Consider the following 72,089-nt stretch of genomic DNA (forward strand, 5'->3'; position numbering starts at 1 on the left):
TTAGTCTCATGTTATATTTCAAGATTCGGGTGAAGAACTTTTTAAGTGCCGGGAGGTGACCGTGCCGGTCTTTAGATTTGACGATCATGTCGTCCACATAGACCTCGATTTCTTTGTGTATCATGCCATGGAGTAACGTGGTGGCTGTTCTTTGATAGGTGGCCCCCGCGTTTTTCAAACCAAAAGGCATTACAGTGTAACAATATGTACCCCAAGGGGTAATGAAAGTTGTTTTTTCCATGTCTTCTTCTGCCATGAGTATTTGGTTATATCCGGCATACCCGTCCATAAAGGAGAGGAGCGCGTGCTCTGCGGTGTTGTCTACTAGTATGTCAATGTGAGGTAGAGGGAAGTCATCTTTAGGACTGGCTTTGTTGAGGTCTCGAAAGTCTACGCACATTCGCACTCGTCCATCTTTTTTAGCTACGGGGACAATATTGGCCACCCATTCTGGGTAGTTGGAGACTTTTATAAAGCCGGCGTCTAATTCTTTAGTGACTTCTTCTTTTATTTTCAAGGCTATCTCTGGTTTGAGCCGCCGTAGCTTTTGTTTTACTGGCGTCATTTTGGGATCTAGCGGAATTTTATGCTCAGCGATTTCTCGATCTATTCCTGGCATGTCTTTGTAGGACCAAGCAAAGACACCCTCGAATTCCCGCAAAGTAGAGATTAGATCGGCCTTTTCAGTGGGAGTTAAGGTGAGGCCAATTTTAATGATTTTAGGATTTTCTTCTGTTCCAATATTTAACGATTTTGTGTCCTCAATTATAGGAGTTTTGAGTTCTTGTTCACTTACAGCTTTTATTAGTTCGGTATATTCCTCTTCTGGCTCTTTTTCGTGCTCATTAGTGGCGAGACATTCTGCATTATTACTCGGATTTTTAAGCGACATATACTCGAAAGTTTTGTTTATCTTATTAAAGTCATGAAGCATTATATCAAAAAGATCTCCCGGAGTAGAGATTTTTGGGTCTAAACTATTTTTGGGAGGGGTTACAATTTTGCTAGGTTCGGACTCGGATTCAGACTCTAATTCTTCGTACATCGGACCCTCTCCCGCAGATATCTTGAACTTCATCCCACGAGCATTAGTCCATTTGAAAGTCTTGCGCCACCCTCGTTGGATTTGGTCATCTTTTGAGGGTGATGGAGCGATCAATTTAGTAGGATCGAACACTTCATCTTGGAGAGCTAATGCCATAATTTCTGTTTCATTCTTCGCTCTTTTCTTTTCTAACCCAAACAATTGCCCGAAAGCATGTGAGTTGGGGAGCGTTTTTGGCACATCACGATTCTTTGGGGCGAGTGGCCTTTAAGAATGTAAAGGGTCGTGTCCCAGAGCATGCATCTCTTGGGTTTGTGCGACCTCTAGGTATAGATGTTAGGGATATGCTTCTTCCATCGCGTTCCTTGATGGCTATCACGGGTAGGTACTCAGGGGCCCTGCATTATTGTTGTGGAGTAGGAGACACATTAGTTTGTTTCGTGAGTCGGTTTTTTTAGACATTCTATGACTACCCTTAAGTCGGACTAGTATATTTGGACTGCTATGTGTGCACTTTGAACTCTTTATATTTTCGAAAATCTCTGCCCATGTGACATTCATAATTATTTGCATGGTCGACTTTTAGTGTCGAGCATTGCCGTCGTAGGAGGCCTAACAACGACGCAAAGAGTTATTAATTTTTTTCACGAGTCGCTTTTGAAATCGAGTGCTTTTCTTACGCCCTCGTAGCAATTCTTTTTACGGACATTTTTTTTGTGCTACGTATATTCCTTTTGCGCGGGCACCGAGGCTGCTGCGCCTGACCAGAAGGCCAAGCAGCAACTTCAGCGCCCAGCGAGGGGCGTGAGAAATTCTGGCGCCCAGCCAGGGGCGCTGAAAATGCGTCCCTGACTGGTGCTCGATTTCTGTTTGCGTATATTTTTTGTTTATGCGACTTGATTTTGCGCGCTTGCCTTATAACGTCATTTACGCGTTGTACAGCGTTTGTGGGATTCGTTATGGGCCATCCCGAACGTCGCTTATTTTTGTGGCGATCGTTCGGGTTTGCGGAACGCGTATTTCGGTATAACTCTTTGGCAAATTAGCCTATGAATGTTTGGGCAATTTTTAAGGTCGTTGGTTTTCTAGGATAGTTTGTCACACACAATCACATATTTCGCTACACATAACTAACATTCATCATGAGGCGATAATAACATGTCATGTAGTTTATGATAGGCTTCTATGGGTAGTTATTTGCGCCTGGCTTGGTACCGCTTCTATCGTAGATCCAACACATGCCCCGGTCGAGGTAGTGTCTTCAACAGACGAATTTCTCTCAAGAGGCCAACCCGCAAGTGCAAGCCAAGGGGGCATGCAGGCGAGAGGGACCTAATGAGCGAGCGATTGTGTTCGGGATAGGTGTACTACCTGCAAAAGTACCGAGTGGGCAACATGCGCGGCGTATGCACCCCCCTATTGGCGAAAAAAGGTATCCTTAGTCCCAACTCCCCAGGGAGCCGAGATTCGTTATACTGTTCTGCCCGTTCACATTAATATGCTGATTTTCAGGTCGTCCCAACTTGATGGGGAAATAAACGCGGGGTAGGATCGTTTCACCCTTCGGCTATTTTGAATACCTACAAGCACGAGTATTTCCTTCACTATCCCCAGTGGAGTCACCACTGTGAGGGGGTCGAAAAAGCTCGAGGCTAGTGCATGACCTCGTCCCTCGTGGGTGTGAAGATTCTTTTTTATTCAATCAAGTGTAATTGGATTTCCTGTGAGTTTACACCCAATTGACTAGTAATATAGGAGTCGCCATTCAGTTTTTAACGACAATGAGAAAAACTGACAAAACCCGGTTATCGTGACATAAAGGGAGTGCAATTATGTTTGACCACGACGGCCGTATGTTCCCTTGTGATCCCTGGTGTGGGGATCTCTCAACATACACCCGCAAGGTAGAGATTGAGGGTTCGAGGGACTGTAACTACCGAGAGGAGTACTTCGCTCGTCGATAACTCCAGAGGCAGGATATCCTTACTAGCTCAGCATAAATAATTGAAGGGACATGCGTTAACTATTAAACTAATCTGAGTTGATTTTAGCAATATGCAACATATAATACTAAATCGATCGCGATTATCTGATTTAAATAGCATTAAGGGACCTAGCATGATAATCCAATTTCCCAAAAATATTATATTTGTTAGGCGTGATAGAACAATCAGATTTAGTTAGTTTAACAGTTCATAAAAAGGGCGAGGAAAGCAATTAAATCATCGAAAAGGGACACATTACGACGCACCCTTGAGAGGTGCGTCACGGTTCTCAGAAAACTAACCACTTTGACTTTGCTATTTCTCCTTTTTATGGGACAGGATACGTTCTGTTCGATTTATGGATCGATTGCGACAGAACGCGTGATCAGTTTCGCAGCGTGAGGCTTAGGCTAAGGGTTGGAGTCAATACTCAGAATATGAATTGTGTGTGTGTTCTTTTCACGTCGAATTTGGGGCTGTATTTATAGGGGAGAGTTCGTGGAAAGATAGAATTGCAGAGTTCTAATCCACAAAGAATTAGGAAAAAACACGTACCCAGGTATTTTCAGCGCCCAGGCCTGGGCGCCGAAGATTTCGGCGCCCAGAGCCAGGCGTTGAAAATAGGGCCTGGGCTGTTTTCTTAGTCAGATTCGGATTCCTGAAATTCGTAGTGTTTGAGACTTAATCGAGTCTTTTAGTGCGTATCAATTTCATGACGGAATGCGTCTGGGCCCGTTACGAACTCTAGGCTCGTTAGGATTTTAATTAATACGTAACTCTAATTTCCGAATCATATTAGGAATAGGATTCTCGCAGTTTTCTATCTCATTTAGGATTTACGTTGGAGTGCAACACCTAATTCTGACAGGTTTCTATCTTTTATGACTTGCCACTTTTAGAAGCTAACCTTTACGGCAGTTACTATTTTTAGCAGGTTTCCATAAATAGCAGGTTTCGGGTGAAATGAAAAGGGGAATTGAGATTCGTTATTTTATAGGAGATGCGTTGTTAAGTGGAGATTTATGTTTTCATCATCGAACCTTTCCCTTTCGGGAATGGGGACAAAAGTAGGTGTCTACAGTTAGCCCCCACTTTGACTGAGTCTTGGAATAAGACGATGGTCAAAGTACTAGACGGAGTGCGCCACACAAGCCATGGTGACCTGTTTTTGCGAGGGTCTCACGTGCCCCCGAGTGATAACATTTCACTTAAGGGTCATCACTTGGAGTGTCGACATATCCCTCACGTGTCATTGGGATTTGTCAACGGATAGTATAGAAACTTCCTCACTTTGTCATTGGAAGGATCTAAAGAAGTGTAGAAACTCCCTCACTTTGTCATTGGGAGTTGCTACAGATGTTTTCGAAATCAAAGCTATAAAGTGTAATTGGGCCTGGCCAAGCCCAATCACGAGGTAAAAATGTTTTTAAAGATTCTCATTTTCAGGGCTAGCTAAACGAGAAAACCCCCTTATTTTTATGGGACGTAAAACGAAGGAAAATCCAGCACATCGCTCTTTTTTGGAAAAAACGGAAAACCAATCCTTTTAATTTTTGGAAAAGGGAAAACCAGAAAAAGTTATCGCTGCAGTGACTAAGGACCTGCGCGGTTAGTGGCGCAGACCCCGCCGGCTAAAGATGGCGAGCCTGTCCGCTAAGGGTGGACACCCCGTCCGATAGAAGTGGACGAATCTGTTTTGAAGTTTGTTTGCTTTTTTTGAAAATAAGGACCTACGCGGCTTGTGACGTAGACCCCGCCGCCTAAAGATGGCGAACCTGTCCGCTAAGGGTGGACACCCCGTCCGATAGAAGTGGGCCCAGGTGAATTTCCTGTGTATGCTGGAGCCTTTAAAAGTGGTTTACGGTGTTAGGTTATGATACATATGACATTACATAGATCATGCGGAAACAACCATAAACCCAGGACAACATATTATTTACACATAATCATATAGCATAATTTAGATGCATACTCTTTGTTGCGTGCCTTCCCTAGCTGCGCCCGAACCGAACAAGAACAAGTCTTTAGGACTCCAAGTGTCGTCCCTCCGTAGATAGTCCACAGCACGTCCGGATCCGCCTTAAGATTGACCAACTAGAATCGCCCTTAAGGTACTATTATTTTCGGCACTTTATAGGCAAATGTGTGACTGAATTTTTCTCTCAAAAACTCACTTTGAATACTTTGAAACTTGTTATAAATTGTGAACCCAGGCCACATATTTATAGGGGTATGGAAAGGGAATTGGAATCCTATTCAGATACAAATTAATTAAACCTAGAATTCTACAAGAACTCTAATTTAATTAATTTATCAATTAGAATTTAGGAATTTAATCATTAACCGAACTCTGCATGTTTTAGGAAACGTGCACGAACACAAACACTTGCACACACACGCACGGCAGCCACGATGGGCTCCAATGCGTGCGCGCGAGCAGCAGCCCACGCAGCGCCCGCGCGCGCTGCGCGCTGCGCGTGCTTGCGCGCGCTGCGCGTGCTTGCGCGCGCTGTGCGTGCTGCGCGCGCTGTGCGCGCTGCGCAGCCTGCTGGGCCTGGCCTTGCGCTGGGCCTGGCGTGGCTTGTTTGTGCGGCGCGCTTGGCTTGCTGGGTGATGGCCTGGCTTCGTGTTGGGCCTCGTCCGGCAGGCCTCGTCCGATGCTTATTCGTACGATGCGCTTCCGATTAAATTTTCCGATTCCGGAATTCATTTCCGATACGAACAATATTTAATATTTCCGATTCCGGAATTAATTTCCGTTTCGAACAAATATTTAATATTTCCGTTTCCGGAATTATTTTCCGATTCCGGTAATATTTCCGATTCTGACAATATTTCCGTTTCCGGCAATATTTCCGATTCTGGCAATATTTCCATTTCCGATAATATTTTCCGATACGTACCATGTTTCCGTTTCCGGCAACATCTACGACTTGGATAATATTTATATTTCCGATGCGATCCATATTTCCGTTTCCGGTAATATCATCGTTTCCGGAGTATTCATTTCTTGCCTGTGACGATCTCAGCTCCCACTGAAACCAAGATCCGTCGGTTCCGAATATTCATAGATGGAGTATTTAATGCCATTAAATACTTGATCCGTTTACGTACTATTTGTGTGACCCTACGGGTTCAGTCAAGAGTAAGCTGTGGATTAATATCATTAATTCCACTTGAACTGAAGCGGCCTCTAGCTAGGCATTCAGCTCACTTGATCTCACTGAATTATTAACTTGTTAATTAATACTGAACCGCATTTATTAGACTTAACATAGAATGCATACTTGGACCAAGGGCATTATTTCCTTCAGTCTCCCACTTGTCCTTAGGGACAAGTGTGCATTTCCTAATTCCTTTGTCGCTCGATGCTTGCTCTTGAACATAAGGTAAGAGTTGTCATCCTTATTACGTCCAGAGGTGTTCCTCGGTTTCAGAGTTCAACTGATCAAATAAACAGATAATCATAGCCTATGATTCATCCGAGCACGGCCATGCATTTCACAGTTTCTAGCTCTCCGAGTGGCCTTGTACAACTTTTAAGCATCTCATCCCGATTTATGGGAGGACAATCCCAATCTTGCGATCTTGAGATTAGACTTCGTTTGATAGGTGATTACCTGAGCGTTGCCTTTATAGCCTCCTTTTACGGTGCGACGGTTGGTCAACGTCAAAGCAACCAGTTCTCAAACAAGTAATCTCAAATCACTCAGGTATTGAGGATTTAGTGTCTAATAATTTAATGAAATTTACTTATGACAGACTTTCATCTCTTACAGTAAAGTTTCATAGGTCTTGTCCGATACTAGTCTTCCCAAAGTAAGTATTTATGCAAATGATTATAACATTGCCATGTCCACATAGTTCAAGAAACAGAACTACTAGTCATCTTGCATTCTAATCGTCTAACGTTTTCTATGCGTCCAATTTTATAGAAAACTCCGATTAGGGACCATTTTCAACCTTTGACATTCAAGTTCACTTGATAGACATTTCTTAGTCACAGGACTGGTCCTGACAGTCTATCTTGAATATATCGTCAAATTGAAGGGACTCATCATTTAATAAACCACAAATTAAATGGAAAAATGAATTCTTTTCATTTATTGTGAATGATTAACCAATAATGTTTTACAAAGATTTAAACTCTAAAACTTTAAAACATTAAACAGAGACATCAAAGCCATTCTCCAATATGCTTGATTCCCATAGCTGCAGTGTGCGAGTTGTGCTTCGCCTGCGGCAGAGGTTTAGTTAATGGATCTGATATGTTGTCATCAGTTCCAATTTTGCTTATCTCGACTTCCTTTCTTTCAACGAACTCTCGTAGAAGGTGAAATCTACGAAGTACATGCTTGACTCTCTGGTGGTGTCTAGGCTCTTTTGCCTGTGCAATAGCTCCGTTATTATCACAATACAGGGTTATTGGTCCTTTAATGGAGGGGACTACACCAAGTTCTCCTATGAACTTCCTTAGCCATATAGCTTCCTTTGCTGCTTCATGTGCAGCAATGTACTCCGCTTCAGTTGTAGAATCCGCAATGGTGCTTTGCTTAGCACTTTTCCAGCTTACTGCTCCTCCGTTGAGGCAGAAGACAAACCCAGACTGTGATCTGAAATCATCTTTGTCGGTTTGGAAACTTGCGTCCGTATAGCCTTTAACAATTAATTCATCATCTCCACCATAGACCAGGAAGTCATTTTTGTGCCTTTTCAGGTACTTCAGAATGTTCTTGGCAGCAGTCCAATGCGCCTCTCCTGGGTCTGACTGGTATCTGCTCGTAGCACTAAGTGCGTACGCAACATCTGGGCGTGTACATATCATAGCATACATTATTGAACCAATCAATGATGCATATGGAATCCCATTCATTCGTCTACGCTCATCAGGTGTTTTTGGGCACTAAGTCTTGCTTAGAGTCATTCCATGAGACATGGGTAGGTAGCCTCGCTTGGAGTCCGCCATCTTGAACCTATCAAGCACCTTATTGATATAAGTGCTTTGACTAAGTCCAATCATCTTTTTAGATCTATCTCTGTAAATCTTGATGCCCAATATGTACTGTGCTTCTCCTAGATCCTTCATCGAAAAACATTTCCCAAGCCAAATCTTGACAGAGTTCAACATAGGAATGTCATTTCCGATAAGCAATATGTCGTCGACATATAATACTAGGAAAGCAATTTTGCTCCCACTGACCTTCTTGTATACACAAGATTCGTCCGCGTTCTTGATGAAACCAAAGTCACTGACTGCTTCATCAAAACGTATATTCCAGCTCCTGGATGCCTGCTTCAATCCGTAGATTGACTTCTTTAGCTTGCATACCTTTTTAGCATTCTTTGGATCCTCAAAACCTTCAGGCTGTGTCATAAACACAGTTTCTGTTAAAACGCCGTTTAAGAAAGCAGTTTTGACATCCATCTGCCATATTTCGTAATCGTAATATGCAGCGATTGCTAACATTATTCGAATAGACTTTAGCATTGCAACTGGTGAAAAGGTTTCATCATAATCCACACCGTGGACTTGCCTGTAACCTTTTGCAACCAATCTAGCTTTGAAAACTTCAAGTTTCCCATCCTTGTCCTTTTTCAGTTTGAAAACCCATTTGCTTCCAATGGCTTGGTAGCCATCTGGCAAATCGACCAAATCCCATACTTGGTTTTCAGACATGGAGTCTAATTCAGATTGCATGGCTTCTTGCCACTGCTTGGAGCTAGGGCTCGTCATAGCTTGCTTGTAAGTCACAGGTTCATCACTTTCAAGTAATAGAACGTCATAGCTCTCGTTCGTCAAAATACCTAAGTACCTCTCCGGTTGAGATCTATATCTTTGCGATCTACGCGGGGTAACAGTTCTAGATTGACCATGATTCTCACCAGATTCTTCTAAAGATCTCTGAGTTTCATCCTGAATGTCATCTTGATCATTCTCTAGAGTTTGTTGTTCGACTCGAATTTCTTCGAGGTCTACTTTTCTCCCACTTGTCATTTTGGAAATGTGATTCTTCTCCAAAAAGACACCATCTCGAGCAACAAACACTTTGTTCTCAGATGTATTGTAGAAGTAATACCCCTTTGTTTCCTTTGGATAGCCCACAAGGATACATTTGTCAGATTTTGGATGAAGTTTGTCTGAAATTAATCGTTTGACGTATACTTCACATCCCCAAATCTTAAGAAAAGACACATTTGGAGGCTTTCCAAACCATAATTCGTATGGAGTCTTTTCGACAGCTTTAGACGGAGCTCTATTTATAGTGAGTGCAGCTGTATTTAGTGCATGTCCCCAAAATTCTAATGGAAGTTCGGCCTGACCCATCATTGACCTGACCATGTCTAGCAAGGTTCTGTTTCTCCGTTCTGACACACCGTTCCATTGTGGTGTTCCAGGAGGAGTCAATTCTGATAGAATTCCACATTCTTTCAGATGGTCATCAAATTCATAGCTCAGATATTCACCGCCTCTATCAGACCGCAGTGCCTTAATCTTCTTGCCTAATTGATTCTCTACTTCACTCTGAAATTCCTTGAATTTGTCAAAGGATTCAGACTTATGCTTCATTAGGTAGACATAACCATACCTACTGAAGTCATCAGTGAAAGTGATAAAGTAGCTGAAACCACCTCTAGCATTTGTACTCATTGGTCCACATACATCTGTATGGATTAAACCCAATAGTTCATTTGCTCTTTCTCCAACTTTAGAGAAAGGTTGCTTTGTCATTTTGCCAAGTAAACATGATTCGCATTTACCATAATCCTCTAAGTCAAATGGTTCTAGAATTCCTTCCTTTTGAAGTCTTTCTAAGCGTTTCAAGTTTATATGGCCTAATCGACAATGCCACAGATAGGTGAGATCTGAATCATTCTTTTGGCCTTTTTGGTATTTATGTTATATACTTGTTTGTCGTGATCTAATAAATAAAGTCCATTGACTAATCTAGCAGATCCATAAAACATCTCTTTAAAATAAAACGAACAACTATTGTCTTTTATTATAAAGGAAAATCCCTTAGCATCTAAGCAAGAAACTGAAATGATGTTTTTAGTAAGACTTGGAACATGGAAACATTCTTCCAGTTCCAAAACTAGCCCGGAGGGCAACGACAAATAGTAAGTTCCTACAGCTAATGCAGCAATCCGTGCTCCATTTCCCACTCGTAGGTCGACTTCACCCTTGCTTAACTTTCTACTTCTTCTTAGTCCCTGTGGATTGGAACATAAGTGTGAGCCACAACCTGTATCTAATACCCAAGAAGTTGAATTAGCAAGTATACAGTCTATAACGAAAATACCTGAAGATGGAACGACTGTTCCGTTCTTCTGATCTTCCTTTAGCTTCAAGCAATCTCTCTTCCAATGCCCCTTCTTCTTGCAGTAGAAGCATTCGGATTCAGAAGTGGGTTGACTGACCTTCCTCTTTGCAGATTTGGCGCCAGTTTGCTTAGTTGGGCTGGCCTTGTTGCCACCTTTCTTAGCAATCCTCTTCTTTCCAGATTTCTTGAACTTGCCCCCACGCACCATAAGCACATCCTGCTTATCACTTTTGAGCGTCTATTCAGCGGTCTTCAGCATACCGTGAAGCTCAGTGAGCGTTTTGTCCAGACTATTCCTACTGTAGTTCAGTTTGAGCTGATCATACCCGCTATAAAGAGAATGGAGGATGGTGTCTATAGCCATTTCCTGAGAAAATTGCTGATCCAGCCGACTCATATTCTCAATGAGTCCAATCATTTTGAGAACATGTGGACTTACGGGCTCGCCTTTCTTAAGCTTGGTCTCAAGAATTTGCCTATGAGTCTCGAATCTTTCGACTCGAGCCAGATCTTGGAACATGTTCTTCAACTCACTGATGATTGTGAAAGCATCTGAGTTGATGAACGTTTTCTGCAGATCCGCACTCATGGTGGCGAGCATTAGACATTTCACATCCTTGTTGGCATCAATCCAACGATTGAGGGCTGCCTGAGTGACCCCGTCGCCTGCAGCTTCGGGCATCGCCTCATCTAGGACATACTCCTTTTCTTCCTGCATAAGAACTATTTGCAAGTTCCTTTGCCAGTCAAGGAAGTTTTTCCCGTTCAACTTCTCCTTTTCGAGAATTGATCGAATGTTGAATGAATTGTTGTTTGCCATATTAAAAACTACAATTGAAAAGAATAAACAAATAAATAACCATTCACAGTTTCTCTTAATAAACTTAAATTCTAGCATACATGCATAATTCAATGTTTATTAAGCATTTTATTCAAATTATGTGTTCCGGCAGGTGTGAATAAAATGATTCCAAGATCCTAAAATCATTGAAGAACTAAGCACAGTTTGTCGACTCAATTCTAGAACATCTTAGGTAAGCAAAAGCCTTTTGCTAATAGTCTAGAAACTATTCTTGGTTGATAGGTACGTCTAAGAACTTATTAGGTAAACCTATCGAATTTGCCACGACATAAAAGGACTCCTTACTTATATCGTTGAGTTTCACCAAAACTAACATGTACTCACAATTATTTGTGTACCTTGCCCCTTTAGGACCAATAAGTAATACCTCGCTGAGCGAAAACTATTACTAGATTGATGTAAAGGATATCCAAGCAAGTGTATATTTTGGCATGGCACCTTTTAACTCAATTTTTAAGTTTGGAACTTAAGGCTCTTACTATGTTGGTTAGATTTTAAGTGAACTAAAATCCTTAATCATGCAACATAATCAAGCTTTTGATCTCATGCATTTTAAGACATATTTAAAAGCAATAAATAACTTAAAACATGCATAAGATATTTGTGATCTAGTATGGCCCGACTTCATCTTGAAGCTTTAACTTCAAAGTCCGTCTTGAAAATCTCCGTGGGAGGCACCATTTTCTTCAAATAGGATAAGCTATAACTAATTACAACTATTTGATGGTACGCAGACCATATTTGAATTGAAAAATAACTTTGGTACTTTAGACCAATTACATTCAAATTAATGGTACGCAGACCATATTTTCTATCCTATTTGGGCCATACTAGTCACTTCATAACCTGCAAAACAGTACATATACAATATATACCATTCACCCATTCATTATCATGAATGGCCCACATAGCTGGTTAGTAAAACACATTATGCATCACGTAAACATTTGCAGCAATTAATCAAGGGCACCAATAATCTACCAATTATTCAGTCCTTATTAATTCTAATCAAGTTGTTTTAACCTTAAGGATTTTGTAGACCTAATCAAGAGGTTATGACTAAAAAGCGCTCCCACTTAAACCAATAAATTTATATGCTTTACTAATTTTAAACATAAAAATGTATTTCTAGTCCAACCGGAAACATACAAATTTAATTAAAATTTAAAGCTCATATCAATTTATAATTGAATCCAAAAATTTAATTTAATTTCAGTCGTATTTAAATTAATTCATGATTTTAATTTTAGTAAAATAATTAGAATAAATAAAATTTATTATAATTATAATATTCAAAATTAAAATCCAAGAAAATAATTTAAATTATTAATTTTAAAATTAATTAAAATTACGTGAACTGAAATTTTCAAATTAAACATTCAAAACGATCTAATCGTAACGCAAACACCCTACGCATTGCACGCCCATGGGCCGCACGCACACAGCCATTGCTGGCCATGTGCGCGCAGCCCATGCGCTCGTCGCATAGCTGCTGCATCCCCATCGCAAGCCTCCGCACGCATTGGTGCTCGCTGCGTGCGCCAGCGCTCATCACACGCGAGCTATCGCTCGCAGTGCGCGCGCGACATCGCTCGCTGGGCGCGCGACATCGCTCGCTGGGCGCGCGAGCCATCGCTCGCTGGGCGCGCGACATCGCTCGCTGGGCGCGCGACATCGCTCGCTGTGCGCGCGAGCCATCGCTCGCTGGGCGCGCGACATCGCTCGCTGGGCGCGCGACATCGCTCGCTGGGCGGGCGACATCGCTCGCTGTGCGCGCGAGTAATGCTGGGCGCAGCGCTCGTGGCACGCGAGCTTGCGCTCGCTGCGCGCGAGGCTGCGCGCTCTTGGGCGAGGCAGCGCGCGTTGTGGCGCAGCTCGCTTGCTGCCCACACGCGACTGCCTTGGCTCGCCCTTCGCCCATGCCCATTCGTTCATTGCTCGTGGCACACGACACAAGGCAGGGCTGCTGCCTTGTGCTCGTGCACTACGCCCTTGCTCATTGCATTCGTGCCGCACGGGCGACGAGCTCCCTTGCTCGTCGTCGCATGCCCGCATTATACAACACCCCTTAAGGGTAACACGAAGCGTCCATTGCTTCGTGCGTGCAAGTTTTATGAATGAATCGCATAAAATTTAAAATTTATATTTAAAATTAATGACAAATTAATAAATAATATTAATTTCATAATTTTAGGGCGAAGAATCGAAAATTTATTATCCAATTGATTTTCGATTGTTATGGATTCAAGTCTAGGTCATAAAAATTTAAAATTTATCATAAATTTACAATTTTTATGGTGGTTTTTAATCATAGGTTTCTAATTAAATTACAATTAATTATGAAAATCAAATTAATTCTAAATTATTCTAATTTTCAACAAATTAATCATAATTACAAATTAGATTGCATAATTAACAAAACTAGGCATTCAAACTTGTTAAACATATGCAGTAGGTCAATCAAAAATTCAAGATTTATCAACAAGAATCGCAAATATTTAATTTAACATCTTAAATTTACGAAATTTTGCATTCGAAAAACTAAAACCTTCGAAAAGTCATAGTTAGGCTTCGAATTTGAGAATTCTGGGTTCGGCAGAAAAATATTATTTTTGTCAAAATTTTAGAATGCCTTTTACATGCGGAATTGACACAAAAATCACTCAATTCGGATGAGTAACGAAGAAACTGCCGAAAAACTGCGTACGTATAATTAAATAAACGCAATTTGCAATTAATTAACAATTACGAAAATTAATCACCCCTTTTAATTCTTGCAAATTTGTAATATTTAACCATGTTCATGCAATTTAGATTATGAAAATAATAAGGGGCTCGTGATACCACTGTTAGGTTATGATACATATGACATTACATAGATCATGCGGAAACAACCATAAACCCAGGACAACATATTATTTACACATAATCATATAGCATAATTTAGATGCATACTCTTTGTTGCGTGCCTTCCCTAGCTGCGCCCGAACCGAACAAGAACAAGTCTTTACGACTCCAAGTGTCGTCCCTCCGTAGATAGTCCACAGCACGTCCGGATCCGCCTTAAGATTGACCAACTAGAATCGCCCTTAAGGTACTATTATTTTCGGCACTTTATAGGCAAATGTGTGACTGAATTTTTCTCTCAAAAACTCACTTTGAATACTTTGAAACTTGTTATAAATTGTGAACCCAGGCCACATATTTATAGGGGTATGGAAAGGGAATTGGAATCCTATTCAGATACAAATTAATTAAACCTAGAATTCTACAAGAACTCTAATTTAATTAATTTATCAATTAGAATTTAGGAATTTAATCTTTAACCGAACTCTGCATGTTTTAGGAAACGTGCACGAACACAAACACTTGCACACACACGCACGGCAGCCACGATGGGCTCCAATGCGTGCGCGCGAGCAGCAGCCCACGCAGCGCCCGCGCGCGCTGCGCGCTGCGCGTGCTTGCGCGCGCTGTGCGCGCTGCGCAGCCTGCTGGGCCTGGCCTTGCGCTGGGCCTGGCGTGGCTTGTTTGTGCGGCGCGCTTGGCTTGCTGGGTGATGGCCTGGCTTCGTGCTGGGCCTCGTCCGGCAGGCCTCGTCCGATGCTTATTCGTACGATGCGCTTCCGATTAAATTTTCCGATTCCGGAATTCATTTCCGATACGAACAATATTTAATATTTCCGATTCCGGAATTAATTTCCGTTTCGAACAAATATTTAATATTTCCGTTTCCGGAATTACTTTCCGATTCCGGTAATATTTCCGATTCTGACAATATTTCCGTTTCCGGCAATATTTCCGATTCTGGCAATATTTCCATTTCCGATAATATTTTCCGATACGTACCATGTTTCCGTTTCCGGCAACATCTACGACTTGGATAATATTTATATTTCCGATGCGATCCATATTTCCGTTTCCGGTAATATCATCGTTTCCGGAGTATTCATTTCTTGCCTGTGACGATCTCAGCTCCCACTGAAACCAAGATCCGTCGGTTCCGAATATTCATAGATGGAGTATTTAATGCCATTAAATACTTGATCCGTTTACGTACTATTTGTGTGACCCTACGGGTTCAGTCAAGAGTAAGCTGTGGATTAATATCATTAATTCCACTTGAACTGAAGCGGCCTCTAGCTAGGCATTCAGCTCACTTGATCTCACTGAATTATTAACTTGTTAATTAATACTGAACCGCATTTATTAGACTTAACATAGAATGCATACTTGGACCAAGGGCATTATTTCCTTCATACGGTTCCCGGTCCACCCTTTTGTGGAGGAAGTATTGGATGGGTTCGGCATTGGCCTCTGCTAATTGTCACCCAATTCTTGGACAAACGCAATTGGGTACGTCGCAAAGTGTGAGCTGTTGGGCCTCAGGCCGTCGTTCAATGCATTTCTTAGGTTGGTGCGTTTTCAGAAGGTAAAGGGAGCCGAAGGTTGGTTCTAATTAGCTAACAAAGGGGAGTATGCTACCACTTTTGACAAGCCGTCAAAACACCACTTCTGGAGAATGAGGTGGGTGGTGATGTGGACCGCCGACGAGGAGGCGGAGCTAAAATTTAGCCGTTGGCAATTAGAACCTCAGTTTGCAGGGGGAACGAGGAATTGTCGGCCTTAACGGCACAGGAATGGGATCAAATCACGGTCCATTTCCACGCTGAGGCCGTGACAGCACATACCAAGAACCTGAGCATTCCCTTGTCTTGGCTTCCGTCATGTGCTCAGCTCAGGGACCCTGTGTTCCTGGCAGCGGCTGGCCTAGACCATGGGTGGGACCAAGGTATCATGGCATTACTACTTTTGTGTATTGGATGTTACTTTCTTACTAACTTTTATGAAAAAAATCTCCTTTTGCAGCCATCGCCATGTCCAAGCTTCCGCCTCAAGAGAAGGGGGTTATTAGCACCAAGGAGTGGTTAACCCAGATGGTTGACCAGAAGCTGAAAGGGATCGGCGGAGGTGCTCCGGCAAGAGTGAGTTGCCTATATATTTATTATTTTTTGTTTGTTTTTTTTTTAATATCTTTCTTCCTCTAATATTTCAGAAGGGCGAGAAAGGTTCGGCCGGCCCTAAGCGCAAAGCCGAGGACAAGGACGCTTCCATGGCGGGGAAACGTCCCAAGGTCAAGGCGGGGATCAGGCGTCCCAAAAGGGAGGACTTGCCAAAGAAGTCGTCTGATTCTCCGGTGGAAGTCGTTCCTATGGCAGTGACTCCTCTGCGGCAGCATCCTCCTACGGAGGGTTCGGCCAAAAGAGGGGATGCCAGAGGCGGAGCCGGTCCCAGCAAGAGGGTTTCTTTCCCTACGCCGGTCGAGGTCCTTGATGGTGAGGACGACCAGCCTTCGGCTCAGGCGGCCCAGAATCCAGAAGCTCATCCTCCTCCTCATGTGGGAGGCGAAGACCCAGGTAAATGCTAAATTCTTCAAGTTAAATTGTTTTCTTGATCAAGTACATTTGTGGACTCTCACCTCTTCTTTTTGTATAGCTTCTGGCCGGCAGGTGGCTCTGGACGATGAGGTCCGCAATATTCCTCCGTCTCGGTATTTCTCATCCCGAGATAAGGCTAAGATCATCTCTTCGGTGATTAAGGCCGTGCCGAAGGAATATGTGGAGCAGTTCCCTCCGGCGACGGATGCGCAATTCGGGGCTATGCAGGCGGTTCTCCTGGAAGTAAGCATCCGTCTTTTTGTTTCATTCCTGTACTTAGCAATTTTTACTCTTTCTTACTTACATTTTTCTTGCAGCTGCTTATTAAGGCCGAGGGCTTTAAACGCTGGCGAGCTGACGTCACCAGTCAGCTTCAGCGGCAGGTGCATAAGGCCACCAATGCCGGGGACTATGCCATGGCGACGGTGGAAAAGGTTTGGCTGGAGATGCAGGAGACCATTGAAGCTAAGAGCAAGGAGCTGGCCGTCCTGAGGAGTGACAAGAGGCAGTGCTTGATCAAAATTAATGAACAAGTTCTTGCTATTGAGACCCTTAATGCCGAAGCCCTTTCTACCCAGTCGTTCCTCCAGGAGGCCGAAGCCAAGGTGAAGGAAGCTGCGAGCTTGCGCCAGTAAGTGGCCAGTCTTGAAGAGATGGTCTCGGCTTCTCAGGCCGAGGTTTCTCGGGTCAAGGACGAGCCCAAGTTGGCTGCGGAGGAGGTGAGAGAGAGAACTCGCCGGGCATGGGACGCCTGCATGGAGGACTTCTCATTCGCCTGGTTTGAGCGGCAAATTCAAAAGCAGGGTGCAATTATTGAGGCCGAGCAACAAGGTCTTCCTCCTCCCGTGTTTGAGGATTCCGACGCCGAAAGTGAGGAGGTGAACTCACTGGCTCCGGAGGAGGGGACTTCAGCTCAGCCAACCTCAAAGCGTGCTGTCGACGGTCCAGATGGTGTGGGCACGTCGACCTCGGCCCATTCTGCCGCTGCTCATCCTGCTGGGTCTTAACTCAACTCCCCTTCATCAAAATCAGTTTTTATGGCGCCTAGAGCGTCTGTAATGAATAACTTTTATTTGTGTTTCAACGCCTTGGGCGTTTGTTTGGATAATTTTTTATTTTTGTTGAATTTGGCGCCGTTTTGAGCGCAGACCAGTGGTGATTCGTCACCTTTTTATGTTATCTTTTTCTGTTGACTTTTAAACGCCTTCTCTGTGTATGTCGTGTGTGATTGGCCGTCCATTTTATGCCCCAGAGCAGGTGTTTGCAAGTCTCTGAACCAGACTCCCATGCCCAAGTTTATTTTAGTTGATTGATTGACGCAAGTCAATCAATCAATATGATTGCCGCTGAACTTGGGTATGGGGATTATTGTGCGGCTTCTCGCAGTTGGACTACTTTTTTTGTTTCGGCATGTAGGAGTAATCCTACTTGCCTTAGAAAATATTCGTTGTTTTAAGAAGACGACGAATTATATGGGGGGTTTACCCCAGTTGTAAATTGGGCGCGGCATGTGTGATGCTGCGGCATATAGGAATGAACCTATTTGCCTTAGAAAAATATTCATTTTTAAGAAAACGACAAGTTGTATGGGTTTTGCCCCCGTCGCAAATTGGGCGCGGCATTATTGATTCCGCGGCGTAAGACTTATGTGGGGGTTTGCCCCTGTCGTCAATGTGAAGCGGCATGTTTGTTGCCGCGGCATATAGGAATGAACCTATTTGCCTTAGAAAAATATTCATTTTTACGAAAACGACAAGTTGTATGGGGTTTGCCCCTGTCGCAAATTGGGCGAGCATGTTTGATGCCGCGGCGTATGACTTATGTGGGGGTTTGCATGCATATGTTAGATAAGTTAGTAAAGATTAATAAATAGGACGAAACGAGAGTAGTATTATTTATACTTTGTAAGGCAAATTTAGCCGGTTACAAGGGAGACTACTACTCCGTTAGGACCATTAGCGGCCGTTGTCTAAACCACGAATTCTTTCATAAAAGATAGTCAGAATACACCTTAGAAAAAGTATTTTTTGAGATTGTCTACATTCCAGGTGCGTAGAATTGGTCGGCCCTGCATGTCCTGAATGCGATAGGTTCCATCTCTGACCTCGTCATAGATCTCATAGGGTCCCTCCCAAGTGGGCGTCAGTTTACCCTGTTCGTTGGCTCGTCCCACAGATTCCATTTTTTGGAGAACAAAGTCTCCTACTTTGAGCACTCTTTTGGAGACTTTCTTGTTGTACTCCCTCGCCATCCTTATCTTGTACAGTTGTTGCCTCAATGCTGCATTTCCTCTTACTTCAGGTAAAAAGTCAAGGGCCAACTTCATCATTTCCCAGTTGACATTCTCGTCATATAACATGACCCTTAGTGTAGGTTCACACATTTCTATGAGCAATACGGCCTCAGCTCCATAGGCTAGCAGGAATGGGGTTTCGCCAGTTGAGTTCTTAGCCGTGGTGCGGATGGACCATAAGACGTTTGGCAGCTCATCGGCCCATAGACCCTTGGCTTCATCTAGTTTCTTCTTGATCCCCTCGGAGATGACCTTGTTATAAGCTTCGACTTGGCCATTGGCTTGAGGTCTTCCCACAGAGGCAAAGCAGCTGTGTATGCCGTGGTCTGCTAACCACTCCTTCAGCTTAGGCGTCTCAAACTGAGGCCCATTATCAAAGACGATAGCTTGAGGTATTCCAAAGCGAGTCATGATATTTTTCCAGATAAACGCCCTCACATCACTTGTCTTTATGTTCTTAAGAGCCTCTGCTTCAACCCACTTGGTGAAGTAATCAACAGCCACTATCACATAGCGCCGGCCTCCAGGGGCCACTGTATATGGCCCTAACAGGTCCATTCCCCACTTGGAAAACGGAATGGGACTCATAATAGGAGTGAGAGGGTGGGCCGGCCTATGGATGAGATGAGCAAACCGTTGGCACTTGTCACATTTTTGCACCATGGCTAGAGCGTCTTCTCTCAAAGTGGGCCAGTAATAACCAGTTCGCAAAGGCTTTCTCTGCCAAGGCTCGTCCTCCAATGTGGGAGCTACATAATCCTTGGTGCAAATCATCTAGAATTTCTTTCCCTTTCTCAGGAGTGACACACCGCAGGAGGGGTCTAGAAAATGACTTCTTGTACAAAACTCCATTCCACCATTCAAACCAAGAACTCTTCTTTTGTATTTTGGCGGCCAGACTTGAATCGTCCGGAAGCGTACCGTCCACTTTGTAAGCAATGATAGGGTCCATCCAGGTTGACGACCGATCCAGAATAGCTACCATAGGAGCGCACACTTCCTGCTCAATACTTCGCTTATCCTTTACTTCCCAGAACACGTGACGCGGTGTATCACAGGAAGCCGAGCTAGCTAGTTTTGACAGGGCATCGGCCTGATTGTTCTCCGTTCTGGGAATCTGCTTAGCTTCAAAGCTCTTTAGATGTTCTATTTCTTGATGCACAGCTTGCATATATTTGATCATGTTAGGGTCTCTTGCCTCATAGTCCCCATTTACTTGACTCACAATGAGCTGAGAGTCAGAGAAGGCAAGTATCACTTGAGCTCCAGCAGCTTTGCACATTTTTATGCCGGCTAATAAAGCTTCGTATTCTGCCTCGTTGTTGGATGTTTGGAAATTGAATCTCATGGCATACTCATACTTGTCTACTTCAGGAGATTGACATATTATGTCGGCTCCACACCCGTTCTGGCTTGACGAGCCATCTACATAGACTGTCCAGCGAGTCGCCACATTCTTTTCAAGAGTCGGCCTCGTCATTTCTGCAATGAAATCAGCAAATGCTTGTCCCTTGATAGCTTTTCGAGGCTCATATGAGAAATCAAATCCATTCAGCTCAATTGCCCATTTCAGCATTCGTCCAGCAGCGTCTAGCTTAGTAAGAGGTTGTTTCAAGGGCTGGTCCTTAGTAAGAGGTAGTTTGTGTGCCAGAAAATAAGGGCGCAGCTTCTTGCTGGCCATAAACAGCGCAAGTGCAAACTTCTCAATTGGAGAATATCTTAATTCAGCGTTTTGCAGGACATGGCTCACAAAATAGACGGGGAGTTGCACTCCCTCCCTTTCATTTAGCAAGACAGCACTCAAGGACCACTCAGAAATGGCCAAATACACATACAAAGTTTCCCCCTGAAGAGGACTGACAAGCCGAGGTAAGGTGTGGAGGTGTTCTTTTAATCGGACGAAGGCAGTTTCTGCCGCCTCAGTCCATTCAAATTTGCTCTTCTTCTTGATTGTGACGAAGAAGTAATGACACTTGTCACCTGCCCTTGATTAGAACCGCCCCAGGGCCGCTAGACATCCTGTCAGGCGTTGGACTTCCTTGACTGATTTTGGCGACGTCATATCTATTACTGCCTGTACTTTATCAGGATTGGCCTCGATTCCTCTTTCATCAATAAGGAATCCCAAGAACTTCCCAGCCGTTACCCCAAAAACACACTTCTTTGGATTCAACCTCATCTGATATTTTCGGAGCGTCTCAAAAGTTTCTCTTAAGTCAGCCAAGTGTTCTTCGCGTTGCTTGCTTTTTACTATCATATCATCAATGTAAGCTTCGATGTTTCGTCCTAACTGACAAGAGAAGCCAGTGTTGACTAGACGCTGAAATGTGGGTGGCGCATTCTTTAAACCGAACGGCATCACTTTGTAACAGTATAGGCCTTGCTCAGTAACAAATGACGTCTTTTCCTGATCGTCTGGCCACAAAGGAATTTGGTGAAAGCCCGAGTATGCGTCCATGAAAGACATCAAAGCGTGGCCAGCCGTTGAATCTACCAACCGGTCTATCTTGGGTAGAGGGAAGCTGTCTTTTGGGCAAGCCTTGTTTAGATTTGTATAGTCCACACACATTCTCCAGGATTTGTTGGGCTTCGGCACCAACACTACATTTGCCACCCAATCTGGATATTGACTTGGCCGAATGAACCTAGCCTCCAACAAATTCTGCACTTCTTCAGCTGCAGCTTTGTTTCTTGCTTCCCCATGATTTCTCTTCTTCTGACGAACAGGTTTTAAGGACTCATCTACATTGAGCTTATGTACAGCTATGCTTGGATCAATGCCCGGCATCTCCTCCACAGCAAAAGCAAAAATGTCCTGGAATTCCCTCAGGAGAGTGACTAAATGTGCCCCAAGCTGGTCGTCAGGAGAGACCCCTACTGGCACCGTCCTATCTGGACGTGCTTCATCAAGGATGATTTCATAATTTCCACCAACCGGCTCAGGCCGCCTAGTTTCCATGTGAGTCGTGGCAATGGTAAAGGTCTCCTTCTTGACTTTCTCCTCCATCTCATCTAGTTTTCTTTTTGAGCTTGCTCTGGCTTAGTCAGTTTTCCCCCAAGCCTCGGGACTTAGCGTAGTGAGGTAACAATCTCTTGATAGCTGTTGATCACCATGAATTGTGCCGACCTAACCTTTATCACAGACATACTTCATGAGCATAAGATGAGTGACGACCACTGCCTTGGCCTGATTCAAAGTTGGACGACCCAATATGATATTGTAAGCAGTGAGGTCCTTTACAATTAGAAAGCGGACGTTCAAGTTCTTGCTTTGATGCCGGCCTCCAACTCGTAGGGGCAAAGTGATTATCCCCCGGGGGTGGATTATGCCGCCTCCGAATCCAATGATAGGATAATGTATTTTTTCAATTGTCTTTGGATCATGCTCAAGACGACTTAGACAAGTTGTGCTGATAATGTCTGACGAACTTCCCGTATCTACTAAAATACGCCTTACCTTGAGGTTTTCCACCTTCAATTCAATGACCAAGGGGTCGTCATGTGGAGTGGCGATCTTGCCCCTATCAGATTCACAAATCTCCACTTTAGGGAAATGGTCAATTGGGGCTTTTCCAGACAACATGACCTGTCCCAACCGGCTTGCATTGTCTTTTTGACCTCTCATTGTTGGGCCCCCAGCGGCTAGACCTCCTGAGATGATGGATACAATTTCTGGATCAGTGTCGTTGTCATCACGTCGGTATGACGGTGACTTGCTTTTCTTGTAGAACTTTTTACCACTTCCCCCTGTGCTTGTGATGAGATAGGATTTCAGGAACCCTTTGGCGGCTAGTCCATCGAGAGCCCTTCGTAGGGACTTGCAATCTTTTGTTTCATGTCCCACATCACAATGGAACTTACAGTAAAGCGAGCTGTCCCGGGTTTCCACCGGCGACTTCATGGGGAACGGTCGATCTATCTCATACCTATCACTGACATCTAGCAATATCGTATACAGGTCAGTGTTGTATTCAAACCTTTATTTGTCATAGGACCGTCCTCTCTTCTGCCCTTGGGAGCGGTCTGTCTGATATCCTTTCTTTTCAATGGCCCATGTCCCATTCGGACGGCTGGTCTTTTTGTCTGACTTATCCTTGCGCTGAGGATGATCTGTGGCCTCCGTTCCCTTAGACTCTTTGGGGACGGAGCAGATTTCAGTGGCATGGATAAAGGACTCGGCCTCATCCAGAGCGTCGACCATAGTTCTCACACTTTTCTTCACCAAATCGAACTTAAAGGACCCCTTCTTAAGTCCCCTAAAGAAATTATCAAACGCCACCCCGTCAGGCAGGTCTGGAATCTGTCCTGATTCCAAATTGAAACGTCGAACATAGCTTCGCAAAGATTCATCTTTTCCTTGCTGTATTCGACCCAAATGCATGCTCGTCTTTTTCTCTTCTTTATAAGCCATAAATCTTGCTGAAAATAACATCTCCAATTCGGCATATGTGTTGTCGTTCCCACAGGCAACTTCTCGAACCATTTGGAGGCAACTCCTTTAAGAGTGGATGGGAAGTATTTGCACTAGGTTGAATCAGTAGTCCCCTGGACATACATATGATGCCGATAGGCCAAGAGGTGTACATCAGGATCAGACGTGCCATCATAGGCATCAATAGCAGGTGGTTTTACTTTAGGCTCCTTGGGAGCATTCATGATATCAGCACAAAATGGGGTAGTGTAATCGAGGATGATGCCGGCTACCCCTTGTTGAATATGGCATATTGGATCCTGCCTTCTATTCTGGGATGTTCTACGCCGCTTGCTGTCCGCGCGGCTGACATGAGTCCTGGTGAGACGGCGCGAAGGGGCAGCGAGGGGTGAATCTTGCATGACAGGAGTGGAACCTGTATCTGACAGCTCAATTTCTTGGGGCCTATCTAGCTGAATGATCGGTACTCTTCGGGACGGTCCAGGTTCAGGACGAGAAGTTGGCAGGATCCGACGCGGAGCTATGGGCTGGAAGGAAGTTATTGCTCTGTCAAAGCGTCTGTCATGATCGTCATTTCGTGCTTGGTCTTGCCGCCAAACATTAGACCGAGTGAGTCCATTAAAGAATGGAATTCCCGTCCCCTGAGACTGAGAACGGATAATCTTGATCTCATCTTGTAGGGTGTCCATCTGTGCTTTGAATCCAGCTAGGATATCTTTAAGCTGCCCAGAAAACACCGTCAAGTCTGGGTTCTCTACCATAACTGTGTCGGCATCAGCCCTCAAGTGGCCGCCTGGAGGAAACAAAGGTTGACCCGTCTCATCTTCCACTTGAACCTGCTCGGGTTGCGACTCAGGAGGAGGTTCAGGACGACCGTCCTGCCCTACAGACTGGTGGCTTCTGTCGTCCCTCCCTCGAGGAGGACGATCACCATTGATTGCGGTTTCGTCATTTTCGTTTCGACTGATGGGCGCGTCTCCGAAGTGCTGGACGTCTACCATTTTACCTTACCTCCCCACAGACGGCGCCAAATGTTGTGGGAGTTTTTCCTGTATATGATGACGAGAAGGTATCAGGTTCCACGTAGTGTCGAGTCCAGTCCACGTCGGCGGCGTACCTACAAAACAAGAATATTCCCGAAGGAATATTCCCTCCGATGCTTAAGTAAGACACGGGTTTTAAGGAAGATGTAATTAATAAACAGAAAGCATTAAAGTAAGTAGTAGAATGTTTCTCTATCTAGAATTGTGTGTCCATTTCTTGGGAATTGGAGGTATTTATAGTCTCCTCCTTTTAGGGGAAAACCCTAGAATCATGTCACATGATTGGCTAGTTCATTAGATAATGACATGTGTCACTATCACAACATTCCTTATGGGCCATGGGCCTCAAAAGGGACTCATTCATCAGCATAGGCTGATTCTTGGGTGGCAGCCAAGATATGCGGCTGACCAATGATTGGGAGCCACGTGTCGCGTAACATTGATGCCACGTAGGTGGGATATTTTTACCGACATCACTAAGTACTTAAAAATGTGTTCTACAAAAACCTAACGAACGAACGAACAAACCCCACAATTTCCTCATATTATTAGACCATTTAAATCAATTCCCGTAAAAATGGGATTCAAATAAATCATTATTTCACATTGATAAGTTTAAAGATGTCAAAGACCCTAACACTTAACCTGACCAAATTAAAACATGTCAAGATTTCTTGCGATATTTGCATCACTATTCTCAAGAGCTTAGGGCTCGTTCGGTATTTTTTTTCTTTTCCAGCTTTATAATTTTTACAAAACTAAAACAAAAATATGCAAACCACAAAAAGTAGTTTCCGGTTTTTTGTTGTCAGTTTCTAAAATTAACATGATTACAATAGGTATGACTAACTTTTAGTTAATTATTCAATCTAAATCATAGGACTTATAAAACCAAAAAACCAAAAATTAGAAACTGACAGTGATACAGAACGGACCCTTAGCTTTCTTATTATTAAGAGCTTATCTTTCTTATTAAAACAGTACCAAGAATGGCTCTCTGCACCGATCACCGGTTGTTGTATTCTCTGCGAACATTTTCCTAAATCATATACAGTGGTCGTTTCTGGGTACGACAACGTGACATTGGGAACAAAATTTTGAACAGTTCTGAAGTACCAATAATGACACACGTATATATTAGGTCGTTCAATTAATTTGATCTAAGGGCTACAAAAGTCACATTATTTTAAAAATATACCCTCAATTCCTCAATATGCATTTACATGTGACCAGAAATTTATATATTCCTCAATATGCATTCCTCAATATGCTCTAGTTCCTCAATTTTACCTACAAATATACCCTCAGATTCACCTACGAATATGCATATACCCTCAATTCCTCAATATGCAAATAAATGTGTCATATTACCAAATCAAATTATCCTCAATATGCATATCCAACAATGGAAACCCTACTTACAATGGCTTATAGATCTGAAATCAACCTAATCCATCGGAAAATCAATCATACACATGGCAAAAATCAATATGTACAAACACCAATCAAAACCCTAACCGTTTGAAATTCACGTCGTTGAAATACAATCGTCGGAAATTAGGGTCAAATCAAATCAATAGAATGAAATTCAAAGATTTCTACTAAAATTCAAACAAACGCATTAAACAGAATCATACTTGAACATAAAGACTCGATTATTTTCATATACAAAAATTCAAACAAACGCAATAATAAACCCTACATTCCTAGAAATATGCCTATACCAAAATCATACTTCATTATTTGAATATTCCTAATAATTTCCCGCAAAAAACTATCATTTCCATATCCTACATCCCTAATTATTTCCATGTGGAAAAAATATATTAATTACATATTAATTAATTGAATATCTTAAAGTTTCCTTGTAGAAAGAGTGAAAGAGATGATAAAAAGCATCCAAATTTCAATCATCAATCAATGGAGCTGGAACAAATTAAACCCCCAAATCTTAAAAATTTGAAATCGAAAATTTAAGAAATGAAAGAAATTGAGGGATTTACCGAATAGAGAGAAAGAGAGTGATTTTGGAACTCGATTTCTTCCCCAAATCTTAAAAAATTGAAATCGAAAGAACTGAGAGTTGAAAGAACGCCGGCGATGAGCACAATTGCAGACATTCAGTCCTTATATGCGTGCGAGAGTATCAATCCGACCAGCCGAAACTCGAACAAAATTAAGAAATGAAATTAGGGTTTTGAGGAAGGAGAAGAAGCTCAGCGAAAGGAAGAAGAAAGGTTTGAGAGGAAGGAGGAGGAGTACACGGCTGCCCAGTTAGGGTGATTGAAATAAACCGTAAAAATATGAAGGGTGTATAAGTCTTTTAAAATGAGGACAAAAAAAGTGATGTTACAAAAACACTCCCAGTTGTTCCTTTATATAATAGAGATAGAGACGAGAATTTACAATTAATGTTAATATGGTTTGTAAGTAGTAGGGGCTTTTTAGACTATCTTATACAGACACCGAAATATTATTTATGATAATGACCCTTGGAGTTCCTTTATACTACCTCCTTTCCCGAAAAATCTTTACGCTTAAGGAACTTTGATGAGAATGTACGAGATGTTGGAGAGAACAAGTGAGAAAATGAGCGGTAATAAATAAGTGGATGAAAATTAATAGGAGTATTAAAGTATTTTGAGTGAGTAAGTTGTGGTGGACTCACATAATAAAATATTGCGAGTTGTATGTTGTGGTGGGTCAAGCCAGGGTAACCATGTAAAATTTAAATGCAAAAAAAGGAATAACGTAGAGTGTAAAGAACTTTCGGGAACAAACTAAAATGGAAAGCGTACAAAATATTAGGAACCCAAGTTAGTAGAATAAAGAAAGATACTCCCCCCGTCCCTTATTGTTTGCCGCATTTGACTTTTTACGGTTTTCAAGACACGACTAAAAATGTAAATGTATCCAATTCTATACGCGTAAATATTATAAAAGGTTGATATTATAAAATTATATGATTATATTATTTCTTATAGTTTAGTGAGAAGTTATTGTCAGCCTATAGTTTGACCTTAAAAATTCAATGGGGCAAACATTAGGGATATAGATAGAGAAAGTAGTAGATATAAGAGCAACTCTAATAGTTAGCTACAATTCTACAAAGTGGTATAACTAAATTTTCCACATCCAATTTCTGGCTACAATGTTTTTAACCTACAAGGGTTCCTATTGGTTGGCTACAACACCTCACAACTCCTCATAATATTTTATTTAAATATAATTTTATTTATTTACCTTTTTCACTTTTTCACACCCATAATTTCCGGTCCGCTTTTCGGGCCCGACCAGGCCCGACCCGAACTTTAAAAAAAAAATTGCGGGCTTTGGACAATGTAAAACAACAATTTTAGTTATAAATTTGGCCCGGCCCAAAATGGCCCAAAAAGCCCGCTAATTTTGGCCCGAAATAGCGGGTTTTGGGCACAAAATTTGGCCCGAAGCTTGGCCCGGCCCGACACATTGGGCAGATTTTTATTCTCTCTGCCCGGCCCGGCCCGCCATTTGATCAGGTCTAAGTATAAGATTTAAATTTGTAGATCCATCAATCAAAATCTGAGCAGTCAAAGTCGGAAAATGTTTCATTAACCCTGAGGGTTACTAACCCTGTGAGGTGTCAATGACATGGCGTTTATTTTTGATCTATTTGTTTATGCTTTAATTATGATGTTCAATTAATGTTTTTTTGGTTCCCGTAATTTTTCTATCTATCATCTATATTAGGTCAATTGAATAATTATGATTTGGCTCCATTTTCTTTGTTCATTATACAGTATTCTTTAAAAAAACTATGTGTATCTTCCACCAAAAAATAACGGGTACGGGTGAACCGTATAAAAAAAATTATTCTCATTCGGATTAGTTACGTTGGTCTACAAGACTTATCCTTTCATTTATTATTACTAGTTGTTGGACCGCGCGCGTAGCGCGCGGTCCCCCAAGATATTAAAAATTAATTAGAAAATTATTCGTCAAGTATTTGCATAATAGGTTTAGGAAAAAACACACAAATATGTTTATATTCTAATCATTGGGATGAATTAGTTGATGAAAAAAATTGTAAATAGATGATACAAATTGATATTGATACAAATTGGAAATTAAAGCCTCTAATCTAACAATATCCCCTTGGTTTACAGAACTTGATCTTAATCCTCAACCTTTGATCGTTGCTCCAGCACCCATCAATGGTGTTTCTTATTTCTGATCAAACTCTGGCTCATTGCACTATCCTTTGTGCACACAAACATTGAATGAGTTTGTCACATTGTTTGGCCCTAAATCTGCTAAAATTCTCCCTTGGCTCCATTTTTCACTCAGGCCCTCCATATTCATTGCTACCCTCTTCATCAAAGAAAAGCTCCCCACAAGAGTTGGTTTGGCGTGCTCCATGCAACTCGAGTTGTCATGGCTAGCGTCTCCTTACATAGCCACAACATCACCTGCAGAGATCATAAGGACATTAGGTTATCACCTATAGAGTTATATGCATACATGTCCAACTGTAGAATACCTGCCAAAACTGTTTACATTCTTGAAAGCCCATAAGTTATTTAACACTTCAACCTTGGAAATTGATATTTATTAATCGACCCAAATCAAACCTCCTAACCTGCTAATACAAGAAGTCAAGAACCATTTAGAACTCAACTTGACCCAAACTCAACCAATTTCAAATGTTGATCTACCAGGTCCAAAAAATTTAAACCTGAAAATTATATTAGTTATATCGACTGACCCAGCCCTACTCAGGGTATCTTCTTTATATATCTGATTATAGATAAGCGCCATCAAATTGGTGTTAGCTAGGTTCACATAAGATCATCGCTGACCCTGCTTATCTATACTAATCCCGGGTTTTATTCATAAGATAAGAATAGGAAAAGCTAAGCCATTTTATACAAACAAAGATAACATTGTGTAGATACTCACTGAATATGATAAGTTGAACATGTCGAACCAGTTTCCTCGTACATGTAAATAGAGGTACCTTCTGCAGTTGTTGAACAACCATTGCCAGTTGAGTAGCCCACCCTTTCTCCGCCTAAATGTTGCCCAAATTGTAATGCTAAAAAGTTTAAATTTGAGACATTACACTCCTGTTGCGGCAATGGAGAAGTTAATCTCGCCTCTAATGCATACCCGGCCCGAAGAGCTTATGAAGCTATTTGATTCCCGAGATAGTGATGTCGTGCATTTCAGGACATACATGCTTTACAATATATAAGTCTGCGATTCACATATCTTAGTTCAGTAGCAACTTCAAGTACATTATCCAGAAATGAGACAGAACGTAACTAATATAACCTGCATAGCCTAAAGAAAGTCACTTAGATTTGAAGGACATATTCAAAAAGAAATATGCGTGCCAAGAATACATAACATATAATACATTAAGGAAATACAATATAACTCATTTTCATACAAACACCTATCACATGTTAGAGCACAGAAAATAAAATGTTGATAAACTTAATATTTGGAAATGGAAAGCGGGACAATAGAAAGAAAACCCAATCAAACTCATTTAGGATCTCGCACCTCAGGTATAATGTTCAGTTGTTTCTGTAAGCTATAATCTCAACCATTCATTCCCATCAATGAACTCCGTATCGAGAAATAGCCTAGCGTCCTGAATCGCAAAGGAATTTGCTCATGCCACTCGCCCTGTTGTGTTTGCTCCCTTTCGGCTGCACGAGAATCCACCGAACAAAGTTGTCCTGAAAAACAAAACCCCAAAACCAAATTTTGTTACTCTAAATATTTTCCCTCACTATCATTACTGGCATCAGAATATTTTCCCTACACCTATCTGTCTTGCTCTCTCTTTATGGCACTTTCATTATGGTATAAAGTCAAGAAAAGGGTGAGAATTCAATACATAAATAAACCCTCTTAAATTTTACCATAACAAAAGAAAACTGAATAAATCAGTAAAAGTCTAATACTGTCTAATACCTAGTAAGATATTAGAGATAAATTTGTCAAGTGATTATGACTCTTGAGTCTCATGACCAAGCACATAAGCATATAAGACAAGCCTCATAGTTCAGAGCTAATGTTCCAAAGTACTATCTAATTCAAGCATCAATTGAACGTGCCAAAAGAAAATGAAATAGATGGAAAAAGAACAAAAAATAAATGACTCACTTACCTTGGGGCCATGAACAAAAACCACATCCGGCCGTGTTGGCAAGCCAGTAACTCTAGAGCTAATAAATACGCACTCTACCAATTTGTATATGTGAGAAATATATTAGCATACTAAAACCACGCCAGCAATAATGTTGGCTCCTCAATCAACTGCGAGGACAAGGTGTTCTAGCAAGTCTATATTCTTTTTCTGCAATAATCTCAGTTTTGGAAATCCTAAGGGAAGGTAGGGAGTTTACTGACTGCAGGATTCTCGAGGTATAGTGCTCTCAAGTCCAACAAGGGAATGAGTTTACTCACAAGTCAATTACCAAGGTTATGACCTACAACTCTTTCACCTTAGCTTTTAATTAATGTTGTTTTCCTCTTTGTAAATTGCAGAAGTCATAAAAACAAAAACGAATCTCAATCCTGGTAGAAAATTGAAGCAGCAAGTTTTTTATATAACCGGGCCATGTGGTCCAAAAGAATTTCCATTTCGTTCACTTATCAAGGCAAACTCATCAGAGTCATCACATACAAAAGAATGTGTAAGACAAATAACTTTTACTGTATTAGCAAATCCAAAATAGATCCATGGAAAGACTCCATTTCCTTATAGTAAATATAATGAACTTCTAAATAAACTATTTTACCAGATGAAGTTTTAGGATCATCTCTAAAGCAGTCAGGCTTCAGAAATTGAGACTCCATCTCCCGAACCTGCACGAACAAAAAAGAATTTCCAGATTGATTGGGGAAATAAAGGAACATAAAGCATAAAGAAAGAAACAGAAAAGCAACAGACAAAGAAGCTATTAGATCAAAGGTCCTACTTGTTTAGAGCAATCACTGAACTCCTCTGTGATCTCACTGCAAAGTTGTTGGTAAGTTGACTCCTTCCCTGAGATCATGTACATTCCAAAACCACTGTTGTGTTTTTCCATAATGCCATATATCAGATAATACAAGATGGAAAAACTACATTGAAGCTAGCACATGTAATAAAGCAATGACTAACCATCACCGAGCAATTATGTAAAATTTTAGGCTGCAATGATATTAACTTTTGTGCCACACTCACAATTAAAGGAATCTAACCAGGTGTTCTGCATACACCAGTTTAAAGAAAAAAAAAGTAATTTCTGTAGAAGAAGAACTTGCATCTCCAGAACTCATATATCAAGCAATGATTAGTGGTCATAGAAAAGGTTTTTCTAGAAACAACTCAAAATAAAATAGTTCTTGTTTCCAAAAGATATTAACTTCAATTATTTAAATCTAATCTTTTACTCCATCAGTCCCATAATATAGTGCCCATTTGACTTTTTTCACTGGAATTAAGAAACTTGAAAAATAACATGAGTATTATTTAGATCAAATCCAAAAACCTTTAGGCAGGGTATCCAGTGCTCGGTGCCCACTGCTGCCAATGAAACGGGGAGTTTACCATTTGACACAGAGATGGACACTACTTTTAAAATCCCACACCAACTAATTCCCATCCAATACTGGTATGGCGAAATTCACTCATAATGCTTGACAACCCAAGGACAAAAGGAGGTTTTTCTACTTATACATCAACCTATTTGAAGCAAATACAACTACGAAAGTTCTATATTATCCTTATACCAATACTAATAGAATGCATCACTGTTCAGACATCGGATCAACTCATACAATCCATAATATATTAACAACCCAAATACTCAAATCCGAAACACTGATCATCCAACCAACTTCGTATCGTTGCTGAATAGAGAGAAACTTACGAAGCAAATTAGGGATGTTCGATCTTAAATCTTCTCCAAAGGAGTTGATATTGGGATTACCAGTTGTCATTTCCTCTGAAATTGACACCTTCCTCTCGAAAGAGGCTAAAATAGTTTATGTAGAAGTCCATTATATTTACTATAAGGAAATGGAGTCTTTCCATGGATCTATTTTGGATTTGCTAATACAGTAAAAGTTATTTGTCTTACACAAGAGGCAAGCAAAATCTTAAGAGGAAAATAGGAAGAGTAAGCCAAATTTAAAATACACACTTTCAAAATCTATTAGCTTATGCTGCTCCATTAGAAATATGCAAGACAATCCCTTGATCCTTCTATAATCTATTCCATTAGAAATGCACCATATCCATTAAATTAAAAGTGAGAATCTTATACATTTTACATTCTGTTTAAACAACAAAGACAGAAGAATAATGAATTAAAAGTTTTAACAAAATGAGGCAAACCAGGTCTGGCTCAAGAAATGTCCAGAATGTTAGAAGAATCAGTAAGTCCACAACCAGTAAAAACTCAACTCTAAAACATACAATTCATGTTCAGCTTCAGCTCACACTGCTTCAAAGCCATGTGTATTAAACCAAAACTTTTAATTCTTAAAGTCCTTCAAACATTAAGGGAATATTTCTTGAAAACCACAAAGAATGCAAAACAGATCCAACATACCTGATGTACAATTCACTATATACTTTATGGTTGACAACAAACAAGCAGCGACAACCACTACCCCCATGCAGCAACACCACGCCCAAAACACTGCCAACGACAGCCAAACAAAGCAGAACAGTTGCGCAATAGTCAATAACTGGCAGCATACCACCTTCGACTGACCTGCAACAATCCTTCCAGCTGCAAAGCAAATAGCCTCATGCAGCAGCTCTGCAGCAACAAGAAACCAACAACAATGTGTAAAACACCTATATCATCCATAATGTCGCACCTGAAAACATAGTAGAGCTAGCCTGACAAGAACCGTAACAAAAACAGGCCAATCAGACGCAAAAAACATTCAAGAACCTAGCTCAGCATAATAGACTAACCACCACACACAACCCACCACTACAACCAAACGACACAATGAGCCAAATCTTAAGTACCTATCCTATCATGAACCACATATGTCTCCTCTAAGATGACACAAATCTAGTAATCTACTTGCGTAATTTTTATTTTCTACCAGTAAGAGAACTTGTATTCTCATGCAATAACACATTTGAAATCAGGGCAAAGGTTGTCAATAGGCAGCAAACACTATGATCGAAGCATATATGTATTTTCTCTTTTTAAAATAATAAAGATTTTAAAAGTGCTATTTGTGTCTCTACATTTCCTTCTCTACCTCCCTCCTCTCTCTCTCTCTCTCTCTCTCTCTCTCTCTATCTATCTATCTATCTATATATCTATCTCACCCACGTCCTTTCCTTTTTCAACTTTTTGGGTTTTATAATTACTGCAGTCATCCAATTTAATATTTAGTATAGAAGATTGAACATTAGTAAATGGGGGTAATGAATTAGAGTAAATGAATCCAAAGACTTGGAGATAATAGGGAGAGTGTGAGACAGGGGGCTGATGATATGAAGTTGAAGCAATAGAGGCACATAGCATAATGGCATGCACAAAAGCGATGAACCATGGTTTTGTTGATTTGCCCATAATATTGTTGCATTGTTTCAAATTTAAATGGAGATATATTGACAACCAAGGGTGATTTTATTCCCATTAAAAAATAGATATTTATAGTTGATACACGGAGTATAACAAGCATATGTAGGACATACAAATAAGGCAGAAAGGTAGTATTTATAATATACATAAAATATCTAGAACGCTAACCTTGTTAGGCACGTGGAGAATTTTGACGCGTCTAGCCTCTTCAGAGGACGACTTCAAAGGACGACAATGATAACCTAAGAAAATAAAACAGTAACTATACAGTCATTATTGCACCGTGAAACGGTAAACCATACAGGAATCTATGCACCGGAAAAATCCACGCAGACCAAAAACTAAGATGCGATGAAGCTAACAAAAGTACGAGGCAGAATAAATGACTTACAGAGTTACATGCATTGTTGTCCCAGTAAATGTGTGTCAGCAAAAGTGAACTTAAGCCACATTCAACAAGTGCCTACATTGTCAAAATATAAAATCAGATTAACAAGCTTTAAAATGAAATCAAACTCTAAAAAAGCAATTTGCACACTTCAAAGTATCCTCTTTGAAAACCTATCAGTCTCAAACATTCGTTCAAAGCATTCATGTGAAGTTGTCCCAAGAGTTGCGTTGTTTGTTCTTAAAAATAGTATATCTAGAAATTGTTAGAAACACTGCTATGCTTTTTTAAGCTCCAAAACAAGTGTTGTTGACCATTTCCCCTCAATTTTCACCCTTGTCTCTCTTACTAATTTAGCTCTCCTATCTCATCCTCTCCACCAGAACCATCACATATTTTCTCAATTTCACATCCTCGTCTCTCCTGTCATCAAATCCTCAACATCCCTTCTATAACCTCCCGTTTTGTTCCTAATCCTTAACTTCCCCCCTCTCACAAGCCAAATTCTCAATTACCTAGTTCGTAGATTCCCTTGAACTCCACAAAATCCTATCAAATTTCGCTCTTTTCCACCACAATTTTGTACAGTTCGACATTAGGTTCAGTTAGCCAGAACCTGGTAGTAATTTGTCATCAACCCTAATTCGACCCTAATTTTCTTATTATTCAAATTTATTTCTTTGTCAGAAAGTTAAACACAATAAATATTTTTCAAAGGAAAATATTGGAAAATCCAAAAGAAACCCAAATTGGAATCAGACCTAAATAGGTCCAAAGAGAAGCCTATAGCCAGGGGCACATGATGTGGTTAATTCTAGTAATAATAAGCTTAAAATTCAAAGAAATTTGAAGAATATTCAAGTATTCACAAATACCCATATAAAAATAATAATCAAAATCAACAAATTAGACAATTTCAAACCAACAAATAGGTGTTTCATAAAAAAAAAGTCAGAAACAAAAAGGAGAATTGTCCAGAAACCCTAACCTTCCCGAAAACTGGGCTTGGAATTCAAATTAAAGAAGCCAAAGTTAAAATTCAAAAAATGAAGAAGTAATGAAGTAGTTAAATTACTCACCTAGAAGATGTAGTAAAGAACTGAATATATTCCCATAAAGAGGTTAAACCATCACAAAAAATCTGACAAAACAAAATCAAACAAAAATAAAGACCGTAATTAGTTAGTATGAAATGAAATCCCTAAAATACAGAAGAGAAATCAAAAAAAATTATTATATAGGGGATCTCCACATTTAATGGCTTGAAATCAGATGAAACATAATCAAATAAAAAAAATAGAGAAGAAGATGGCGATGATACCAGATCTTAGAAACCGAAAGAAAAATTGAAAAGTGAGATCCAATCAAACCCTAGCCAACCAATTCGACTTTAATTTATGATACAACCATCGCCGTCATGATCGATTTATCGCGCAAGGATGGCAGGGAAGAAATCCGATCAACGAAAACCGATCACGCAAGGAGGGCAACAAGAAATCCGATCAACGAAGGAGAATCAAGAGAAAAATGGAAGAGGGAGAAGAACATAGGGAAGAAGAGAAAGAGAGAGAATACCACCGCCGCACAAGAAGCAGAGAGATGGATCAAAGGGAGCAAGGCGAAGAAGGAGAAACAGGCGGAGAAGGTGAGGCAAAGGGGAAAACAGAGGAGAGAGGAATTGAAGGAAGAGAAAGAAAGAAAAGGGAATCGCCAGAAACTAAAAGAATCAGGAAATAAAGAAGGGAAAAGAAATTTGGAAATATGATAGAATCAAGGTTTGAACCTTGGTTGATTGAGCAAATAGGATAGAGCCATCAAAGGGAAGCAATTTGGGAATTTTTCCTTATGAATAGTGAAAATCATCCATATGTCACTCAAAACACTATGCTTAAGCATAGTGTTTCAAGTTCATACATTTTAAAGTTTTGAGATTTTTCGACTAACTTAAAAATTAAAGGTCTAAATTCATCAATTTGGTCCATGACGACACATCCGATATTAGAGAAATGATGATTTAATGACTTAACCCAAAAAAGCACATTAATTTCCCTAAAAAAATCACATTAAGTTGGGAAGGAGGAAGAAATTATGACAATCACCATTATATCTTATCTTGAGAAAGAGGATGAATAAAATGGTCTTTTTCTTTTTATGAAACTAGTCGCCGGCCGCGCGCGTTGCCCACCGGTGTAGCTGGGAATTTCAAATGTGGCACCAATGTGTTCTAGTGCTTATAAGTCTATGGGATAATAGTATGTATGGTTTTGTTGTGCTTTTATTCTACAATTGTGAAATTATTAGTCTATGGAACTTTTAGTTTTTCAACGTATGCATATGAGTATTTCATTACTTAATTATAATATATAATTTAAAAAATCAAGGGCCCAACATTCCCTCAATTAAACCACTCCAAGCCGATTTGTTACATGATACCCAATTATTAAGGTAGTTGTATGTCCAGTATAGTTACAAGTTAAGAGTCTTGTTTTAGCAAAAATATACATCACTAAAACAATTAATTTGCTAAAGCAAAAGGTGTCTTATAAGAACACATATCTTGTTTTTCCGTTGGTGTTCAGGAAATCATATGTTCCTATAAGAAGCCAATAGAGTTCCAAAAAAAGCCATTAAGAAACGATATCCTAGTCGAAAGAAATGGATTTGATTATCCATCTTAAAACCCTTATCCTTGACAAGGATGTTGCTGGTCCTATTTGGATGAATGTGTTTTTCGTCTTCAACTCCTTTGTGAGTTCTGCAAAGTCTTCCCATTTGCCCTGGAATTGAAATTTGTGTTATCATTAGGGAATTTAAAACACCAAGCATTTAGCAGTGTCTGTACATGACAATAGTTTGTAATTTACACTAATTGTTATCTGGAAATTGGCAGATTGCAAAAATGAGCATTCACAATGGCATTGTCTCAGAGTACACATCTATGGCCTTATTAATAACTGAGACCCTGGAAAAAGAGGCAGAAGCAGTTGCTAAGCAGGTATTGTTTAGACATAACTGCTGATAGTCACTCATTCCTTTTATATCATTTGCTGAGTACGTGTTAAGGTTGATTTAACTCCTGAAAGCACTAACATGAAGCCACAAAGAATAGCCATCAAATGTAGAATCTTTGGGCCTAAAAAATAATTAAATAGACCTTGGTTTTTATTTCTATGAATTTTGATTGTTCAGATGCTTAAGTTGTTGGAAACTTTATGGGATTCTGGCAGGGCCGTCTTAAACATTTTGGAGGCCCTGTTTTGATCTTGTTCGAATCTCAAGAGTGAGGCCCCTAATATTAAAAAAGTGTGATAATCAAAATCCAAAAATTGAGAAATATTGAAATTCACTTCTTTATGCTTTCGTTTAGAAGCCATATTACAAGAAACTAAGGTAACATTCTAAAAACTATTTAACGAACAATAAAATACATAATACTCCGTAATAAAATGTACTTGAAAGTAAAAGACGGACCGATGCAACATGGTGATTTTTAGCCGATTGAACAATAACTTCCGGATGAAAAATCAATATCTGCTCCTCATCTTTAGGGCTCCTAATCTTTAGCTTCAAAATAAAAGAAAGAAAAATCAATAATGAATAAAAAGAAACAATCAGTTGAAATTACAACAAAAATAATGGAAATTACAACACAATTGACTGGTTTTAAATCGGGGTTTGTTCGGAAAAAAAAACAATTGATAATTTCATTGACATCGGCGATTATCCTTATTACTATGCACGCATTTGTGTCCCCAACACCCTGTATCAATCTTAGTATCATATAATTTACCTAACTATTATGATGGTTAATTAGCTACACCATATTTTTCTCCAGCTTTTTTGTTTTGTGGAAAAAGAAAAGTGGGTTTGACAACACGAAATTAAAAAAAATTATTGTAATTTACAAATTAAAACTGTAAAATTGTAATTAATAGGAAATTACAACCATAACAAAACGAAATTAGGAAGAAGAAAAAAATTCATAAACTGATAATTGATAAGCACGAAATTACCTGTGCCTCTGCGATTTTGGTTCTTCATCTCCAACAAATCCCCAAATCTCACCCCTTTCCAATTCTAAGCAAATAGAGAATTCGATTATCCAAATTATCAAATGAAAAATCAAATGAATTTTTCGATTCTTCCATTGAAATTTAAGAGTGATTAATACAAATTGATGATTAGAATATGGAAGGGTTGAAAACAAGATTATTGAAATTGGAAATTTAGGATAATATTGGAAACAATGAGTAATTCAAGGGAGATGAATGGAGAGTTGAATTCTTGAGAAAGGAAAGCGTCGGAAAAGGAGTGCAAATGAGCCGAGCCGGTCAATAAACTACTCGGGCTCGTTTAAAGCTCGTTCATGTTCGTTCATTTAATAAACGAGCCGAGCTTTAACAACTTTTGAAGCTCGCTTAATAAACGAGCTTGAACATGAACATAGGTATGCTCGTTCATTTAAGTTCATGAACAACTCGTTCATTTATGTTCGTGAACAAGTTCGTCTAGTTATTTTATGTATCATAATTTACCATATACGTTTTTCAAATATAAATAAAAATCATGTTTTTGACTTTTGAAATCTATAATAGAATAAAAATATTTTGAAATAAAATTTTAATTGCTAAATTAGTGCTCTTTCACTCTTTCTAAATTATTAGTTTGTTTATCAAATAAAGTAATGTACTTTAATCTTTATTATTAGATATGATTATAATTTGTTATATTTTCAAGTGGTTATACTCTAAAGCTCGTTTAAGAAAGCTCGTTCATGATAAAAGCTCGTTTATAAACTCGGCTTAATTAATAAATGAGCCGTTCACGAACAGTTCGCGAACACAAAATCTTTTAAACGAACCGAGCTTGAATAGATTTTTGAGCTCGGTTAAAAGCTCGGGCTCGGGCTCGAGCTCGCATAAGTTAAATGAACATGAACATGAACAGGGTAAAGCTCGGCTCGGCTCGGCTCGTTTGCACCCCTACGTCGGAAGTTGAACTGATGAATTCGCAGAATAGCAGGCATTCAATTAATTTATTTTTTTAATTGTATGTTAGGGCTTTGAAAATGGGCCCTTTTTTTTGGTGGCCCTGTGTTGTTGACCAGGTTGCACAGGGTCACCACCGGGCCTGGATTCTAGTAAAGAGTCTAATTAGCTCTGAATAACTCTCCACTCCTCCTGTAATATGAGTGAATAGTTTATATAAGAAAACTCTCGGCAATAGGCAATACTAATCACATAGGTATTTCAGTTTAGCATGACCACTGAAAATAGTTTCTGAAATCACCAAGCTCAAAAACTTTTAAAAGACTACAAATGAAGGCACATACCACTCATAAAATTCGATTTTATTACCTAGATTTTATCTTGATGAGCTGCAACTGGAAATTGTTGGCTAGGGTCTGCATGAACTCCTTAGTGACCTTAGAGACAAACCTGGAGAACAGCAACTGCAAAACCAACTTTCCAAGTGAATTATTTTTGTTCCTTGAAATACAAAAAACATGTAAATTTAAATTTAAAATAAAACATATAATCCTATAAACTTCCAAGTCACTCCAGCTTTGGAAACAAGGGAAGACATAACGCATCGCAAAAAAAAAAGAATAATGAATTAATCTACATCTGGTCATTCCAAATCAACAAAATTCCAATTAAATGAACTAAATAAGTCCACATCAAAGAATCATGAGCACCCACCAAAATTTGTTATCCAAAAAACTCAATATTTCGAAATAAGAACATTGAAAATTAAAATTACTACCTGAAATCTACACATATAAAAATTTTAGCAGTCTAGTATGGATTAATAAATAGGTAACACTTTACAACATTAAATCTCAAATACCATAGCATAAACCCATGCTTTGTTCAGTATGGATCACCTCAAAGCACCAGGAATAGATGGATTTAATGTTCACTTCTACAAGTCTGCTTGGAGTGTCATTGGTAACAGCGTTATTGGAGCAACTCAAGACTTCTTTAAGTACTGTAAAATGACTGTCCAGGTAAACTGTACTCATGTTTCCTTATTCCTAAAGTCTCAAATTCCATTCTTCCCAATTTAGCAGTCTAGTATGGATTGATAAATAGGTAACACTTTACAACATTAACTCTCGAATACTATAGCATAAAGCCATCTAATACGCTAGTAAACTGCAGATTTCAACACCTATTTAATAATGCATAGTTGTCTGGCATAAAAGGTTCTGAATAATCTGATAACATAGTAGAAGAGTTAGACAATTCCTCTCTAAATGAAAAGCAAAGTAAATGACAAAAGCAAAGTAAATGATAAATGAAAAGCACTGATCTTGGCATCTGAACCTTCCTGTACAACCATGATTCTAGCCATCCCCTCCTTAAGCTGACTGACCTGCTCCTTGAGTTCCGAAATGGAGGGATCCTTCTGTGATCCCAAAGAACTAGAGGAGCTAACAAATGAACTAAAACCACCAAAACCAGAAAAACCAAGAGGAACAGCTGTGGGTGGAGGAACAAGTGCTACATTAGGCGTAGGAACAGCATCCATGGGTTTGGATGCCTGTTCCTTTTCCTTTATAATATCCTTCTCACCTTGTTCCCCCTCATCATCCTCATCATCACCAGAAATCTCAACATAAGCAGGAGGACGAATTAAAGTTGGTCCTTTGGTAGCAATTCTTGGACTCTTTCTCACACTCAGAGGCGGTTTTGAAGCACCCATTACCACCTTTTTCTCTTTTACTTGCCTCACCACCTTTCTCCCTTTTTTAATTACTCCTGACTCTTCTTCTTCCTCATCACTATCCGACATCCTCCAGTTTAATTTACCGTCCGCAACCTCCAATTTTAAGTAAAATAACAAATCATGCTGTAAAATTTGTTCTGACTTTACTTTTACTTCAACATATTCACTGAGGTCAACAGAAAAGCTTTTAAACACCTCAGTCATCAAAGATCCATAACCCAACTTACAGTTAGTTTCAACACAGTGGGTCATGTGTTTAATCATTAGGGCAGGGAAGTTTATTGGAATTTTGTGAGCTAGACAATACATAAGGGAGGCATCATATAAATTGGCTAAGGTTCTTCTGTGTAGTCTAGGAACAATGCCTCTCCTAACAATATTAAACAGGAGTTTCTGGGTTGGGGAAAGGAACAAGTCTTGATGAGTAATAGAACTTATCGAATAATCACCTCCAATTAATTCAACAAATACATCGTTAGTAATCACCCCAATTTGAATTGTATCCGATTTTCCTTTCACATACTGGTCATATCCTTCATTAGGAACAAGTAATAATTTTGCAAGGTATTCAGCATTAAAAGATATGGTTGTTCCATTCACAACACTTTTGCAAACTCCATCCTCAAACGCAAAATTATTTCTAAATTCACACATCGCCATAGGAAAAATAGGATTTTTTGCAACAACACAAAATAAATTCATCCAATCTTGGTGCTCTAATAAATCAATCAAATCAGTAAACTGTGAGTCACACCATACCTTGTTAACCGCAAATCCTTCAACCAAATTGGCATCCTTAACTAAAATCACTTTTCCCCTCATATTCCGGCCACCGGAAACCACCTCCGGTGACCGATCGTCGCCCTCTTCCCCCTCAGTTGAGGCACTCCCCTTGTCCTTATCGTCAAGAGCAACCCCCGAACCAAAAACCGAACGCCGCCGCCCTCCCCCTGCAGCAGCGCTTCGTCCTCCCCTCCGCTGTCGGCCGGTGGTGTGTCGGCCACGAACCGGTGCTCCGTCTTCCCTTGAAGCATGCGAATCGGACTCGTCTCCTCTAGAGACCGAGCTCTCAGCCCCCTCCTCGACGGTTTCGGCGTTTCTTGAAGGAGGAATTGTAGATCTGCCACTTTTTTCGGCTTTCCCCCTCACCGTCGACCCTTTTCCGGTCGACCCTGTGACGATCCCAGTAGAGGCGACGCGGGCTGCGGTTGTCGACAGCCGTGGTCGTTTCGGCCGAGGTCCAGCCGTCGCGGACCGGTTGGGGGTAGGGTTTTGGGGTTTTGCCATCGCAAAAGGGTTTGGGTTAGGGTTTTCGTGGGTTGCCGCCACCGAGAAGGGGTTTGGGTTAGGGTTTTCGTGGTTCGTCGCCGGCGAGGAGATCGGCCGGTTTGTTGCCGGAGATAACCGACTCCTCGTCTGTATGGGGGTGGTTAGGGTTCCGAAAGGGTTATTTTTTTATGGTGAGTGGGTTTTCTCAGGTGTTTGGAGAGGTGAGGTTTCCATGGGAATTGGAGATGTGGAGTTTCTTTTTCTTTTGGTAGACAAATTTGTGTTGTTACTGGTTTTCACCATTGTTGGTGAAAAGGTATGGATAGGTGGAGAATAAATTATTAGTGAAGTACAAGGAGGTGGGGATGAACGTGTATTTGTTGGTGTGAGGTTTGAGTAGTTGAAATCCATTGGGATTGTTTCCATGAGTTTATTAATTGTTGGGAACAAGAAGAATTTGAGGATTAAAGATTGATTTGAGAGGTTTGTATGTACGAGGATTGGTATATATTAAAAAATTCAAAGTTGAAAAAAAAATTCGGATGAATAAAATATAAAAAAATTCGGATGAATAAAAATAAAAAATAGAAAATGATAACTGAATATAAAGGAATTGTGGAGAGAATTTAGGAAAATTATAACGATTAACCTAATTGTGGAACAGCTTAATTTTTCATCTCGTATTATTGATTCATTTATTTAATTATATATTATGCACTTTCATTATGTAGGTTGATCCCTAACGATGGTAAACTTCAGCTATGCTTTCGCACGTAAAATTATGAATATATATTAATGTCAGGCATTTAATGTTAAAGTTTATACCTTTAGGGGATCTTCCTGCTTCCTTATCTGAGCTTGATCAGTCCCAGTTCCAGTCTCATTTTCTCGTGCTTCTCTCTGCTTAAAGGTACGTTTAGTCAAGATATCTGCAATTTGATTTTATGTTTGACAAAAATCCAACTTAATTAAACCTTTTTCTACATTATCCTTAAGAAAGTGGTGTCTAATATGTATATTCTTGACTCTGGAATGGTGAACTGGGTCTTTAGAAATGCATATTGCACTAGTATTATCACAATAAATCGGAACACAGTCATATATGATACTAAAATCCCTTAACTGTTGTTTTATCCAAAGGATTTGAGAGCAGCATGCAGCAGTAGCTACGTACTCAGCTTCAGCTGTGGATAAAGCAACAGTGTTTTGTTTCTTGGAACCCCAAGAAACCATGCAGGGACCTAAAAATTGAACCATACCTGATGTGCTTTTATGATTTACCAGATCACCAGCATAGTCAGCATCAGCATATCCTCTTAAGTCGAATGTTCCACTTCTTGGATAGAACAAACATAAATCGTCTGTTCCTTTTAGGTATCTGAGAATCCTCTTTACAGCAGTCAAGTGAGACTCCTTTGGGTTTGACTGGAACCTTGCGCATAAGCCTACACTGAATGAGATGTCAGGTCTACTTGCAGTTAGGTAGAGCAGGGATCCAATCATTCCTCTGTATCTTGTTTGATTCACACTTGTTCCTTTGGGATCTTCGTCTAATCTTGTGGTTGTTCCCATAGGTGTGTGATTCACTTTGGCAGTTTCCATTTCATACTTTGTGAGGAGTTCTTTCACGTATTTCTGTTGGTGGATCATGATTCCTTCTTTGGTTTGTTTGATTTGCAAACCGAGGAAGAAATTTAGTTCCCCCATCATACTCATTTCAAATTCACTGCTCATTAAATTTGCAAATTCCTTGCATAAAATTTCGTTAGTTGCACCAAATAATATATCATCAACGTAAATTTGTACAACTAAAAAGTATGTTCCTTTTGATTTTAGAAATAAGGTTTTGTCAATTCTGCCTCGTTTAAAATCATTTTGCAAAAGGAATTTAGATAATCTATCATACCACGATCTAGGAGCTTGCTTCAACCCGCAAAGAGCTTTATCAAGCTTATAGATGTGGTTGGGAAATTCAGGATTTTCGAAACCAGGAGGTTGTTCCACATAGACGTCTTCTTCTAGAAAACCATTTAGAAAAGCACATTTGACGTCCATTTGGTACAGTTTAAAACCCATAAAAGCAGCAAAAGCAATTAATATTCTTATAGCTTCTAATCTAGCAACAGGAGCGAAAGTTTCTTCGAAATCAATACCTTCCTGTTGATTGTAGCCTTTGACCACTAACCTTGCCTTGTTCCTTATGATTGTTGCATGTTCATCTTTCTTGTTCCGGAACACCCATTTCAGTCCTATCACTTTCTGGTGCTTTGGTTTGGGTTCCAGGTGCCACACCTTGTTCCTTTCAAACTCATTTAGCTCTTCTTGCATGGCTGATATCCAATCAGCATCTTCTAGAGCTTCGGTGTGATTTCTTGGCTCTACTGTGGAAAGGAACGCATGAAAGGCACAGAAGTTTCTGAGTTGAGACCTTGTTTGAATTCCCTTTCTAATGTCGCTGACAATTAGTTTCATTGGATGGGAGCTTTGATGTTTCCATGGCTTAGGTTGAAATTGAGCCACAGGAACATCCAAGGTTGCTTCAGTTGCTTCTGTTCTTTGAACTCCGTGATTTCCTCTTGTTCTTCTTGCTCCTCTTAAGCCTCTTGTTCCCGAAGTTCCTTGTTCCTCTTGAATGGAGACTCCAGTATTATTTTCTGCTTGTTCCTCTTGCATAGGAACACCTTGATTTTCTGCTTGTTCCTCTTGCATAGGAACACCTTGATTTTCTGCTTGTTCATCTTGCATGGGAACACCTTGATTTTCTTGTTCCTCTTGCATGGGTACACCCTGATTTTCTGATCTTTCTTATGTAGTTCAGCTGGAGAATCTTCCTCATCATTATCTGTAAGGCGAATCAAACCAATATCAAAATTCTCCTACTCCTGAACTTCATTAGCATTGTTAGTTTCATCAAAAATAATATGCACACTATCCTCAACACACATTGACCGCCTTATTATAGACTCTGTAAGCTTTACTGTTTGAGGCGTATCCTAAGAACACAGCCTCATCACTTCTATCATCAAATTTCCCTAGGTTTCTTTTACCATTGTTATGGACAAAGCATTTACAACCAAAGGCTCTAAAGTAAGAGATATTAGGTGTTGTTCCTTTTAGTAGCTCATAGGGAGTCTTGTTTAATATGGTCCTAATCATGACTCTATTGACAATGTAACAAGCTGTGTTTACCGCTTCTGCCCAGAAGTTCCTTAGTAAGGAACTGGCAATTAACATGGTTCTAGCCATGTCTTCCAAGGTTCTATTTTTCCTTTCAACGACTCCATTTTGTTGTGGAGTCCTAGGAGCAGAGAAGTTATGATCCATACCTTGTTCCTTGCAGTATTCAGTGAACTTGTGATTTTCAAATTCAGTTCCATGATCTGACCTTATATGAATTAGTTGATAACCTGTGGTTCTTTGAATTTTCTTGGCAAAGGCAACAAACTCGTCAAAAGTTTCATCTTTGCTTGTTAGAAAAATAACCCAAGTGAAACGTGAGTAATCATCAACTATAACTAAGACATATCTTTTCCCACTTCTGCTTTGTATTCTCATAGGTCCACACAAGTCCATATGGATGAGTTCCAATGGTTTCGTTGTGCTTACTATGTTCTTAGGCTTAAAAGAACTTCTGACATGTTTTCCTTTGGCACAGGCTTAACAAACTTTATCTTTAAGGAACTTAACAGAAGGTAACCCTCTTACTAGTTCCTTTGACCTTAGTTTGTCAAGCAGTGAAAAGCTGGCATGTCCGAATCTCTTATGCCACAAAAGGGGATCTTCTTCAATGACACTGAGACAAGTTAAGTTGTTCCTTGGAACTTTGTTGAGATCCACAGTATATGTGTTCCCTTTTCGAGTTCCTTCCAAAATAACTTTCTTGCTGTCATTGTTTATAATTCGACAATTTTCTGAAGTAAAGCTTACCGAGTTTCCTTTATCACAAAATTGTGAGATGCTTAGCAGACTATGCATCAATCCTTCTACAAGGGACACGTTGTCAATTGAATGAGAACTTGACCTTCCGACTTTTCCAATGGCAATGATTTCGCTCTTCTTGTTATCCCCGAAAGTCACAGTTCCTCCATCATGGGCCTCTAGTGAGAGAAATTTAGATTTGTCTCCTGTCATGTGTTTGGAACACCCACTATCCAGATACCACGAGTTGTTCCCCCTCACTAGGACCTGCACGAAAACTAAAGATTAGTTACAGGAACTCGGGTTTCCTCGAGTTCCTTTTCAACTACAAGATCAGCCTTTCTAACCCACATTTTCTTGACATAGTTTTCATTTTTTCGAGCTTGTTCCTCTTTCTTGGTACATTCAGTTACAGCGTGATCACCACTACCGCAAAAGGAACAGGCCTTTACACTGGGTAGATCCACATAGTTTTTCTTCTTACTGTTGTTTTTAGAGTAAAATCCTAGACCTTCTGTTCTTTTGGATTTGGCAGTCTCAATCCACTTAGGTGTTGCTTTAGGAGATTGTTTCCAAGCTTTGGCTAGATCTAGTTCCTTTATCAATTTCTCCTTTTGTTCTTTTACAATGATTAACTCACTATTTAATCTTTCTAGATCAACATTGAACACACCCATATTTATTTCAGTGGATCTGGTAGGGTCTAGACTTAAATTGAACAACTTGTATTGACTGAGTTCTACATTAAGAAGAATATTCTCATTTTTGACTCTTTCATAAGAGTCTTTAAGCGAGGTGTTCCTATCAAGCAATTCAAAGAACCTACCCTGTACCTCTGATCTGGCATTAGTTAGGTAGGTCATATGTCCTTTACTGAGTTCTAAAGCTTTATCACTTTGTTCCTTTATTATACTAAGCTTCTTAAAATTATCTAGAGTTTCTATTAGTAATTCAATCAACCTATTCTTGGACAGAGTTTGAAGAGTTTTGGAGGTTACCTCATTTGAAGGATCTTTCCCTGTTCCTTCGATCTTTGCCATGAGGCACAGGTTGGCAGTTTCTTCCTCTGGTTGTTCCTCTTCATCCTCTGAGTCTGAGACTTCTCCCCAAGCTGCAATCATCGCCTTCTTGAGGTTTGGTTTTGAAAAGGTAGATCTGTTGAATCTTTCCTTAGGCTGTTCCTTCCTTTTACCTTTTCCCTTTTCATTTTCCCACTGAGGGCATTCTCGGATTAGATGATTAGGATCACCACACTTGAAGCATCCTTGGTCAGATTTGGAACCATTTATTTTTCTTCCAGAATTTCTTCCTTTCAGATTTCCAGGTTTGAAGTTCTTGTAAAATCGTCTTCTTGAAGTTCCAGAATCCTTCTGACCAGCATGGCAGCTTCTTCTTCATCAGGTTCCGATTCCTCTTCATCCTCAGCCTTAAGAGCCAGGCCTCGGTTTTTGGAATTCTCGGGAACAGCTGCTCCCAGATGCAATTCATGGGTCATTAGGGATCCTGCCAACTGCTCAATGTTAAATTTTGTGAAATCCTTGGTTTCGAACAATGCAGTGACCTTGGTCCTCCATCGATCATCTTGAGGCATGCTTCTCAGAATTTTCCTAACCTGTTCATCAGAGGGAATAATTCTACCAAGAGAGACAAGTTCATTTGTGATGTTAGTGAAACGAGTGAACATTTCTTGAATTGTTTCTTTTGGTTGCATTTCAAAGCGTTCATATTTAGACATCAGTAAGTCAATTTTGGAACGTTTTACCTCATTTGTTCCTTCATGTGTTATTTGAAGGAGATCCCAGATTTGCTTTGCGGTCTTGCATCCCATGACTCTATTGTGTTCATGAGGTCCAAGGCCGCAATGCAGAATCTTAACAGCCATAGCATTGATTTCGTATTTCTCAAAGTCTTCTTTCATAAATTCAGAAATAGGTTTAGGAACTACCTCATTTTCAGCATTGGTTTTTGTAACCTCGAAGTTACCGACTTCTATGACTCTCCAGACTTGATAGTTCTCAGCTTTGATGTAGATCTCCATCCTGTTCTTCCAATATGTATAGAATTTCCCGTTGAACATTGGAGGTCTCTGAGTTGAATAACCTTCTTCGAGTTTCTCGTAAGTGTTCATGTTTGCCAGGAGCTTTTTCTCGACAGGGTTTCCTGTGTTTTTGTGAGAACCCGCTCTGATACCAACTGATATTCTAGTAGGAACACTGACAAGAGGGGGGGGTGAATTTTTTTCTTTAACTTAGGTTGTTCCTTTGCGGAATTTAGAATTTAAAGGAACAGCTATCAAATTAATACGAAGAATGTGAAAACTGAGGAAACTTCTTGATTCTTATCAAGAAGCAAAAACCTCAAACTCTTTTATATATTGTAATCGCTCGAATACAACACACTCAATAACTTGAGTTCCACTTGAACACGAGTTCCCCACTGCAATCCCCTTTGATTACAGTGCTTGTTCCTTTCACACTCTCTTACTGACTTGACTCTAAGTCACTTTAAGGATCACTCAACCCTTGTACCCCAAATTACAACTCGATGTATTTGAAACTTCTAGTAATCAATAAAGCTTATGAATAATAAAGAAACTCTAGGAACACGCTCTTTTGTAAACTGACTTTTGATAAAAACTCTTAAGCTCTTTTAGAAATATTGTGCGTTGTCAGTTGTGATTTGAGAAATGAAAAACCTTTTCCTTTTATAGAGGAACTTTCTTGGTCAGTTTCCCATGTTCCCCTCAACGGCCACTAACAGTTACTGGGAGCAGTAACGTGCACGTTGATTGAGAGAAACAGGAAGACTTCTTCAAACCACTTTTAACACGTTCATATTTAGAGAAAATAGTGGGAGTAGTTTTAGGAACAAGTAAAAACCTTTTCTTGGAAAACAAGGAATTCTAAATCAGAGTCCAATGTTGATTTTCTCAAAATCGTTTTATTTATTTTCCAAAAGATTTTCCTTTATAAAACTTTATTTTATTTACAAAAACTATTTTCTCAAACATATTAAAACACACGTGTTCCTTTTGTTCCATATTATGCATAAACGTTATTAAAATACTTACATAAAATCTAAACATAAACTCATATGTTGTAGCTTCTATGTTGGCACCTTTTGAAGCTTCGCTTGACCGCTTCATGCATTGTTCCTTCTCCGGAACATTGATGATCCTTATAATATATGAGGAACACCTTAATAACTTGCTTAGGATCAGCCGTTGAGGATCAGCCTTCTTTAGGAACAGCCGTCTTTGGGAACAGCTGTCTTGGGAACAGCCATCTCGGGAACAGCTGTCTTTGGAACAGCCATCTTGGGAACAGCCATCTTGGGAACAGCTGTCTTGGGAACAACCTTCATTTGCAGACTTGATCGATTCGTTAGGAATTCCCTGCATTGCTTAGTATTTGTTCCACATGCTTAGTTTGTCCTACTCAGGCACTCCCTAACTTAGCAATACAAAAACACACTTAACCAACGATTAGGAAGTTTGCGTTGTCATCATCAAAACTCAGAATCAACAGAGTAGTTGGTCACACAGTAGCTTTCACACCCAATTTCAAGTCTATGAAATTAATGAATCGTATAAATAGGAAAATATAGCATTCATATAAAGAAACTTAGGGAGGGGTGAACTACGATATGTGCAAGTTAGTTTTTATCTGCAAGTTTTGGATTTATTTAGCTATGTCCATATTTGTGATTTTCTCAAATATTATTGATTTTGGGTATGCGCAAATGGTCGTGACGACTCATATGTCCACCCTTCCATTTTCTGAAAGATATAGAAATGGTTATCATCTGTACCCATGTATCTTAAATTTCAAGTGTTTTATTCAATAAGGATTGTTGATGTCTTGATGACGTACCCTGCTGATATCTGATTATAAATAAATTGCAGGTGACGTTGGTTTGGAACTCAAGAAGTGAAACCACAGTACATATCAGCATCTAATTTGATGTTGATATGTACTGAGATGTCTTTGTTTATGATACTTTCAGGCCAGAATCAACCTTTTTGAATACTTGGCGAACGTATGGGAATTGCATATGATCAAAGAGGAAATGAGGTGTTCAGAAACCTGTAACCTTCAATTCTTGGTTGATTTCAAGTTCCGTTCACCTCTTTACCGGCAGGTAATACACCTTTGACCTTTCTATCATTTTATTCTGCGTGTTCACACATTTATGCTGCAGGGGTGCAGTTTTGGTGTGTGCTCTTCCTTGGGTTAGGAGTTCCTTCTCCAGCATTCTAGCAGGATAAGGTCACAAGAGTCTTCATTAGCTGCTCTTAATTCCTTATATACCAGATAAAGATTCTTATCTTGCATTTCACAGAATCTGAAGTTGAAAATTTACATCTACTTTTAGCTAAGTTTATTATTTCATATTCGTATACAACAGAAGAGAATAAAAGTCTTTCCATGTAACGTATACTATACAATCCTAATTCCGGACAATGGGTCAGAATTGGGTTTGGTTTCGGGTTGTGTCAAAAAAATATCAGAAATATTGTAAAACTTAATAGTACTACAAAATATGATAAATGGGTCAAATCGGGTCGATTTCATGTCATCCGGGTTCGGTTCAGGTCGGGTTAGGATTTCTCTCAGTAACTTCAGGTCGGATTCGAGTCGGTTATCGGGTCGGGTCAGGGATTGTCAGCCCTAGGTGCGTGTATGTTCCTTCGTCAAACAGCTTGTTTCTGACAACCAAAATTAGTTTGAACTGAAGTTTTCGTGGGTAGTACTTAATATGTATTCACTGTCGACCTTAGTTTTAAATAATTATGTTTATGTACAGACTTCACGATTCAACTTGGACTGGTGTACAAGAAAAATTGGTTGAGAACAAATGTACATATTATGACAAAGAATTCATATGGTCAGAAGAACAGGCAATATTTGTTATAAATAATAACCGAAAACTGACCTGCTGAGATGTCTATGAACATCAAAAATGATTATAAGCACATCATATAGGTTAACTGAGTTCCAGGCAGATTCAATACGAGCTTTAGTATTACTTCCTGGATATCCACTCTTCTTAAGCATCAGTCCTGGGGTCCCAAAGTGTGAGGGGGTCGAAAAAGCACGAGGCTAATGCGTGACCTCGTCCCTCGTGGGCGTGACGTTTCTTTTTGTCAAATCAAGTGTAATTGGATTTCCTGTGAGTTTACACCCAATTGACTAGTAATATAGGAGTCGCCATTCAGTTTTTAACGACAATGAGAAAAACTGACAAAACCCGATTATCGTGACATAAAGGGAATGCAATTATATTTGACCACGACGGCCATAGGTTCCCTTGTGATCCCTGGTGTGGGGATCGCTCAACGTACACCCGCAGGGCAGAGATTGAGGGTTCGGGGGACTGTAACTACCGAGAGGAGTACTCGCTCTTCGATAACTCCAGAGGCAGGATATCCTTACTAGCTCAGCATAAATAATTGAAGGGACATGCGTTAACTATTAAACTATTTTGAATTGAATTTTACAATATGCAACACATAATACTAGATCGATCGTGATTATCTGATTTAGATTGATTTAAGGGACCTAGCATGATAGTTCAATTGTCCCAGATATTATCTTTGTTAGGCGTGATAGAACAATCAGATTAATAGTTTAACAATTTTATAAAAGGGGGAGGAAAGCGATTAAATCATACGAAGGGACACATTACGACGCACCCTTGAGAGGTGCGTCATGGTTCTCAGAAAACTAACCACTTTGGCTTTGCTATTTCTCCTTTTATTTAACGAATCTCAAGTTTCCGGACTTAATTCTTCAGCTACAAGGGACAGGATACGTTCTGTTCGATTTTTGGATCGATTGCGACAGAACGCGGGATCAGTTTCGCAGCGTGAGGCTTAGGCTTAGGGGTTGGAGTCAATACTCAGAATATGAATTGTGTGTTTTGGTTTCACGTCGAATTTGAGGCTGTATTTATAGAAAAGAGTTCGTGGAAAGATAGAATTTTAGAGCACTAATCCAAGAAGAATTAGGAGAGAACACGTACCCAGGTAATTTTCAGCGCCCAGGGCTGGGCGCCGAAGATTTCGGCGCCCAGAGCCAGGCGTTGAAAATAGGGTCTGGGCCGTATTTCCTTGTCAGATTTGGACTCGTGGAATACGGAGTCTTTGAGACTTATCCGAGTCTTTTAGTGCGTATTAACTTTATGACGGAATGCGTCTGGGCCCGTTACGAACTCTAGGTTCGTTAGGATTTTAATCAATGCGTAACTCTTATTTTTGAATTATACTAGGAATAGGATTCCTCTTGCAAATTCTATCCCTTTTAGGATTTATGTTGGAGTGGCAACACCTAATTCAGACAGGTTTCTATCTTTTATGTCTTGCCACTTTTAGCAACTACCCGTTACGGCAGTTACTATTTTTAGCAGGTTTCTATAAATAACAGGTTCGGGTGAAATGAAAAGGGTGATCTAGATTCGTTATTTTATAGGAGATGCGTTGCCAAGTGGAGATTTACGTTCTCATCATCGAACCTTCCCTTTCGGGAATGGGGACAAAAGTAGGTGTCTACAGCTAGCCCCCACTTTGACTGAGTCTCGGGATGAGACGATGGTCAAAGTACTAGACGGAGTGCGTCACACAAGCCATAGTGTATGTGACTTGTTTTGCGAGTGTCTCACGAGCCCCCGGGTGATAACATTTGACTTAAGGGTCATCACTTGAAGTGTCGACATATCCCTCACGTGTCATTGGGATTTGTCAACAGATAGTATAGAAACTCCCTCACTTTGTCATTGAAAGTATCTAAAGATGTATAGAAACTCCCTCACTTTGTCATTGGAAGTATCTAAAGATGTATAGAAACTCCCTCACTTTGTCATTGGAAGTATCTAAAGATGTTTTCGAAATCAAAGCTATAAAGTGTAACTGGGCCTGGCCAAGCCCAATCATGAGGTTAAATGTTTTTTAAAGATTCTCATTTTCAGGGTTTAGCTAAACGAGAAAACCCCCTTGTTTTTATAGGACGTAAAACGAAGGAAAATCCAGCACATCGCTCTTTTTTGGAAAAAACGGAAAACCAATCCTTTAATTTTTGGAAAAAGGGAAAACCAGAAAAAGTTATCGCTGCAGCGACTAAGGACCTGCGCGTTTAGTGGCGCAGACCCCGCCGGCTAAAGATGGTGAGCCTGTCCGCTAAGGGTGGACACCCGGTCCGATAGAAGTGGACGAATCTGTTTTGAAGTTTGTTTGTTTTTTTTTTTTTGAAAATAAGGACCTACGCGGTTTGTGACGTAGACCCTGCCGGCTAAAGATGGCGAGCCTGTCCGCTAAGGGTGGACACCCCGTCCGATAGAAGTGGACGAATCTGTTTTGAAGTTTGTTTTTTTTTTTTTTTTTTGAAAATAAGGACCTACGCGGTTTGTGACGTAGACCCCGCCGGCTAAAGATAGCGAGCCTGTCCGCTAAGGGTGGACACCCCGTCCGATAGAAGTGGACGAATCTGTTTTGAAGTTTGTTTGTTTTTTTCGAAAATAAGGACCTACGCGGTTTGTGACGTAGACCCCACCGGCTAAAGATGGCGAGCCTATTTTGAATTTGAAGATTTTATTTTTCGAAAACTAAGGACCTGCGCGGCTAGTGACGCAGACCCCGCCCGCTGAAGGTGGGTGAGCCCTGTCCGCTGAGGGTGGACGTCCCTGAATTCGTTTTTTCGATTTGGAACTCGCGTGGTTCGTGGCGCGATCTTGCCCGATTGAGGTGGGCAAGTCCCTATTTCTTTTGTTCATCGTGATTTCTTTTGAGAATTTCTTTTATTCTTTCTTGTAAGAGCGAATTCTTTCGAGGGATGCTCGGATTTAGTTGTAACCTGAATGTGGGTTGACAACGTACTTAGACGGACCATTGTCTCGTGGTCATCATCTTTCATGGTTCTGAGCTAGTCTTTTCAGCTCAATTTTGCCACTACCTGGGTCCTTGATTAGGGGACTATGTATAAGTATCAACGGCGACTTTTGTCTTGAGGTCGTAATCCGGTTTTATCTTTTGATTTTATCCAAACACGGGACTTCGTACAGCGTAGTCTGGGAATATTGTTTTAACTTTGCATACTCTCTTTTGAAATATATATTTTCTTTCGAGCCCCCAAGTATTCGTGCTTGACGGTCATTTCTTGTCAAAGAGGTTCCTTGGGGATACACATTTTGTATTGTCCTTGATCGTGTTCGGGATCGTGCTCGTAAGTGCGATTGATCTTTGTAGTGGTGTGCTACTCTTAACAAAGCCGTGAGGTGCGACATTCAGTAAAGAAATCGACAATTTTCGAGTCGAATGGATACGGCATGGCCCTATAGAAGTCAGGGTTTCTTTTGGGCCTGGGCTCATTTTCGGTGCCCAGGCCTGGGCGTCAGAAATAATTCACGCCCAGGTGGGGCGTTGAAAATGTTGTTTGGCCTCTTGTTCGTTCGTTTATTTCACTTGAAAATTCTACGTATTCTCTTCTCTTTTGTTTTTCTTTATTTTTGGAACGTAGAATTTTATTAGAGATCACAATGAGTCGAGTGATCGTGATGATTTCTCGAGAAGCCGTAGCCGATTGGTGGACTACGGTGTTTGTCGCTTTGGGGCGATTCTTTAAAGGAACTGTCGCTCTTAAGGCGTACAGTTATTGCAATAGTTGGGCGAGTCTATATGGCCCGAGGAACATACCTTGAGGCGTAAGACTTTGATCGCTCTTGTATATACTTTTTCTTTTGAACGTGTTCGTGAATGCTCGATTCTTAGAATGATGATATGAATGTGCGAATGAGCGTTCATAGAATGGCCGTTGCGTGCGGTCCATTAATCAGTTTGCTTGAATCATTATTTTTATTTTTTATTTTTTTGGAGCAATGACTGATGTTGAATAGTTTGCTTAGAAGCTTGATAGGGTTCAGGCCCATTCATGAAGTGGGCTCAAGCATCGTGCCTTTTTCGATCGTTTAAACATTTGCTTCGAGATTTTTATTTTGCTATGGTCGTTTCGTAGCTTGGAGCCCCCAAGTATGCATGTTGGGATGCTTCTTTTTGGCATACGATTTTTGTAGGTTCTTTCGAGAAAGGTGCCTAGGGGTTCCGCTCGTGTAGGTGCGAGCTATCCCTGCCGTGGTAGGTAATATTTTGCTACCTTTAATCCTTAATGTAGAAGTCGTGTGGCTTGCATTTGGGCGATAAGTAGTCTTTGCCTCTTACTCTTGGTCGTGCCCGCATTAGTGCCATATGCCTTACTCTTTTTTTTTAGACTTGTACCGTGGGATGGTTGAACTTATGGTGCAATGTAGGCTTGTGTGGCCTAACAGCGTGTCTTAGAACATTCCTCCAGGTGTCGGGATATCATTATTATTTTTTGCATTGGAGTACTTCATCACGCCCTGTTCAGGTGTTCGAACAAGTGTAGCACCTTCTGCGTGGGTGTGCACGGCTTATTACTTCGTTCGATGCGAGGATTCATAGATGTTTCTTTCTTGTTTTTATATCTGGGCAAAATTTGGCAAGCAGAGAGATTCAGCGCCCAGGCTGGGGCGTTAAAGATATCGGCGCCCAGCTCTGGGCGTTGAAAATGATTTCTGGGCGGATTTTGACAGTTTTTATTTTTTTATCCTTGATTTTTCTTTTGCTTTTGTTTTGGAACGACGTAGACTGGTAACGGGCGCTTGTAGGGCGAGCGTTATGTGCAGTGGTTTGGTCGGATTTTTGGTGACTCGCGATTTTCAGTTACCCTTGTTAGTGGGGTGACTTTATATATTCTAAGTAGTGCTTAGAATTTGGGAGGGGTTGTAGCCATTCTAAGGTTCGTTTTACACGATTAAACCTTAGGATTGTGCCCCTATGACGTGTGTATAGCATTAGCGTCGAGAATTTGCGATAAAATCGTCATTTCGACCATTTTTAGAGTGTTTATCTCAAGCCCCCAATTGTAGCTACGGGATTGGCTCGGTGCTATAATGCTTGGCATACGTTTTTATGCATTCATGGTGACACGGATCATGAATAGTTTGAACCAGACTCGTTTAGTGCGAGGTATGTTCGAGTAGTGATTTGCTACTTCTCTTGTAAATGTCGTATTGTGCGACATTGCCATGGTCAAGGTAGTCACATGTTGAAGTGTGCCTTGACCAAAAGCTAGGTGCCTTTCTTTACCCATAATCATATTTAGAAATCTAATAACTCACTTGCAACATCGAGATAAACGCATACTGAGATTAAACCAATGTCGTTTTATTATGTTTGAAGAAGTCTTTGAAAATTATTTGAAATCCGAGTCCTACTGTGTACAATCCGAGGTGTCCTAAGTAAGTTGACTTTATAGAAGGGTTCGTACAGGATTACATGAGTGAATCAAAATACTGTTACGATTTTTGGAATGCCGTCTAAGGATTTTCTGGGAGCCAGGGTGCAGGCGTCAAGATATTACTTGTGCCCGTGTGGCACATGCTTTGAGCTTTTAGGGGCCATCTTTTCCAGAATTGCGGGAATATAAACCGCTTTCAAATTGACTTAGATTTACTTGGTGTATGTCTGCACAAAAGGTCAAGGTATACTTAGTTCTTTCCCTGGCCCTTTCATTTCAATTCTTAGCCCCCAGTTGCTATTATGTTTTCTCATTAATGATGCTTTCAGATTTCGATTTTAGATGCCCGTGTCATATGTCTGAGTAGGGTGAGCCTTGGTTAAGTGCCAAGTCCTATTGACAATGTCTGTTTTTTTTTCAAAGGGGATTCGCAAGCATTTGAATTACCATGAACGGGTGCTCTGAGTTCGAAGGAACGATGGGGCGATGCCGTAGAACAATCCTCTTTATTGCAAGCTTACTGCCTTTACTACTTGTTGGCGATTATGACTGTGTCTAGTGGTGAAAGAAGGTCTTTAAGTGAGTTACTTTGCTTTAGGGAGGGTCAAGTCGAGTACTTTTAGAGGTCACGGACACTCGCGCTAGCCCCCATTCAATTGAGGCAAGGCGATCTTTTGAGTATTGGCTAAGTGCCTAGGAGTGTGAGTGCTCCTTCTGGCAAGGGTACGTGCCCTTATTATTTTTTCATTGTGTGCTCATTTTGGCATCTTGATGACTTGGATTCTTCCTTTGACTTAAATTTTTCTTTCGACTTGGGTTGCAAGTAATTATATTTCAATAAAGGACGCTAATTTTTATTCTTGTTATTCTATAGGCTTTAACATTTTTGCAAATTGGTTGGACCGAATCATGGATTGCCTACGTATCCGCCTTAAATATATTTAATTTGGAATCAGGTCTTGCGTAGTTCTTAGCCAGAAAATGGTTTCTTAGAATGCCGATTTTAAACAAGTACGTTCGAGTGGAATCGTAATGTTTGAAATAGGGTGAAACAAGTGTACGAAAATTTTGGAGCGCGCGTATTTTATACGATCTTCTACCCCCCAAGTGTTCGTTTTTCTCCCGCATGTATATAGGAAAATATACGAACACTTTTAGGAATTGGGAGTTGAAAGCAAGAACGGCGCCCAGGGCTGGGCGCTCTTATTTCCGGCGCCCAGGTCTGGGCGTTGAAAGCGTATTCTGGGCTGCCTTTTTGCGCTGCTCCTCTTCGTTTCGTGCGAATCTTTTTTTGTGCGCTAAATGCTTCTTTTCCTTTTTTTTAAATGCTTCTTTTCTTTTTTTTTGTGCGCTTTGCAAAGTGTTTTTTTTTATTATTTTTTTTTTATTATTATTATTTTTTTTTACGTTAAGCGTAGAACGTACTTTTCATTTGTTTTTTTTATTCGTGACTCAAGACGGCTTGAAAGACGGGTCGAATGAGATAGGATAATTTGTACAGGTATTAGTCAAGCATGAGGATCACATCTGCTAGGACTCACAATTTGCAGCCTCAAGCTAGTGTCATGAGTTTACATCAACCAAGGCCAATGAGTAGCATGGGGACGGCTCAAGGGTATATCAACAGGATGTATCCACACAAGTTATATGGTCATTATGCTAATGGTGATGCAAGAGCAGGTTTGGGTTTTGGAAATAATGGGTATGACGCACGTGTCAATGGCCGTACGTGGTTTGTAGTTGACGACAAGTTCAGGAACAATAGTCGAGGAAATGGTTTCTTGGGTTATGGCAATGAGAACATGGATGGGTTAAATGAGTTGAACAGGGGCCCCAGAGCGAAGGCGTCTTAGAACATAAGGATTGGAAAGGGTAGACATCGTAGAACTTTTTGTGGCATGATTTGGATCGGTTGACTCAATTCTTTTCCTTCGTTTACTTGGGTAAATTCCGCACTTTGGGAGGTACGGGCTAAATATTTAATGGCTCGCTCTTTTCTCTCTCCCTTTTCTCTTTCTCTTTAAGTATTTCATGGCTCGCTCTTTTCGCTCTCCCTTTTCTCTTTCTCTTTTTTCTTTTTTTGCTTGGGATTTCTCCCACTTTTTACTTGGGCTAAAAGGTAGATGGTTGTGGTCTTTGAGTCACGAGGCGAGACTGAGTGAGCCTCGTTTGGTAGGCCTATAGTGGACCTTTAATTTTAGTACGCCTAGGGTGGACCTTTAAATTGTCTTACTTTGCAAGCGTATTTAGTCGTTTCTTAAAATGTGCAAATAGCGTAGATTTAAAATGTTGTTTTTACTTTATTGAAATTTAACGAAAGAATTACATCGAAAATAATTTTTTTGGCTTCTTTTCAGATTCCAGTTTACGGGATTTAATTGGAAGTTGTGATTTAGACTCGAACTTTCATTAATTTTTCTGATTATAACCCGTGTACGAATACAAGGAGGTGGCCTAGACTCAAAATAATGACGTGGCGTAAGCCTATAATACTTGACCAAGCAACTTTCAGACTTAGGCTAATTGGATCATAACTTTTGTTGGTTGACACTTTAGATTTTAACCCTTGGGTGTTCATTTGTCACGCGCCATTTTGCTTAATGTTGGCAAAGTAGTTTGTTGGGGAGATCGAATTTTCTTTTTTGCAAGACTAGAATCATTAGTGCGGTTTCCCTCTTAGTGTGTATTGCTTTACCCCGATGGTAGCCTTATGGCATGCCGATTTGGGTATTTTCATGGTTCGTCATGTTGCATTCATGGAAAATCTTTTAGTCCGTACTTAGGAGTATTTCAAGGAGCGAGTGGCTCGAGAGGACTATGATAGTCGTGACCCAATGTGATCCTAAGCCTTGAGGCCATTAATTAATTTTTTATGCCAATGGTATTGACACCTTAGGCTTGCTTTGGGGGTTGTGCGACTATGGAGGAATGATTTTCAGAATGTGACTGTTTCCATTTTGCAAATACTATAATATATTCTTTTTATTGGTGAGAGAGAGTATTGAGGCCGTAGATTCTTAGCAAGGGATGAAAATTACATATGGGTGCTTATTGATTTAAATGTTAGGAAGGGAGACTCAATATGGTTTAACCTTTTAACTTGCAGAACGACACCAAGCATTAGGACCGATTCTATGTATAAGACAACTAGACTTAGGATTTAGATTGTACTTTGGAATAGCCTAGTCTAGACTCGGATTTACTTATTTTTTATTTGAACATTATTTTTTTCTTTGAAAACTTTATTCGAACATCATTTTTTGAATACTTTGCCCATGTGACATCCAAGGTTATTTTAATTAGCATGCTCGGTTTTGGTGCCGAACATTGTCGTCATAGGAGGCCTAACAACGTCACAAAGAGTTATTTATTACCATTTTTTTTAGTCGCTTTTAGAATCGAGTGCCTTTTCATACGCCCTCGCAACAATTTTTTTACGAAAAGTTTTTTTTTTTTTTGCTACGTATTTTCTTTATGCGTGGGCACCGAGGCTGCTGTGCCTAACCACAGGGTCAGGCAGCAACTTCAGCGCCCAGCGGAGGGCGTGAGAAATATTGGCGCCCAGCCAGGGGCGTTGAAAATGCGTCCCTGGCTGGTCCTCGTCTTCTGTTTGCGTATATCTTTTCGTTTATGCGACTTGATTTTGCGTGTTTGCTTAATAACGTCCTTTACGCGTTATGCAGCGTTTGTGGGATTCGTTACGGGCCATCCCGAGCGTCGCTTATTTTTGTGGCGATCGTTCGGGTTTGCGGAACACGTATTTTGGTATAACTCTTTGGTCAATTGGTTTATGAATGTTTGGGCAATTTTTAAGGTCGTTGGTTTTCTAGCATTATTTGTCACACACAATCACATAATTTGCTACACATAACTAACATTACATCATGGGGCAAAATAACAATATGTCATGTAGTTTATGATAGGCTTCTATGGGTAGTATTTGCGCCGGCTTGGTACCGCTTCTATCGCAGATCCAACACATGCCCCGGTCGAGGTAGTGCCTTCAACAGACGAATTTCGCCCAAGAGGCCAATCACGATGTAAGCCAAGGGGGCATGCACCAATGAGAGGGACCTAGTGGGCGAGCGATTGGGTTTGGGACGGGTGTACTACTAGCGAAAAGTGCCGAGTAGACAACATTCGAAGCGTATGCACCCCCCGGTTGGCGATAGTTATCCTTAGTCCCAACTCCCGAGATGAAACATCCCAAGGGAGCCAAGATTCGTTATGCGGTTCTGCCTGTCACGTTAATATGCTGATTTTCAGGTCGTCCCAACTTGATGGGGAAATAAACGCGGGGTAGGATCGTTTCACCCTTTGGCTATTTTGATTACCTACGAGCACGAGTATTTCCTTCACTATCCCAAGTGGATTCGCCACTGTGAGGGGGTCGAAAAAGCATGAGGCTAATGCGTGACCTCGTCCCTCGTGGGCGTGACGTTTCTTTTTCTCAAATCAAGTGTAATTGGATTTCCTGTGAGTTTACACCCAATTGACTAGTAATATAGGAGTCGCCATTCAGTTTTTAACGACGATGAGAAAAAATTGACAAAACCCGGTTATCGTGACATAAAGGGAGTGCAATTATGTTTGACCACGACGGCCATAGGTTCCCTTGTGATCCCTGGTGTGGGGATCACTCAACGTACACCCGCAGGGCAGAGATTGAGGGTTCGGGGGACTGTAACTACCGAGAGGAGTACTCGCTCTTCGATAACTCCAGAGGCAGGATATCCTTACTAGCTCAGCATAAATAATTGAAGGGACATGCGTTAACTATTAAACTATTCTGAATTGATTTTAACAATATGCAACACATAATACTAGATCAATCGTGATTATCTGATTTAGATTGATTTAAGGGACCTAGCATGATAGTTCAATTGTCCCAGATATCAGCGTGTTGTTACATAATTTGATTCATTAAAATCATCAAAACCATCAAAACTCGATTATTACAAAAACAAAATCATCAAGATAATCCAAATCATCAAACACACGATTATTACAAAATCAAAATCATCAAAACCTAAAATTTATTATTTCAAAATTGAAAAATTACCTCCCAAAATCTGATTATCAGCTGCAGAATTCAGATTTGAAGAAGAAGAATCGATTTAATTTGATGTTGAAGCAGAAAAATCAACGAATTTTTGGGAATTTTCACTACTTTCTCTCTCCAAGAACCATTTTAAAAAACCTATTTCATACTTTCTCTCTCCTCTTCACAATTTGAGTTCAAAACATAAAATCTAGAAGAATATATATCGCAAGAAGAAAGCAAATCGAATAAAAAACGCAAAATACAGAGCTGAAAAGAACAGAGCCTTTAATGTTCTTTTGTTCTAGGGTATTGTTCTTTTGTTCAAGGAAAATGTTCTTTTCGTTTCCGGGATTTAATTAAACACACGTGTTTTATGTGTTTTTTATGTCGTTTTGTTTCCGGTGCACCTAGAGCACGGTGCACACGCCTGCACCATCAAATTTGCGCGTGTACACCCAAATACAAATAATAATTTTTAGAGCTTACCTTCCTAAAATTTGGTCTCAGCTCCGCTTGGCTCGTTAACTGCTCTAATCTTTTGCTGTTCCAATTCTTTTCTCTTTTTTTTAACACAAGCTATTATATTTTTCTACGTAAGTTGTACAACGTTTTTAGTGCCATCAATAAAAGCCATCGTTTCTTGAGGATTGATAAACCTCAAGTGACTTGTGTCCATGTGGACACAAGTGACTCAAATACAATTATTTTTAGTACCAACACAGCATATGTCAGTACCAATAACACAAATAATTTGTATTGGTAATTCTTAGCGATATATTGGTATACCAATACCATACTAGTCTTAGTACCAATACCGAGTTTTGGCTCTTCACCTCCTTTCTTCTTCGTCAAAACCACCCATTAAAATCTGTACTTTACAACCTCAATTGGAACTCTTAGAAATATGGATAACATCGTCTTTACCATGTTATATGCCTTGTACCGGGATCTCTTACGATTCTTTTGACAGGGAAATTGAACAATTGAAACTTTGGATCTGAAAGTTTGATAGTTGAATTTAACCATTTGTAAAACCATATTAATGGTACTTTTCGTTTCTTTAATACTCTCTCTGTTCCAAATTAGTTGTTACACTTTCCTTTTTCGTCCGTCCCAGATTAGTTGTTACACTTCTAAATTAGGAATGACCCCACAATTATTATATTGTCTCTCTCTTCCCACTAAATTTTTTTTGGTCCCCACACCCTCTCTCATTCAATTAAAAAAAATACCTCACTAACTCCTATCACATCTAGATAAGTGTAACAACTAATGTGGGACGGAGGGAGTAGTTTGTTTATTGAATTGTTAATCACGTACTCCCTTCCGGATGTGGTGGTCTTGGTGGCCGGAGCGGTGGCGAAATTTGATAAGAACCGCCGTTTCTCAATCTTCCTCAATCTGACATCTCCGTTTTTTCTAAAGACCAAACTGATTTTGGCGACATCATGTGGTGGTGCTTAGATAATGGCGGAGAATTGGAGTTAGTATCATGGCAGATGCAGGCCTTGAAGGAGTTGTATCCATGGAAGCGGCTCAAGGGTAGTGAGATTCAAAAAAAAAAAGTGAGTTTCAATTAATTAAAGAATTTTTTGTCATTTAACGCCTTAACAAAATCAGTTTTTGTAATTTAACACCTTACCTTAAAAAATAAAAAAAATAGAAATCAACACCACTTCACGATTTTCGTTAGAAAAAAGCGTTAGTTTTTAACTATGTTAAAGTTCCCAAAGTATGATTTGGTGGTAAACAACTCCTTCTACCATCAAACTATACTTTGGGAGTTATATCATGGTTAAAAACTTACGTTTTTTCTTATGCAAAACGGTAAGTGGTGTCGATTTCAAAAAAAATAGTTTTTTTAAGGTGTTTAAATATAATAAAAATTAAGTAAGGTGTTAAATTACAAAAATTACTTCCTCCGTTTCTTTTTGTTTGTTACGTTTGGACTTTTGCACGTTTATTAACGTATAATAAAGATTTTGTTATTTTTTTATTAAAAAAATAAACCCAAGTAAAACCTCAATCCACTAATCATTACAACATCCAATAATATTGTTTTATTCATCAAAATGAGTCAATAATGAAAAAGCACAAAGTTTGCTAACTTAACATACTTGGGAAATTGTAAAGAAATTTAATGAGTTGAAAAAATTTGACCAATTAAAATAAAAAGTTGGCACAAAAAATGATAGTATAATAAGTTTATAAAAGGAAATATTCTCTCATGTAACAAATATTATGAAACACCTTAAAAGGAATACGTAACAAACAAAAAGAAGCAGAGGGAGTAGTTTTTTTAAGGTGTTAAATGACAGAAAATCCTTAATTAAATGATTCTAAACAAATAATAACATAAACAATAATAATAAAAAAAAAAAAAAAAAAAGCCAGCTCAGATGCCACCTAGGAGGGTCAGTAACCCCAAGGGTTACTAAGGCCCTGTTTAGTTCACCTTATTTCTCCTGATCTGATCTGATCTGATCTGATCTGGTCTGGTCTGGTCTGGTCTGGTCTGATCTGATCTGGTCTGATCTGATCTGAACTTATTTTTTCTGATCTAATCTGATCTGATCTGAACTTATTTTTTCTGATCTGATCTGATCTGATCTGATCTGGTCTGGTCTGGTCTGATCTGATCTGATTCTTCTGAATTAAGTTAAACAAAAATCTACATTTATTAATATTAAACTACATACGTGTAAAATAAATGTTACACAAATTTATAATATTGTTATTATTTACTTGACTTTGCTCATGATTTAACTATTCCTTATATTAGATAGACCTATACATGATCTAGATAGATCGGTTATGATCTAAACATATAAGTTCTGATCTGGATATGATATGTACAGATCGGTTCTAATCTATACATGATTTGTACATATAAGTTATGAACTGGACATGATCAGTTCTAATCTGGACATGATCTGTACAGATTAGTTCTGATCTGTACATGATCTGCACAAATCAATTTTGATCTGGACATGATATGTACAGTTCAGTTTTGATCTAGACATGATCTGTACAGATCAGTTCTGATCTAGACATGATCTATACAGATCAGTTCTGATCTGCACATGATATGTACAGTACAGTTCTGATCTAGACATGATTTGGACATGATTTGCAGCCTGGTTTGCGTGTGGTTTGGGTTGTAGTGTGCTGTTTGAGGCAGTTCGGTTGATTGGTGTGGGTTGGTGGTGCCGCGAGTTCGTGTGGTATTGCTGGCTTTGTGTAGTGTTGGTTTTGTTGAGGTGTGTGATATTTCGTCGGCAAGTGTGTGATATTTCGTCGGCAAGTGTACCTTTCCACGGTTGAAGTGCTTTGACATGGCGGCTTCCGTGGAGAAGTTTCATTGCCCTTTTGTGGGTCTTAGCGGGTGCCAGGATGGAGGTGGGCGTGGTTTGGTGAGGAGCTCTCTGATCACTCACTTACGGGATCGTCATTGTTGCACTGGTGTGCGGGATGTAACCCGTCATTCCCTTACTACCAATTTGCGGGTTTTTTCTATGGCTGAGGTGACCTTTCTTCGTATGGGAATTTGGCTATGTGGAGATTGTTTCAAGACACATACTCATCGTACTAGGTGTCGATATGGCAGTGGTTCTAGTACTATTTTTGTGGACCCACCTAATTCTGGGGATGGTATTATTCGTTTTATTCTCTACGGTATTCAAAAACCACAAGCTCCTACTTCCGAGCCGTCTTCTTCTGATGCGCCTCGGGAACATCATTTTTCTTTTGATGTTGCTCTTCTAGACACTTTATTGTCTAAGCGGTTGCGTTCTGTGAAATCCATCCCTCCAAAATGTCGTTTGGGTTTTTCGCGAGTTCTAAAAGGGGCGCTTGATAAGGTGATTTGCAGACCAGATGACATCGCTTGTTGGGTTCAGTTGCTCGTGTTACCTCTTTGTGTCCTCTCGACTTTTTCTCCGCGAAGTAATCGTGAGTGTTCCTCTGGTGTTAGGCGGCGACGACAGGAAGAGAGTATCACCTCTGCTATTCGTTCTTGGGGTGAGCCTGGTGGTTTTGAGCAACTTGTCATAGACACATTGGCTAGCGTGTCTCCATTGGATGTTGTCGAAGACCAGGATTTGGCGGAGCGTAATATTAAGCAATGCAAGAGAAAGATTTCTGACGGTCACTACACTGCCGCTGTTAGAGTTCTTTCGTCCTCAGATCTTGCCCCTTACAGTGATGCTACTCTTGCAGATTTGCAAGCAAAACACCCTTCCTTTCCGGTCCCTACCTTACCGGATATCCCTGTTGATCATCACCTTACTGCTTCCTCCGCTGTTGTTTTGGAGCAGATTAGGGGCTTTCCGCGTGGTACTTCGTGCGGTAGAGATGGCTTGCGTGCTCAACACCTTTTGGATTGCTTGGGTGGTGCTGCTGTAGCTGTTTCTGATGAGTTGGTGGATGCTATTACTCAGGTAGTTAATCTCTTTCTTGCTGGAAAGTGTCCTGGTGAGCTTGGAGGATATATTGCTAGTGCTCCTCTTACGCCACTTGTTAAGCCTGGTGGTGGTATTCGGCCTATTACTGTGGGCACTATTTGGAGGCACCTTGTTTCTAAGGTCGGGGCTGCTTTGATTGGTCCGCGTTTAGGAAACTACTTAGGAGGGCTTCAGTTTGGAGTTGGGGTTCCAGCAGGTGGTGAGGCCATTCTCCATGCTGTCAATCGTTTGGTTGAGGCTCGTGGGGCTGATGTTGGCCTCTCTATGTTATTGGTGGATTTTCATAATGCGTTCAATTTAGTTGATCGATCGACTTTGTTGCGTGAGGTTCGGCTACATTGTCCTGCTCTTTCGCGTTGGGTTGAATTCTGCTACTCTTCTCCATCGCGGCTGTATTATGGGGAGAATACCTTGTGGTCTTGTCAAGGTGTGCAGCAAGGGGATCCTCTCGGCCCTTTTCTTTTTTCTCTGGTTCTACATCCACTGGTGTGTCGAATCAGAGACTCTTTTGATCTATCTCTTCAGGCTTGGTACTTGGACGATGGCACTATCGTTGGTGACACTTTGGTGGTTGGAAAGGTCTTGGAGTTGATTTTGGAGGAGGGTCCTCATTTAGGTCTACATGTTAATGACGAGAAGACAGAGGTTTTCTGGCCTTCGGAGGACCCACGCAGTCGTCTAGAGGGTGTCTTTCCTTCGGTTATTTCTCGTCCTGCGCTTGGTGTTAGGTTGCTTGGTGGTCAAGTCAGTACGGATTCCTCTTTTTGTAAGGAGTTGGTTTCGCAGCGTGTGTCGAAGACTGTTGTGTTGATGGATGCTGTAGCTAAGCTTAATGATCCCCAGTGTGAGTTGTTGCTTTTCCGTGCGTGCACTGGAGTTTCTAAACTCTACTTTGCTATGCGCACTTGTCCGCCTCATCTCTTCGAAGCGGCCCAATTATCTTTTGATGTGGCTCTTCGGGCTTCTTTAGAGCGTATCGTGACTGCTTCGGGACCTGGGTTCGGTGACTGGAAATGGCGTCTTGCCACCTTGCCTTATTCTTATGGAGGATTTGGTGTTTATTCAACTGGTGATGTTCGGTATTATGCTTATCTTGCATCCCGTTTGCAGTCTTCTGGTTTGCAGGATTCGCTTCTTCGGCTTTCAGGTGTTGATGGTCCGGGACCGGCCTTTGATGATGCTCCTGGTCTTTTCAATAGGACCATGGAGACCGACCTTATGAGTAGCCCTAGTGAGTTCGCTGCCCCCACACTCATGAAGAAATTGGCAGACATATATTTCACGAAGGTTACTGCTGATGCGGAATCCGCCTACTCCTTATCTTCACGTCATGTTGCCTTATGGAAATCACAGCAGGGGGATCACTCCTCAGCTTGGTTGCGGGCAGTCCCCATCTCAGGTTTAGGCCAGACTATGAACGGTAAGACTTATCGTTCGGTTCTTTGCTATCGGTTGGGTATTCCGTTGTTCTCTGTTTCGACGCCGTGTTCTGCTTGCTCTAGGGTTTTCGATGGGGAAATTTATGGGGATCATGCCGTGTTTTGTGCTGGGATTGTGGGTATGAAACATCGACATAATGTTGTTCGTGATACCCTTTTGGATATTTGCTATCGGCCGGGGATTTATGCTCGAAAGGAGGTTGATGTTGGGCTGACTAGTGAGGGTGATGGAGCTCTTCGTCCTTCAGATATATTGCTTTATTCATGGGATGGCGGTCTAGATGTGTGTGTTGACTTGACTGGGTCTTCCACTATGACGCAATCGGGGTTGTCAGGCTTCGTTCTGGGTCGGGTTGTGGCGGTTGCAGCGCAGCGGAAGCTGGATAAGTATGCGGCACGTTGTAGGGCTTTGGGTTACGGTTTCTTTCCTTTTTCCTTCTCTTCTTTTGGGGAATTAGAAAAAGGTGTTGTTTCTTTGCTGAAGCGGGTCCAGACGTACTCCAGGGCTCAAGACATTGGGGCACGGGCAGCTGCCCACATTTTCAGCAGGATCGGGTTCGCCATAGCTAGAGGAGTGGGGGCCCAGATTGTATCTCGGCTCCCCTCCAACTTCTTGTAGTTTACTTGATCTTTGTAGCTTGGTAAGCTTGTAACGTTTTGGTGTTTTCTCATAATAATAATAATAATAATAATAATAATAATAATAATAATAATAATAATAATAATAATAATAATAATAATAATAATAATAATAATAATAATAATAATAATAGTAATAATAATAATAAAAAAAAATAAAAAAAAAAAAAACAAAAAAGTTGACGTTTCCTCTCGAAACGGACGATTAGGGCAGGGGTTGGTTTCGAATTCTCGGCCAACGGCGGGGTTACTCCGGCCATCTCGCCGGCCTCGGCGTCAGGGGGTGTGTTTCGTCAGGTGGGTCCTTCGTCAGGTGCGTTTCTTTTCGTTTGTGCGGCGGTTCCGGGTGTTGTGCGGCGGTTTTACAGGTACGTCAAGGGGTTTGTGTGCGGTGTTTTTGCACTGTTGTGTGGCGGTTCATCAGGTCCGTGGTGTTTCAGCGCTGTTCAGTGGTGGTCGGCGGTGGTGTGTCGCTGGTTCAACGGTGTACGGGGTTGTGTTCGAGAGGCTGTGTGGTTTGAAATTGCGACTTGTTGAGTGTTGTGGTTCGACGGCAGGCAGCAGTGAGTCTTGCGCATCTCAGGCGACATCTCAGGCGAGTATTTTTGGGGATTCAGGCGGGCTTATACGGCAGTTTCGGGGCAGTTTATGATCAGTTTCCGGCGACGTTGTTGTCTTGGTATTGTTGGTCGTGAGTGTTTCTGGCAGTTTGTGTTGGTCGTGAGTGTTTCTGGGCAGGTAGTTGTGGGTTTTGCGGTCCTTCTCGGGGTTCAATTGCGGTTCAGGTGCTGTGCCATTCCTTACGCTTAAAGTGCTTTGATATGGCGGCTTCCGTGGAGAAGTTTCATTGCCCTTTTGTGGGTCTTAGCGGGTGCCAGGATGGAGGTGGGCGTGGTTTGGTGAGGAGTTCTCTGATCACTCACTTACGGGATCGTCATTGTTGCTCTGGAGTGCGGGATGTAACCCGTCATTCCCTTACTACCAGTTTGCAGGTTTTTTCTACGGCTGAGGTGACCTTTCGTCGTATGGGAATTTGGCTATGTGGAGATTGTTTCAAGACGCATACTCATCGTATTAGGTGTCGGCATGGCAGTGGTTCTAGTACTGTTTTTGTGGACCCACCTGATTCCGGCGATGGTACTATTCGTTTTATTCTCTATGGTATTCAAAAACCGCAAGCTCCTACTTCCGAGCTGCCTACCTCTGATGCGCCACGAGAACATCATTTTTCTTTTGATGTTGCTCTTCTAGACACTTTATTGTCTAAGCGGTTGCGTTCTGTAAAATCCATCCCTCCTAAATGTCGTTTGGGTTTTTCGCGAGTTCTAAAAGGGGCGCTTGATAAGGTGATTTTGAGACCAGATGACATTGCTTGTTGGGTTCAGTTGCTCGTGTTACCTCTTTGTGTCCTAAAGACTTTTTCTCCTCGAAGTAATCATGAGTGTTCCTCCGGTGTTAGGCGGCGACTACAGGAAGAGTGTATCACCTCTACTATTCGTTCTTGGGGTGTGCCTGGTGGTTCTGAGAAACTTGTCGTAGACACTTTGGCTAGCGTGTCTCCCCTTCTATTGGATGTTGTCGAAGACCATGATTTGGCGGACCGTAATATTAAGTAATGTAAGAGAAAGATTTCTGACGGTCACTACACTGCTGCCGTTAGAGTTCTTTCGTCCTTAGGTCTTGCCCCTTACAATGATGCTACTCTTGCAGATTTGCAAGCAAAGCACCCTTCAGTTTCGGTCCCTACCTTACCGGATATCCCTGTTGATCATCACCTTACTGCTTCCTCCGCTGTTGTGTTGGAGCAGATTAGGGGCTTTCCGCGTGGTACTTCGTGCGGTAGAGATGGCTTGCGTGCTCAACACCTTTTGGATTGTTTGGGTGGTGCTACTGTAGCTGTTTCTGATGAGTTGGTGGACTCTATCACTCAGGTAGTTAATCTCTTTCTTGCTGGAAAGTGTCCTGCTGAGCTTGGTGGATATATTGCTAGTGCTCCTCTTACGCCACTTGTTAAGCCTGGTGGTGGTATTCGTCCTATTGTTGTGGGCACTATTTGGAGGCGCCTTGTTTCTAAGGTCGGGGCTGCTGTGATTGGTCCGCGTTTAGGGAACTACTTAGGAGGGCTTCAGCTTGGAGTTGGGGTTCCAGTAGGTAGTGAGGCCATTCTCCATGCTGTCAATCGTTTGGTTGAGGCTCGTGGGGCCGATGTTGACCTCTCTATGTTATTGGTGGATTTTCAGAATGCATTCAATTTGGTTGATCGATCGGCTTTGTTGCATGAGGTTCAGATTCATTGTCCTGCTCTTTCGCGTTGGGTTGAATTCTGCTACTCTTCTCCAGCGCGGTTGTATTACGGGGAGCATACCTTGTGGTCTTGTCAAGGTGTGCAGCAAGGGGATCCTCTCGGCCCTTTGCTATTTTCTTTGGTTCTACATCCATTGGTGTGTCGAATCAGAGACTCTTTTGATCTATCTCTTCAGGCTTGGTACTTGGACTATGGCACTATCGTTGGTGACACTTTGGTGGTTGGAAAGGTTTTGGAGTTGATTTTGGAGGAGGGTCCTCATTTAGGTCTCCATGTTAATGTTGAGAAGACAGAGGTTTTCTGGCCTTCGGAGGATCCACGCAGTCGTCTAGAGGGTGTCTTTCCTACGGATATTGCTCGTCCTGCGCTTGGTGTTAAGGTGCTTGGTGGTCCAGTCAGTACGGATTCCTCTTTTTGTAAGGAGTTGGTTTCGCGACGGGTGTCGAAGACTGTTGTGTTGATGGATGCTGTAGCTAAGCTTAATGATCCCCAGTGTGAGTTGTTGCTTCTTCGTGCGTGCACTGGAGTTTCTAAACTCTACTTTGCTATGCGCACTTGTCCGCCTCATCTTTTTGAAGCGGCCCAATTATCTTTTGATGTGGCTCTTCGGGCTTCTATAGAGCGTATCGTGACTGCTTCGGGACCTGGGTTCGGCGACTGGCAATGGCGTCTTGCTACCTTGCCTTATTCTTATGGAGGATTGGGTGTTTATTCAGCTGGTGATGTTCGGCATTATGCTTTTCTTGCATCCCGTTTGCAGTCTTCTGGTTTGCAGGATTCGCTTCTTCGGCTTTCAGGTGTTGATGGTCCGGGGTCGGCTTTTGATGATGCTCTTGGTCTTTTCAATAGGACCGTGTTGACCGACCTTATGAGTAGCCCTAGTGAGATCGCTGCCCCCACTCTCATGAAGAAATTGGCAGACATATATTTCACGAAGGTTACTGCTGATGCGGAATCCGACTACTCCTTATCTTCGCGTCATGTTGCCCTTTGGAAATCACAGCAGAGGGATCAGTCCTCAGCTTGGTTGCGGGCAGTCCCCATCTCGGGTTTAGGCCAGACTATGAACGGTAAGACTTATCGTTCGGTTCTTTGCTATCGGTTGGGTATTCCGCTGTTCTCTGATTCGACGCCGTGTTCTGCTTGCTCTCAGGTTTTCGATGGGGACATTTATGGGGATCACGCCGTGTCTTGTGCTGGGATTGTGGGTATTAAACATCGACATAATGTTGTTCGTGATACCCTTTTGGATATTTGCTATCGGTCGGGGACTTCTGCTCACAAGGAGGTTGATGTTGGCCTGACTAGTGAGAGTGATGGAGCTCTTCGTCCTGCAGATATATTGCTTTATTCTTGGGATGGCGGTGTAGATGTGTGTGTTGACTTGACTGGGTCTTCCCCTATGACGCAATCTGGGTTGTCAGACTTCGTTCCGGGTCGGGTTGTGGCGGTTGCTGAGCAGCGGAAGCAGGCTAAGTACGCGGCACGTTGTAGGGCTTTGGGTTACGGTTTCTTTCCTTTTTTCTTCTCTTCTTTTGGGGAATTAGAGAAAGGGGTTGTTTCGTTGCT

The 72,089-nt window shown here is 40.8% G+C and overlaps 4 protein-coding genes across 13 annotated transcripts; all 4 read right to left on the reverse strand.

Moving 5' to 3' along the window:
• Positions 1-19,591: 19,591 nt before the first annotated feature.
• On the reverse strand, positions 19,592-21,952 carry LOC130471519 (uncharacterized). Its single transcript, XM_056841702.1, has 2 exons — positions 21,017-21,952; positions 19,592-20,791 (listed from the first exon to the last, which is right to left on the reverse strand). Exons 1-2 carry the CDS (start codon positions 21,950-21,952, stop codon positions 19,592-19,594), a joined length of 2,136 nt encoding a protein of 711 aa, XP_056697680.1.
• A 120-nt stretch (positions 21,953-22,072) lies between these two features.
• LOC110797273 (uncharacterized) lies at positions 22,073-22,846 on the reverse strand. Its single transcript, XM_022002368.1, has one exon. It carries the CDS (start codon positions 22,844-22,846, stop codon positions 22,073-22,075), a length of 774 nt encoding a protein of 257 aa, XP_021858060.1.
• A 78-nt stretch (positions 22,847-22,924) lies between these two features.
• On the reverse strand, positions 22,925-23,428 carry LOC110797275 (uncharacterized). Its single transcript, XM_022002369.1, has one exon. It carries the CDS (start codon positions 23,426-23,428, stop codon positions 22,925-22,927), a length of 504 nt encoding a protein of 167 aa, XP_021858061.1.
• Positions 23,429-28,417: 4,989 nt separating this feature from the next.
• On the reverse strand, positions 28,418-36,134 carry LOC110797278 (uncharacterized). Of its 10 annotated transcripts, none has more exons than XR_008932966.1 (11): positions 35,726-36,131; positions 35,484-35,545; positions 34,408-34,479; positions 34,185-34,258; positions 33,015-33,227; positions 31,395-31,488; positions 31,215-31,281; positions 29,968-30,146; positions 29,417-29,655; positions 28,940-29,038; positions 28,418-28,868 (listed from the first exon to the last, which is right to left on the reverse strand). XR_008932966.1 is itself a non-coding variant. In XM_022002373.2 (8 exons), the coding sequence occupies exons 5-8, from the start codon at positions 33,161-33,163 to the stop codon at positions 30,007-30,009; spliced, it is 450 nt and encodes a 149-aa protein (XP_021858065.1). In that variant the 5' UTR covers positions 33,164-33,227; positions 34,185-34,258; positions 34,408-34,479; positions 35,484-35,545; positions 35,726-36,129; the 3' UTR covers positions 29,789-30,006. The 10 variants fall into 10 exon arrangements, 1 of the variants encoding a protein (XP_021858065.1); XR_008932965.1 differs by having other exon boundaries at positions 29,359-29,655; XR_002535803.2 differs by having other exon boundaries at positions 28,940-29,041; positions 29,359-29,655.
• Between the last annotated feature and the right edge of the window lie 35,955 nt (positions 36,135-72,089).

Source organism: Spinacia oleracea, chromosome 4, assembly GCF_020520425.1.
Source record: "Spinacia oleracea cultivar Varoflay chromosome 4, BTI_SOV_V1, whole genome shotgun sequence".
Classification (NCBI taxonomy): domain Eukaryota; kingdom Viridiplantae; phylum Streptophyta; class Magnoliopsida; order Caryophyllales; family Amaranthaceae; genus Spinacia; species Spinacia oleracea.

Coding starts and splice junctions, on each gene's coding strand:
- LOC130471519 (XM_056841702.1), bottom strand. CDS start 21,952: ATGGAGGAGAAAGTCAAGAAGGAGACCTTTACCATTGCCACGACTCAC. Junction 20,792..21,016: donor ATCCTGATAAAGTACAGGCA/GTAATAGATATG, acceptor AGTCCTCTTCAG/GGGGAAACTTTGTATGTGTA.
- LOC110797273 (XM_022002368.1), bottom strand. CDS start 22,846: ATGAAGTCGCCGGTGGAAACCCGGGACAGCTCGCTTTACTGTAAGTTC.
- LOC110797275 (XM_022002369.1), bottom strand. CDS start 23,428: ATGGTTCGAGAAGTTGCCTGTGGGAACGACAACACATATGCCGAATTG.
- LOC110797278 (XM_022002373.2), bottom strand. CDS start 33,163: ATGCTGCCAGTTATTGACTATTGCGCAACTGTTCTGCTTTGTTTGGCT. Junction 31,282..31,394: donor TCAGTGATTGCTCTAAACAA/GTAGGACCTTTG, acceptor TTGTTCGTGCAG/GTTCGGGAGATGGAGTCTCA. Junction 30,147..31,214: donor TGATCCTAAAACTTCATCTG/GTAAAATAGTTT, acceptor TTTGTTTTTCAG/GACAACTTTGTTCGGTGGAT.